Source organism: Rhododendron vialii, chromosome 9a (genome assembly GCF_030253575.1).
Source record: "Rhododendron vialii isolate Sample 1 chromosome 9a, ASM3025357v1".
Classification (NCBI taxonomy): domain Eukaryota; kingdom Viridiplantae; phylum Streptophyta; class Magnoliopsida; order Ericales; family Ericaceae; genus Rhododendron; species Rhododendron vialii.
In genome coordinates this window covers 27,837,625-27,903,959 of record NC_080565.1, presented here as the reverse complement: position 1 = coordinate 27,903,959, position 66,335 = coordinate 27,837,625, and the positions used below count along the sequence as shown (strand labels likewise).

Sequence of the window (66,335 nt, the reverse complement as noted above, 5' to 3'; positions counted from 1 at the left end):
CTAGACTTTCTCGATTTTCGTGTCTCATTTCATGCAAAGACTGTGTCTCATAAACATACATCATTGATCGTAATCTTGAAATTAAACTAGAATAATTAAAATAACAAGATCATCCAACTCTATGGTGTTTTTCATGCTTAATCCATCGACTAGTCTATAAGTTTAACAAGATATGCACATACTTAACATCAAAATGAGAAAATTAAGAACTAAAAACATGTATACATGCTCATAATCCTTTTCAAATAAAATCTAAGTAACCATGCTACCAATCAAATTATTATTTCATACATTTCAAAAATCCGTTCTTTCTTCCTTTTTTGGAAGTTCAAAACCACATATATTTTTCAGAATAAAAGTCAAGATATTCATCATGATCATATTTCATTTCAAAATTTTAGTAAAACAGGTTTGCTAGCTATTTTTAGTACTTTAACTTAACATGCATTTTTGAAAAACATAAAAAATTATAACTAAAATTTTTATTAGAGAAAGTGAGTAGAAATATTCTATAGTTCTTCTTGGCGGATGGTATGGCTATGGAAAAGAAAATACGTCGGCTTACAGAAGGTGAATGTGGCTTTCGAACGAAGTGACTTTTTACGGTAGCTTCGAAAGAGAAAAGAAAAGACTTTCTTTTTCTCTCGAAGCTAAATCTTGACTAAACTACTAAACCTTTTGGATCGAGAGGGTGGTCAAGTGGTGGTTTGGGTTGAGTTTCTTGAAGAATTCAAGAAGAAACTCAAAAACACCAAGAACAAAGAACAAAGAACAAACATAAGGTTTCTAGCTAGAGAGAGAAGTTGGAGAGATTGAAGGTGTGAGTTGAATGGCTTGACAAAGGGTACTATTTATTCATTCCATCCTAGGTGCAAGACTATGTGATCATGAAGGATTTTTAAGGCTTTAAAGAAAATCCTAGGTAATTATATCCTAGTTAGTAAGTCTTAAAAGTAAAAAAAAAATGATAGCTAGGCTAAAAGAAATAGTCTTTCCCATGTTTAGTCAATCCTAGCTCTAGATTGTAAGTAAAATTTAGGATGATTAAAGGTTAGATTTTAGAAATAATGAAATGGTAAGTCTTTCCCTTGAAAGTGACAATACAATGTAAGAATTAGTTAAGACTTTCCTAGAAAGTCTATGTGTGTGTGTATATATGTGTATGTGTGTGTATATATAGGTATGATTAAAGTAGGCTAGTATAAATGTATACCTAGAAAATCTAGGAAAGGCTACTTGTAAGACAAATAATAGGTTCAAGTCTAATTCTAGACTTGGTAAAGTAATTGGTTTAGTTAACCAATTAGTTAGAAACTAACTATATTAAGTAAGATAGGATTTCTAGTCAAGAAATGTATTTTTAGAATTTAATTATTGTTACAAAATAATTATACACATGTGTATATATATAAGGCCACTTGTCTTTAGAAAATGGCTAGATAGCCGATGTGTAGTAATTCAATTTTTTTTTTACGAAGCATGAAATTAATTAAGACGGACTATTAGAAGGTAAAATGGAATTTATAAAGCAATCCAAGAATTAATTAAAGAAATTCGAATATTTAACGAAATTTTTATTTACTAAAAATCGGAGTTATTACAATTTTTAAGCTTGAAAATTGCAAATAAATACTTATTTTTTAAGGACCAAAAAAGAACGGGGTAAGCTAATTCCCTCGAATACTAATTCCTCCTTCGTGATTTAATAGTATTTTAAGAATCTGTCGAAGCACACAAGTAAGGTAGAACAAGCAAAATAGTAATAGCATAACTACAAAATTTGAAGATTCGCTTGGAGAATATGATCCATCAAATCGCAAGGTAAACTAGCGAAACTAAAGTATATTTTTGGTGACAAATTTCAAAGTAGATCGCTAATTAAAGATGATCTTTATGCCCTCTCCTCTATTTTTTCCAAAATCTTTCTGCCTTAGGAAATGTCAAAAGTGGAGCATACCAAAATCGTTTTCCATACTACTGGAGTAGTACGCTAGCTGCTCTACACTGACCAATCCCATCTCAGAAAAAATTCCATTTGGGTTCTACCAAACGTCACTCAAAAGTCTAATAAATGGTGTTTTTACTTTTCCGACCTTTTGGATGGAAATTAACTTCTTGGGGACTATAAATATTTGGTTGCCTTAAGATTCATTCACTGCTTTGGCTTCAACAACCAGTAACCCCGTGCCATAAAAATCCTCTCTCTCTCTAAACAGCTATGCAATCTGCGAATCAAAGTGCAAGGAACGATAGTGAAGAAGAATCAGAGATGAGAAGAGGGCCATGGACTCTCGAGGAAGACACTCTTCTCATCCATTGCATTGCTTGTCATGGTGAAGGCAGGTGGAATTTGTTAGCCAAGTTTGCAGGTAACAACACTACTTACAATTAAGAGGTCAAATCTTCTTTACCGAAATAGTGCATGTATATACTTTTGTTTCCGTAAAATTTCAACCGCATGATTGCACAATAGTCTCTTTCCGGGAAGAGTCTTTTGTACAACTATGCGGCTGAAATTGCACGGAAACATAGGCAAATATTTTTGGGTACAGGTGACCTGTATGACGGGCAATTGGTTCATTAATTACCACTCTTTTGTTCTGTTTTTCATCATTTCCTTACTTTCCAGGGTTGAAGAGAACCGGAAAAAGTTGTAGATTGAGATGGCTAAATTATTTGAAACCTGACATCAAGCGCGGAAACCTCACCCCTCAGGAACAAATCTTGATTCTTGAACTTCATTCCAAGTGGGGTAACAGGTCAGTTCTAATCCCTAGTCATGTTGCAATCTAATTTGATTGAACGTATGTCGTAGCGACCTTAATATCACATATAAGAGTATGGCTTGTACGCTGACTTAGACGATCAATGTTTGAATCATGAATTTGTGCAGAAATTTGTGGTAGAAAAAAATAATTCATGAATTTCTTCCTCCTCTATAAATCTCGGCAAATTCAGGATTCAAACATAGCCTAACCGACACGATACTCCTGAATTTTGTGGTAATAGGTGGTCAAAAATTGCACAACATCTCCCTGGAAGAACCGACAACGAGATCAAGAACTATTGGAGAACGAGGGTGCAGAAACAAGCACGCCACCTTAAAATCGAGTCTAACAGCAAGAGGTTCCTGGAAGCGATTCGGTGCTTTTGGATGCCAAGGTTAGTTGAGCAGATGGAGCAGACTTCATCTATTCCTCCAACCATGGGAACTCAAAACTCAACAATTTCTTTGGTACCACCCGGCGAAATGAAGTGCGTCAATCAAGCCAATGAAAAGCCTGAAATTTGCTTCTCAGCAGCATCCATGGGAATAACAGAGATGCCAGAAATTTCAGAGCAAGCAACAAGCCCAGGTCATGGCTTTGCTTCCCTCGTGGATGATTGCTACTATGTGGACATTATAAGGGGCTATGATATGGAGAGCTTCAACCTGGATCCCATGTCAGCAGTGCGGCCGGGCGAATTCTCCGATAGCCAAGTGGCGGGAAGTGATTTGATCAGCGATGACATGGCAGGTGCTTTGTGGAACATGGGTGAATTGTGGCAATTCAGGAAGCCATGAGAGCTGGGCATCTAGGGGGGAGTTATTCAGTGTTACCTAAAAATCATAGGCTATATCAGATAAAGTGAGACTAAAGTTCCTGTTTACTCGAGAACCACCGCAGAATTTGTAAAGCCTGCTGGAAAGGGTGGAAATTGAGTCCTTGCGATCTAGTTTGTCTTTGATGTTAGATCGCGAGTAATAAAAAAAAAATGACACGGTAGGCCTGAATTATACGACTAGTCCATGTAAAGGCCGGCTTTGATATCATTAGAATGGCAACCTATCGCTTACTATGAAAAATTGTACTCTTTTTTTTGCTTTTTTTTTATAACGAGGCGTCGGGACAACTTACTTCGTACATGAACTCGATCTCTCTAATTGATGGGACAAAACTTAGTACTCGGTTTGAAGTTGAATGGAGTTGGATAATACCACGTGTAGATGATGAGTTTAATGCATCTTCCTTGGGTCAATATTCGATACTCTGATGGTTTGTCTTGATTGCAGAGTATTCATGAACCAAAACAGGGAATATGACATCGCCAATTGCTTAAAAAAAAGTGCCGATGCCATCTTTGCTAATCTTTCGGTCCTTGATTATGACAAATAATTCTGTGCTGCCAGAGATATACTCTGGAGGTTTCTCCCTCCAGAAGCACCGAATAACTATTCCGCGCGTGTCGTTGAGAAATGCTTGAATGGCTCTCCTCAACACATTTTTGCACCCCAAAATGGGTTTTTGCACATACACCCTAGTGCATCTTCCTCGACGCTGATGGCATCGCTCAAGAGCGGGGATGTCCTGACATTTTTTGGTCGGCTGGGTTGTAGACTCTACGCAACTGTATAATCGTAGGAATTACCGGGCTGCTTCGAATAATCTCTTTGTTAGTATAGTTGCATCATTCTGGTTTCTGGAGAATGAATTCATTAGTGTTGTTCATTAGTACTGTTGTTGACTTTCTGATGATAAACAAAGAGATCAAAGGTCTAGTACTCAACTCAATTCCGGGAAAGGAAGAGGAAGTAACAACTAGGAAGATTAGGCTCTGTTTGGTAAAGTTGTCGGTATTCTATTTTTTGTTTATGAAAAATGAGAAATTAGTTTTTGTTTATTTATTAAAAAAAAAACATGTTTGGTGACCATAGTAGTTTTTGTTGGAAGCGGGGGGCTGCTGCCAGCGTGCTGCTGTGACCCCATTGCGGGTCCATCCCGGTCTCGCTCCGATGATCGGAAACGTTCACTTTGTACAGCTCGTCGAGTAGAACAACTATGCAAAAAATCAGCTTAATTAAATATCATTAAGTGTCTGATCGGAGCCCATATAACTCTCGGTCCATGGGTTACAATGGATTTGATCCAGTGTTTCAGATCCATTCTTTTCAAGATAAAAAGGTTTCGATTAGGCACTTAATGATATCCAATTAAGCTGATTTTTTGCATAGTTGTTCTACTCAACGAGCTCTACAAAGTGAACGTTTTCGATCATCGGAGCGAGACCGGGGTGGGCCCGCAAACGGGTCACAGCAGCACGCTGCTGCCCCCTTGGGGGGCAGCCCCCTGCTTCCGTTTTTGTTCATTTCTTTTTTGGACTACAAAAAGTGTTTTCAAAACAAATGAAAACGCAATTTTTGTGTTATTAGAATTTCCGTAAACTAGTGGAATTGATTATGTATTTTGTAAACAAAAGCAGTAATACAAACATGTTTATGGTGCTTGTTTCAAAAAATATCGAAAACAAAAATAAAAAAACTGAAAATAAAACTTTTCCAAACAGAGATAAGCGTAGTCAATCTATTCAGTTTCAGCATGTTGTGTATCTTATGCAGTACATTATAACTAAGACCACTCTAAATTGTAATTAAGGCCCGTTCGGCTAAATAAGTCGTAATTAAGGCCCCGTTTAGCTAAAAAGTTAACTGGCTTATTTTATATCCTTTTTTTTTTCATATTTATTAGTTTTTCATCATTTTTTTTGGTGATTATTGCATTGTCATGATGAGAAGAATCTAAAAAGTAAAAAAATATGATCGAAATCTATTTTTTTTTAATAAAGAAGAAAAAATTGGTTTATTTTTGTCTTTATTAAAAAAATTTAGGTTTTGATCGTAATTTTTTACTTTTTAGATTCCTCTTATCATGATGATGCAATAATCTCTAAAAAATTGACGAAAAACTAACGAATACAAAAAAAAATTGAATAAAAACAAAAAAATAATCCAGTTGACTTATTTAGCTGAATGGGGCCTAACTTACAGGAGGCGGGGGGGCTGGGGACAGCAGCATGCTGCTGGGCCCAGTTTCTGGGCCCATTCCGGTCTCGCTCCGATGATCGGAATCGTTCACTTTGTAGAACTCGTCGAGTAGAACAACCATGCAAAAAATCGGCTTAATTGGATATCGTTAAGTGCATGATCGGAACCTTTTTATGTTGAAAAGAATGGACCCGAAACACTGGATCAAATCCACTGTAACCCATGGACCGAGAGTTATATGGGCTCTGATTAGGCATTTAACGATATCCAATTAAGCTAATTTTTTTGCATGGTTATTCTATTCGACGAGCTCTATAAAGTAAACGATTCCGATCATCGGAGCGAGACCGGAGTGGGCCCAGAATAGGGCACAGCAGCACGCTGCTGTCCCCAGTCCCCCCGCTTCCTAACTTACATTATAGATTGTAAAATTTTTAATAAACTAAAGTGTTTTGGACCACAATCCAAAGAAGGTTAATGTTTATTGTGGTAGATAAACTGAGAAGAAAATGTAAGAGCATGTATATACTAACATACTTCTATGAAAAATGGGGCAATAGTTTTGGTACATACTCCACTTTGAAATCCTAAAGTGGCTGCACCTCGGGCTTTACATCAACGCCGGCCCTGCGTCATACGCATAAATGGATACGCATATTTATGTATGTATGAACGCTAGTGTGTGTATTCTTTCAGACTTGTCTTCACGATAGGGACTTCAACGAAACGTATTGGTTCACTAGTCTTTGGTTGGGTTTTCTGCAATGACCATTCAACAGAATTAATGATAGAGACATTATAGACTTCAATGACTGCCATGTGTGTGTAATCAGAAGAATTGGTAGATACTAAATCAAAGGCTGCTCGAGGACTGGGTCATGCCCCTGTTCTTCCCCGCCGCCTCCCTCCCTCCATACCACTTTCCTTTTCCCCCCTTCTTTTTCTCTCCTTCTTTCCCCCCTCCCCTCTACTTAATTTTTCAGTGCCGGATGGGTACCACGTGGTGCCCGCTCGACACATTTGATCTGTCCATTGCATTTTCGGACGGTTCAGATTTGGAGAAAGAAAGTGTTGGGTGAGAGGAGAGAGAGAGTTTCAATCCGAGCAGTACAAAAGTGTATTGGACGGCTCGGATGTGCCGAGCGGATACCAGATGGGACATACCCACCAGGCACCGAAAAATTTCTCCTAATTCTATCCTACGCTTCTGGACCTTTGATCTCCTCTCTCCCGTTTTGTGGATTTCGGTTGAGATCATCTCTCATCTTCGAGTGAGAATTTAGATCTACCTTTTCTCACTATTTTTGAGTTGACTTCCAGTAATTTGTGGTGGATTTGGAGCTAGGGCGTCTAACACTTCATGGAAGCAATAGTGGTGGAGTTACTCTAGTTACGATAGCTACGGTGATAGGCTTGGTACTTTGATGCAAATTTGGTTCTTCCAAAAGAGTGGACTCGTGGCCGGGTTTTTCACTATTGTTATGGGGTTTTTTTATCACAATTTTTGTATTTTGTTATTCTATGTTGTTTTTCTTGTATTTTTGGACCCACAGTATCCTTTGTGCTTGTATTTTTTTTTATTATGAACGTAGTATGTCTCTGCTTCTAAAAAGGTGCTAATATGGTCCAATTGTGATAATAAAGGGTAGCCTAAGTGGTAAGGTGCTCCTGCCTTTGTACAAAAATGTCCGCTTTGGCCATCCATGCTCCAAGGACTTTCATAGTTGGTCATCCATGTCAACATTGATGTAGAGCGAGCACGCTTAATTGTGAAGTTTCAATGAGTTTTGATACACTTACGACTTTATAAGGCCTTGTACAAGATAATGGTATGATCAATTATATATAACACTAAACTTTGCATTCACCAAGCGATGTCGAACCTGTGACCACCCATCCAGAGATCTACCGGGACTCTATCCCAAAGCCCGGCCCTAACCTGGCTATGGAGCATCACATAAGGTGCTTCCTTTACTAGGACAAGGTCTTGGGTTCGAGTCTCACCCTAGGTCCCATTCCTTACCCCTTAGATTAAGGGGGTGTTTCCACTACTAAAAACTTAACGCAATAAAGCCTTAACGACTGGCTTTGTTTGGTTGGTAGTTTAGTTTAGTTTAGTTTTGGTAGTTGATAGAGAGAGAAATATGGTAATGATTGGAGAGATGGGTAATGATTGGAGAGAAATAGAAAGAGAAATGAAATTAATAATTGGAGATATAGGGTAATGATTAGAAAAAATATAGGATAATAATTGAAAAACAAAACTAAAACTAAAAATAAATGGCAACCGAACACAGCGTTTACCATCTTGTTTTCACTAACAAAAAAATTTCAGTATTTTACCATTTGGTTTCCACTAACAAAAACGTTTTGCTATAGTGACTCTACTCACAAACTCATCAACAACTTATTTATTGGCGAAAATATCTAACAACTTTTCAACAAAAAAAAATTCTATAAAAATTTCACTGCCGAAAACACCCTTAAGCTAGGGTAGATAGGTTTCTTGCTTGTAAAAAATACTCTAAACAAGAAGTATCTAAATTTCAGTGTCCAATAGTCTGCATTCACGGTGGTACATGATCGTCAATCTTTATTCATGATCATTGAGGTGATGTCCGTACTACTTCGTTATTGAAACTTACACTATTTTGTCGTTGAGGCTTTATTTCTCTCTCAGCCTCGGATTGCCAGGATCTCCTACTACTGCTCCTCTTTTGTCACCTTGTCATATTGACGTAAAGTTAATCTACTTGAGTAGATTATCCCTCCTTCGCCTAAAAGTAATTAAAGATCAAACATACTACATTAAGGCTCCGTTTGTTTCGATATAAAATATTTTTCATGTAAAATATTTTTTGAGAAAATAAATTTCAAACATTTATTTTTCGGTGTTTGGTTGGTACTTGAAAATATTTTCATAAATTAACAAAATAGTGTAGACAGAGAGATAAGGAGCTTAAACAATGGAGAGATATGAGATTATTGGAATTGAACGTGGGTCAGGACTAACGATCGAGAAAACTGAGCAGTGAGAATTGCAGTAGAAGATAGCGGATTCATATCGAAAAATAACTTACGGAAGATTTAAGGGTAAGTCATTTTCATCCAATTGATGGAAAATGTTTTACATGTAAAATGTTTTCCTCATTTTTTATACAACCAAACACCGAAAAATAGATAAAATATTTTACGTCCAAACAAACGGAGCCTAAATCCCCTTTTGAAAATGCAAAATGGGATCTAAGCGGTTGTTTGGCAAAATAAGCTAAATGGCTTGGCTTATTTTTTTTTTTTTTTTTATTCAAAAAAATCACATTTGTTAGTTTTTCATCGTTTTGTTGAGGATTATTACTTCATGACAAGAGAAATCTAAAAAGTAAAAGAATTACGATCAAAGCCAAATTTTTTTAAATAAAGACGAAAAAATTGGCGTATTTGTTTATTTTTGTCTTTATTAAAAAAAAAGGGTTTTAATCGTAATTTTTTACTTTTTAGATTCATCTCATCATGAAGAAGCAATAATCCTCAAAAAATCGATAAAAAACTAACAAATGCGAAAAAAATTTGAATGAGGACAAAAGAGATAGTTCGACTAAATAAGCCATAAGCCAAATGGTTTTTTTTTTTTTTATCCTTATTCAAATTTTTTTCACATTTGTTAGTTTTTCATCAACTTTTTGTAGATTATTACTTCGTCATGACAAGAGGAATCTAAAAATTATAAAATTATGATCGAAACCCAAATTATTTTGAATAAAGACGAAAAAATTAGCTTATTGCCTTTTTTTTGTCTTTATTCAAAAAATTTAGGTTTCGATCGTAATTTTTTACTTTTAAAATTCCTCTCGTCAAGAAGAATCAATAATCCACAAAAAGTTGACAAAAAACTAACAAATGCGGAAAATTTTTAAATAAGGACAAAAAAAAGAAGCTATTTGGCTTATTTAGCCGAACAAGTCATTTGGCTTATTTTGGCCAAATGACCCCTTAATACAAAGAACCGGTAGTTTCCTTTGTACCTGTCTTTATTATGAATGCAATATTTTTGTACTCCCTCGAAAATTTTCAAATTTCCCTAGTAATACAACACATAGAGTTGGTGCCACATTCTACTAGGCAAGTAGGCAGTTAGAAATTATTACACACCAGATAGAAGACAAATATATCTTTATCATTTTTTCAAAAGAATTAGGAGGTTTGAGAGTCGGTGGAATTATTAGTATCTTCACAGAGAAAGTTGAAAACAACAGAAGGGAGCAGCCTGGGTCGATCATGGTGGAGAACTCTTTGTTCCACAGGGGTCTATGAGATGGGGATTGGGTTGTGATTAGACAGAGAGTTGGAAAAGAAAGCAAAGAACATGACAGTGACTAAGTGGAAGATTAACGTGATTTGAAATCATTTGACTAAGAGAAAAAAAAAGCGCATCACATTCTAACCGCAAAAAGTTTGGCCGAGTAGGCATGCGAAAGCAATTAAACGGCTTGCCCTCTAAGAGGCTGCAAAGTTTGAATCCCACGAAAGCCAAACATTTCAAACTTGAGGGTCTGCTTCAGGGCTCCGAAATTAACCGAGGTGCGCGCAAGCTAGCATAGACATCCGGTTGAGTTATCGTATTGGAGTGATTTAGAAGAAAACGGACAAGGAAAGTGTTGACCCATGTACCTCTGGTTGGGTTATCGTGTTGGAGTGATCCATCGGTTTCATTGCCTAACTGTATTTCATGACCAGTGTGGGTTCTACTATGTGTATATCTTGTGTAAAAACACTTTGAAAGCTCTTGCTCTCTGTTTTCACCAAAACTTGTGTCGGTGTTTCTCGTTTTAATGGAATATGCGTGGAGGAGCATTAGGGCACCAAAACTTCAATACTTGATCGAGGTCGTGCTTTGTACTTGTAAAAAGACTGTTTCAGATTATTCGTTTGAGTTACGTAATTTAAGGAATATATGAAATCGCAATACAGGTGCCATGACCGGGGACGCAACATGTGGCACGGTCTCAGAAGCGGTGGGATCCGCTTCACATAAGCAACCACGTGCACTCGTGAGGGAGGTCCCCAAGCGACCCCCACGAGACCTAGTTAGGTCGCGAACCTGAAAGAGGAATAGAACGTTTGTGTGGCCTTGAGGAAAGGGAGATGAACACGAGTAGCCGATTGACTCCTGTATGATGCCCATACATTCATGTCTGCTCCAATCTTGAGCCAGACCAAAGGGAGCCCTCTGAGGCTTGGTCGTGGTAGTGGCATGGCTGAATAAGTCATGACCTTGCCCAAACGAAAATGAGAGAGATCAAGTGACACAATGGCTTCAAAAGGGGAAAGGTTCTCCATGAGAGGGAGAAGAGGTTGGCACACTTGAGGCTCGCAACACCCACGCAAGGAGCCAAGACACCCCCGCAGTCAAGAGGTACAGAAGAGGAGACGTGTGACGCTTTATATAGCCAGCTAGTGCCTAAATATTGGACCCAGATGTCTATAAATGAGACATCCCTCTCATATTTCTTAGAGACAATAAGACATCTACAGAGAAAGTTGATGAGCACTGATCCTAGAGAGGAGAATATCTTTTCTGCAGTGTCTCTATTGTCTTCCTCTTAGAGATTCTGAGTTTCTCCTAGAGATTCGGAGTAGACTTCACCCACACAGAGTGACTGCCTTAGTCCATTCTGTATACTCATACCTTCTCCTTCACCCCCTAGATCACTCCATCTCCCATCCTTCTAATAGTTAATCATCCTTACCACTCCAGCACTTATATTTTCCTGAATACTAGGGCTCAGATTTGAACCACATCTGCAGCATGTATCCCCTACAAGTAAATAACCAAGTACTACAAGTCTACAACATACATACAACCCCTAATAATTAATTCACCTAACAAATTCGGTTGGAAAAATCTTCAGCTTACTGTTGTTCTACAGAACAGTAAGCATCTTATTCTATGTTCAGGTAACGTACAAGCATCTCATTCACATCAGCTTAAGTTATTCCTCCATAAAAGTCACACCTAGGCATGCCAGCAAACAGGCTAAATTTCCATGTGAATTAGGAACTTTAAAAGCAAAACAAGGTACTTCCCACCTTTTCGATTCTTAGTCTAATCGAACTCACTCTCACCCGATAAACGTGACAAGACCAAACTCTCATCAAGTCTTCACTTCCCTTCTTTGAATGGAGTTTTTGGCCTCCCCTATTGGTTCTGTGAGCCCTAAAGATCGAAAATACAGCAACTTTCCCTTTTCTGTAGCGTGTGGTCCCATGGAGTGTGAAGCTTCTTGTCACTCCCAATGAGGAATCATTCCAAGAACCCCAGAGCTAGTTTATACCTTCATTATCAATAGGGTAAATGGGAGGGGAAAATGACCGCCAAAGTGTTTTAATAATTAATACCCGTCAAAAACATTTTTAGCATTAACAAATGTTCTCAACATGTCCTTAACGGATATTAATTATCAAAACATATCCTAGGCCGTCATTTTCCCTAATGGGAATCTACTTAAAGCTATTTACCTTAGGGTTTGGTGCACGAACTGATGCTGATAACATTGTCAATGATTCACTCAAGAAATGCTGTAGCGCTTGTTGAAAAGTACCCGCCTCAAAAAACGAGTATATTGTAGCGCTTTTGCAATTACAACATTATATGCCGAAGCCAACACTTCTAAGGGTGATACAATAAAACCATGCAGTTTCATAGCAAAAACACCACAAAATACGATCAGACAAATTCTTAAACCGCAATATAATTACCTTTGAAGTGTTTAAACATATATGATGTACAAGGTTTTTGTCAGTTATCAATTGCTAAACGTACTTTTTGGCAAGTGAATATTTCACAAAATACAGAACATTCAGATTCTCAGAAGCATAAATGCTGATTTGCTGCCTGCCTGACAGTCACTTCTGTGCTAGCTCACCTACTTCCCAGATTTGCTATAGCTGTCTCGCAGTGTGACTGTCCGGTTGAAGACGAGCTTCTCAGGTGTGGAGTCCTTATCAACCACAAAATAGCCTGAATCACAAATTGAAAACATAATACTTAGTCTGTACTCGTAATCATCCGCACTCAATTTAGTAGCTTATGCTAGAGTGAGGAACTGCTTCAAGAAAAACTACAGGAAAATAAATCACAAGAGCTGAAAGAAAATTGAGCTCACACCCAACAAAACATTATTAACAATTCAGGAAAGACCTCAACGTTATCAACAGTTCACAAAATGAGCCCACACCTAACAAAGAAGGATTCACTAATGCGCGTTTCGGACTTTACTACCAATGCTCCATGGAGTCCAAACGGAAATAAAGAACTAAAATTAGTAGAACAAAGGGTCTAGACACGAACCATCTGCCCAGTATCATAAACAATAGATCAATACTTTGCAAAATAATTATCGTTATTGAACAGTTGAGGCCAATACAAAGTTGTTCATAATTTGGTTTCAATGTGAAATAAGTATGAGGGGTTCAGGATTTACCAAGCCTTTCAAACTGAAATCTGTCCCCAACTGCAGCGTTTTTTAGGGAAGATACAGCATATGCTCCAGGTATCACTACTTTGGACTCGGGGTTCAAATCACTGAGCCAATCATCACCAAGTTCCCCAGGATTCTGATTCCCATAGCAAAAACTGTTAGATTTCACAGTCCTCATAGTAAAAGAACTGAAGAACGCATCACAAAAAATAGATTGCTAACCTCGGAAAGGAACAGTTTGTCAAACAATCTGACTTCCACCTTCAGTGGATCCACCCCAGGAGAAGGTTCTGCAACCCAATGAAGAACCCCCTACATGATAAAAAGAGTATTAGAAGATCTGCCAAACAATCATTTAAAAACCATTTGCATCCAATAAACAGCTCATTCTGTACGACAAACCACCTTCGGTTTTGTCCTCTTTGAAGGATCATACTCAGCTCGAACTTCAAGAATAGTCTCTTTATCATCACCAAGAATCACATCTGTGCACTTTATAGGAAAGGCATACCTAGAGACGAAAAGAAGAAACTCAATACTCAGCTCCATAATGCCCATGGCATAGAAAGAAAACAAAAGAATCCGGACACACCTGAGTAGCACAGATTTTCCAGGAGCAAGCCCATAGTAATCTTTAGAATCTTGCATTCGAAAATCAGAGTGATCAATGTATACAATATTGGAAAACGGAACCTACAATACAAGCAGGAAAGAGAAATCAGTTAAATGAAGACATCCCACAATCACGACAGTATCGGTATGGAAGTAGAGAAGTGTAAAAAATTTCGAAGGCAACTTTTATGTTCTACTTAAAGAAGTTATAACTTTGTCATTAAGGTTTAATAACTTTTCAAATAACAAGAACTCACCTTATAAAAAGAAGATGCATCTTCTAGTTGAGCATCAGGCCACTTTTTTGCATCAAGATCCATCAGTGAACCAGCTTCTAAGTTGGTAATCACTACCTGAAAGATGTAACAGAGTAGTCAAACACAATACAAATATTCACTCATGAAGAAAGCATTGAAATAATGAAACAAGAGACGTACCTTGAGTGGATGTAGTACAACCATTGTTCGAGGTGCAATTTTGTTTAGTTCTTCTCTTATATGGTACTCGAGGCGGTCTAAACGTATCACGCTACAATCACTGCCACACAGACATAATAAATTGGGATCAACAAAAAATTTCAAGCACGGTAAATTTATGTAGTATCAATGTTCGACGATCCATGGACAAACAGCACATGTACAACCTAACCTTCTAGTAATTCCGATTCCTCGAACAAAATCATTAATTGATTTTGGAGTAACACCTCTACGTCGCAATCCAGCCAATGTCATCAGACGGGGATCATCCCAACCATCCACCAAATGTTGGGTCACGAGACGGTTCAACTGCCACAGCATACCACAGTCAAGCATATATCTGATGCTAAACACTAGATCACGTGAAAACAAAACAACTTACAAATATACCTTGAATACATATTATGCTCAAAAATTCAACTGACCTTGCGTTTTGACATCATGGTGTTAGTGACATTCAAGCGTGAGTATTCCCAAACATAAGGTTGGTAAAGCCCCAATGCATCCAATAACCAGTAATATGAAGCACGACGTGTCTCAAATTCAAGTGTACAGAGCTGCATAAATATTAACATTGAACAATTCAACAAATATCAAAAAAATTCAAATAGACAGAGACTAAAGACACAGCAGAGAGTCCAGAAAAAACCCCAACAAAAGCATTGAACTCACATGGACTAGCTGGTTACTAATGGGCTTTAGCCTATTTTAAAAAGTCAGGTAACTCCAATTAAGAGATTACAGTGGCCTCCCAAAAAGTACAACATATGATGTGCTCAAATGCAGGAACAAAAAAAGAAAATAAAAAGTAAGATTATGATGCTCTCAAAATTACACCAATGCTAAAAAGGCAAGATACTACCAGCACATGCATTTCATGCTTCCGTTTTTAAGGTTGCCAACAGGTGAAAAGGCTTATTCATGCATTTTAGCTAGCTCATTCTGTAGAAAATCCAAACCAGGCGAACGATACATAATACAACAGGCTCATCTTAACCATTTTCTTCAGAACAGGAGATACTAAGCAAAGTTAAATCTGTTCATGCACAAATTGTTAAAACCAAACCAAAAGAATCATCAACGTCATGCTGGAAACAAATTGTATACCAAGGGAACAAGCCTACTAAGGAAAAAGTCATTAAACAAAATACTCCATTAGGAAAGATGCATGTCAAATAATTAAGCCAAATAAATCAAACCGGTATGTACAGTACCCAATCCACAATACAAAAACTGCATGCACGCACAAACTTTGGTAGAGGGAGCTCTCTAAACTCAGATAGTTGACCCATTTAAACTTCTGAACTTAGTGATGGTAAAACATCCGTTAAGTATGCTAAAGCAGCAATCAGCAATATAAAAGGGACAATGAAAGGACATCATAGTCCGATCCATCTCCCCTTCGTACTTTATAGTAAAAAGGGTAATGAGTATTCAGCAGCTACTCGCGTTTACTCAAGGACAACAAGCACTCAACCACATGGTAAGTATGTTGATACAAACTGCTTGTCAAAAGAAACTATAAATTACATCAACAGCAAGTCAACAAAAGAGCATGCCCACCAGCTTACAATGTATGACAGTTCCCTTGGTGCGAAATACTCACAAAACAGAAAAAGTAGATGCCTCGAGATACAATTCCATCTTCATATTACTTTCATGAAGTATGATCAAGCTTTTTATACGACACAACCTAAGAAGCACGGATACGGGATACGGATACGATACGAAACGGATACGTGATTTTTTCAAAAGAAGGATACGATACGTTGGGGGATACATTGAATATATAAGTAAATAAAAATATATATTATATATAATTTTTAATTCCTAAAATTTCATTAATGATTAAAGTTTTTCATTACACAAGTTCACCATTTCACATGCTGAGAGAGATATATTCACGTATAGTTATATATATAATTGTGTCTATATAGTTATACACTTATATATATATTTACATACACACAATGAGAGAGAGAGAGAGATGAGAGACTTGCAAGTTTATCGAGAAAGGATATTGTCGGTGTGTTTCTAGTGTCGATTGGTGGGGGGGAAAAGAAAAATATAGTCCTACTTGCCATTTTAACCCATATATTTTAAGTAATAACATATTTACCCCCGCGCGTATCCGAAACATATCCGAGCATATCCAACAAGTATCCACGCGTATTCAAAACATATTGGATACGTATCCGGAGTGTATCCGAGAGTATCCACGCATATCTGAAACGTATCGGGATACCCAAAATAATTCTAAAAGCAGGATACTTTAAAAAGTGTATCGGATACGTATCCGGAGAGTATCCGAGAGTATCGGTATCTGATACGGATACGATACGTGATACGGAGGCCAAAATAGAGTATCCGTGCTTCATAGGACACAACTATATGTTCAAGATCTAAAATTCAGAATTTACGATCAACATGAGCGCGCTATAAGTTCTCGCATGCTGTTAAAAGTTCTAAGAAGACTCATCAAGTAAAGCACCTATATTTCCAGTTTGTATGCAAGTTGCTTTTCACCCTAGCCTGTTTCATGAAAAGGCTTAATTTGCTTTTCACCCTAGCCTGTTCCATGAAAAGCCTAGATACTGTAGTTGACTCAAATAGAGTTCCAACGGTATAACATCCTCTAAAGGTTAGATACTGCAGTATCAATATGGCAATTCCAAAAGGGATAACAGAAGGAATAATACTCCGATATCTCCCCCTTGTACTTGAAATAGAACAAAAAAATACTGACAACTCAGAAACTACTCACATCAAATGAAGGACAATAAGTGCACAACCAATGCAGACTGTTTTTGTATCGACCACTTTTTACAAAAACTACACTTTACATTCACTACACGCCTACAAAATGAAAATAATGAGCCCATCAGCTTGCAATGTATGACAGTGTTCCCTTGGTCGGAAATGGGCACAAAAGACAAGTTATGTGTCTCTGATATAATCCCCACTCCAGACATATATCGATGAAAATGGTCAAAGATTAAAAATCCTTTTACATGACTTTGTATGCAAGATCTGGAACTACTATCAATATGTGAGTCTACGAAGAATTCAAATACAAAAATGTGAAGCCGAAACTCACTGCTTTACCGAAAACCAAGTCTATAAAGACATGTTTAACCCTAAACTTCCAAACAACAGGGGGGAAGACAAAGGTTAATTACTGCAGACAATGAAGGTACTTCTAAGTTCCAAATATTTTATTCGGATCAGCCTCTTCAAAATAATTACTAATTATGCAGCATCATACAAAACAAGCATAAGATCTGACAATGTGGTATCCAACACAGGATCAGCAACATATAGTAACCTCAATAAAAATCTTTTAATTGCTTCAAACTTGGCTTAAAAGTATATTCTTCCACATAAAGACATACATGAATGCTCTGACCCATTAACTCGCATGCCAACACAATAACCTCTTGAATTCACCAAGACGACCGCAACACAAAAAGAGTACCCATTTAAGATTCTATGAAGTATACATACCGAATGTGTAATATTCTCGAGAGAATCCACAATGCAATGAGAATAATCGTAACTTGGATAGATACACCACTTGTCCCCTGCATGTGGATGAGGAGTAAACTGGACAACAAAAAGCGAAAGGATTGAGATATGGTATAACCTTTGATTATATGTAACTAAATATGTTCACGGTGGCCGCACTTGCCTTGATACGATATGCAATGAGGTCGTACATGTTAAAATTATCACTCTGCATGTCTTGTTTCATCCTCAATGTTGCTTTTCCTTCTTCAATCATGCCACGTTTCATTTCATCAAAGAGTTCCAATGATTCAGCAATTGGTCTATCCCTCCAAGGACTGTTCATCTTTTTTTCCCTATACTCCTTTATTTCTTCAGGTGTCTGGTTCATATTCAAATCCAAATATCAACCATGTAAGTTCTTTCTTTACCATAAGTAGGAATCAATAAAGCTCCAAAGTAGGAACAACACATGTCAATCAGTCAGTTTTTAGTGTTTAAATTGTCAAGTCGCATAGTGTCCCAAAAACTTAAGTCAACCAATCCCACCCTCTCTCAAATGCAACCCCATCTTGCATGTCAAAAATGGAATAGTTATTGAGGAGAAGAATTAAAACATAGAACAAGAATACAGCGAGGAGCAAATGCAGATGTAGAGAATTGGACCCAAGACCTCTCCGAAACTAAAGCTTTGATACCATGATAGATCACAGTCTACACATCTTTATGATGTCAGAACATTTGCCCAACAATGCATAACCAGCTATCGAATTAAACCCATGATTTTATGAACATCTAGAGTTTTAAAATGAGGAAGGATAAAATCATGAGAAAATACTGAAAGTTTAGATTTCCATACAACCAATATTTGTGTCAAGTCAAATAGCAACCTGGTGATCAACATAAGCATGACCCCTCCGTATTAGCTCTACTGCCAGTTCATATAGATCTTGGAAATAATCACTTGTATAAGTGATCTGCAAACACATTACAGTATTAAATAATGAAAGAACAGATTATGTAATTGAAATGTTCTACCTTTCATTGAATTTTTTTACCTTGAAAGGTTCCCAGCCCATCCACCTTACAATCTCTTCAATATGATCAATATATTCCTTCTTTTCAGCCTCGGGGTTTGTATCATCATACCTACCAGTGCCAAAGATCAGGGACAAAATAGAATAAAACAGCCATTGGAAGCTTCTTTATCCATTTCACGTTTAGAGAAGAAGATGAGCAGTGGAAATATCACATGGTGCTCAAGAATCCCTGAATATCTGACCCATTAGCAAGTAAACGATATGATCAAGTCCACATGACTGCAGCCAGTACCCTTGACATCAACCCAAGAATAAACATAACTTCATGGCAATCCACGCAATAGAAAGCAGAGAAAACCAATCTAATCCTAGTACATAATCATGTTTGACTAAATAGAAATATCCAGCACACGTTACACCTGACCTGCCGCAAACAAATATGAGTGCAGTGTAGGAAATCCAATTGCTTACACCATACATCAAGACCATTCAGCTTTCACCTATTCTTTGCTTCCCAAAAGATTTCAGAAGAATTGCAATGCCTTGAGAAACGAACATTTTGAATTTTCAAAAATAGATATTAGGAGGGACCAATAATAAGATACTAATGCAAACATCAAATGTCCATTTAGATGTTACGAGCAAGAGTACCAGCCATAACTCATTCCAGTAACAAAGTCAGTGCTGACAAGTCACTAGAATGATTGGGAGTCTGAGTTCTGAAACCTCAGTAAAATCACTAGAATGATTCTATAACACTGTCAGTGCTTACAAGTTCTTGGCAATGCCATAATAGGATGTTTTTTATTGAACATAAGGTACTTTACATTATTAATTCCTCACCCTACAAACAAACGGCTTTATTCTCTGTATAGCAGTTTCTTTTGCATGATTGTTTTGGCATACCACGATATTAAATTTCTTTTTCAGTTTTTCTTAGGAATCCATGTCCAACGTGGCAACACGGTATCAGACATGGAGGGTCACACCACTCGCAAAATGAATCCACATAACAGAGAATTTGATTGATGCTAGAATTCTTTACGAGGTACTGGAATTTGGGTTTCAGTTTCATGAATTTATATTGTCAACTTCTTTTTTTTTTGAAAGGCAATAAATATTGTCAACTATGTTAGAAGTCCTGACTCCAGACGCAAAAACCCTTTCTTCCTTGTCCTTTTATCACAACGAACACTGAATACAAAAGGCTTATTAACCTTTTTGGTCCCCAAAGTATTCAGAAAATCTCAATTTAGTCCCCAATCTACAAATAGGAGACATTTAGTCCCCATAGTACCAATTTTTGTACCATCAAGTCCCCAAGTCTAACACCGTTAGCTTCATCCGTCAAAATGAAGGGCATCCTCATCATTTCGCCCACCCTCATATTCCTGTCAAAATAAAAATGAAAAAAAGAAAGAAGAGAAAAGCAGGAAAAGCTGGAGCTACAGCCATGGTTGCTGGTGAACTCGTCTCTCCGGTACGCTCTCTTCTCCTCACACTTTCTCGGGTTGTTGGCCCAGTAGCCCAGTAAATTTTTTTATTTTTTATTTTATTTTTTTTTTGGGGGGGGGGGGGGGGGGGGCGGGGGGGTGTGGTAATTAGTAGCTCAGTAATTTGTTTAAAGAACAAAAAGAAAATGAAAAAATAAAAAAATTTGCAGCGGCAGCCATGGCCTCCGGCCGCTGCCACCATCCCACACATCCCTCCACTCCTCTTCTTCCTCTTCCCCTTCTTCCTTTTCCCCACTCCCCTTCACCTCTCGGTGTCCCATAATTTCTTCTAAAAACAAAACGAAAAAAAGAGAGAAAGATAAAAGCGACACAACGGCAGCCATGGTCGCCCACTGCCCACCTCTCTCTTCCTCACCTCTACCTCCCTCTTCCTCTTCTCTTCTCTGCTCTCCCTTTCCCATCCACCATTCCCTCCTTTTCTATGTATTTTTCTTCTTGGAAAAGATTACCGCGGACCAGTCGCCGCTGCGATGTGGCTGTCGTGAACGTTGCTGCTCCGGCAGGAGCTGTTGTGGCTGGTCATCTCCCTCATTCACCTCCCCACTTCCCTCTCTGCACACTCTCTTTCCCTTCTCTCTCACCCGCAACACCACCTTCTTACCACCACCTAAACAACCACCACTTTTTCCCCCAACCGGAACCACCACCACTTTTTTAACGTTTGGGGCAGCATCTAGGCGTCTAGAGGGTTTGGGTGGGCAAAATGACGAGGATGCCCTTCATTTTGACGGATGAAGCTAACGGTGTTAGACTTGGGGACTTGATTGGTACAAAAATTGATACTATGGGGACTAAATATCTCTTACTTGTAGATTGGGGACTAAATTGAGATTTTCTGAATAATTTGGGGACCAAAAAGGCTAATAAGCCGAATAGAAAATATTTGACAACTTAGAAAAGCATACCCAGTAAAAATAAACTAATGGGCTCACATTTTAAAATTTAAATCAAGCTATGAGATTTCTGACATATGTAAAGGCCATTAACGTTTCTACTGCCAGATACGCCCTATCTTGGCTTGCCCCAGATCATGTCAAGTTCTTACCTTGCTTTAAAAGTATTTGTTCTGTGAGTCCCATTCTTTCTCCCTTTCCTATGGGTAACAGGGTTCCAATCTTTCATGCTCTAAGTATCGGGTATCTATCAAGTCAAAAAAAAATTCTAAATGCACAATGACTGTTACCGAGTGTAAAGCACCAATTGTATTGACACAGGAACACAAACTTCCCTGTAAATGATCTAGATTGCAGTTGCACAACTTGATGACAGAAACACAATTCATGCCAAATACAAGTTTGCACCAAACACTTGTGCAACAAGTTCGAGAAAAGTTTGCCACTAAAAATGATAACACCAGCAGATAAATCCAATAACTATTGAACCAGCCTCACCTTAGGTAGCAGCATCCTCCTCTTTCTTTTGCCAGACCAAAATCAACGAACATAGCCTGTCCAATAAGTTACCAGATAAAGTGCAAGTACTTGAAGTCTCACAATAAACAGTAATCTCAAACTCTTCAACTAAAAGGCATGAATTACCTTGGCATGACCAATATGTAAATACCCATTTGGTTCTGGTGGAAAGCGTGTAAATACTTTCCCTCCGGTTGCCTTCAAATGTTTTTCAAGTGTTTCCCTTGAATTGCAACATCTAAGCACAGGGCGATCACTGAAAAATACTTCAGTGTGCACCTGATGATCCACAAGATCAATACACTCAGCACAAAAGCTCATATCCAACTCAAACATATTGGAAGGAAAAAGAATAAGCATAAACATCTAATTATAGAGACGAGTAAGATTCTCAGATATGATAAATGAGCACGTCACATAAAACAAGAAAATAAACAGACTATCATGGTTTCAGACATGTCAGTAAACAACTCAGAAAATATCAGAAAACGTAAGGGCTAATCAACAAAATTGGAGAAAGTAATGGCTGTCCACGAAATTGACTGAAAGCGCCAAAACCAGGTACATCTAAATGTAAGGCATTGAGAAGCACAGTTTCCAACTCATTCCAAAGTAAGAAGTGGACCGAACTCAAAAATAATTACGAAAGGTTCTGCCAACTGAAATGTTCAAAACTTGACACAGCAGATTGTTGCACAATCAAACTTTAGCATTGCATTATCTCAGCCTCTACAATGCAGCTTTCACCACTACATTTTAAAAATACGCTTTAAACAGTGAAATTAAGATGCCATAACCAAGTCAGAAATTAAAATCATCTAAATGTAATTTGAAAAACAAAGAGAGTAAAAAAATTGAGTTAAATAGACAAAAACAAATATGAGGACCTGTCAGTTACCTTATAGTTTTCTTCTGGTGAAGGGAATATTAAAAATGGGTGGAGTTCTTCTTCAGATGGTTTTGGTGGTGTGTCCACCACAGCAACGGGTTCCTAGACATTATAAAAACATAGAATAAAAGGTGTGACAAGTATTTCAAATCATCTCAGAAATAATCATGCGGGCAACAGGCATGCAGCTTAGCGCACCTCAATCTTAACAGGCTTCTCTTTCTTCTTTTTAACAAGCTTCTCATCATCTGCCGCGGTCCTTTCACCAAGTAAACCATATAAGTTTGCATCTATGAGTTGCTGTTCCAGAAGACCACACGGGCAATAAAGAAGAATACTTAATGAAATATCTCAGGAAAAAATATATTTGATGTGCTCATAAATCTTCTCTACATTACCTTAACAATCTTTGGATCGGCCCAAGGCTGCATCTTCCGTACATGACCAAATAGCTCACCAACTAACAAACATAACATTAAAACAATTAGAACAGGAAAGATTACAAGGACAATGGATGTATCAGATGGGAAAATAATTTCCATTGTGGTGTTGTGCAGGCCCCAACCGTCAAATGCTAGAATCAAAATTCCCAAAACCTATTGCATGTCATTCAACATAGATGCGAATCAAGCCCAAAGTTACAGCACCATGTGTGACAAGAGCCCTCCAGGCCAGCAACATCCTCTGTAAAGTTAATGTCTGACACCGGTTACATGGTCATGGACTCCTCTATATCTAGCACCATATATTCTCATTTTATCACTTGCTTGTAAGGCTGCAAACGAGCCTAGCTGAATTTTAGCATGTTCAAGTTTGTTAGTTAAGTTTTTAGCGGACTCAAGCTCTAGCTCGAGCCCAATGAAAATTTGATGGGCCGAGCTTACCAAAGTTTGAGTCGAGCTCGAGCTTGTTCAGGAGCCTTGACGAGCCAAAAATATTAAATATTTATGCTCTCATACAAGTCTAAAGCTGAAAATAAATAAAAAAGAACCTTTTATTCTGTACACAAACAAGTTCATACATATACAAAATTAGGGAAAATATACACATTTTATAGGTATACAGTACTTGTTAAAGGTTGTACATGTACACGTTATAAAATCTTCATCTCGTACGTGGGTGATTTTATAGAAACAAATATACATATATAGTATATAGTACTTGTAAAAGGTAGTGTTACTTGTGTATGTACACGTTATAAAATCTTCATTATGTGCATATGTAATTTTAAACATATACACATTATATATGTTTATACATATTCAAGTTTATACATGAAATTCTCATGATATATGCATACTCCAGGTTCGTGAGCCTAATTGAACCGAATATTGACAGGTTCAGTCTCTCTCATTTATTAAACGAGCCTAAAATTGAGGCTCAAGTTCAGATCGTTTAATAGATGAATCGAACACGAGCCTTTAGTTGAGCCTCGACTGGGTGAATCATTTATAGCCCTACAGTTGCATGTGATTTCTAGCAGTTGCTAATGAAATAAATGAAGCGTATGAATAACTTTTTCCATGTAGCACCAACTGGTAGCATGAGTGGCATCTACAGCAACCTCACAAGGGGAGATGCATTTTCCACATCAACCAAAGACTGCAGCATAATAAATTGCTGCAGTTACAAGGAACTTGTGAGTAAAAGGTAGCACCCACTCTGTCGCACTTAGATGCATATTCTGCAAATAAAATTTAGGTGAGGCCTCATCATAAAAATTGACGCATGATGGAAAATCTTAAATGCTCTCAGCCACTATATAAACAAAGAACCCAGAGCAGGGATTCAAATTACATAATCCAGCAACCACTAAGATTACCCCAAGCATGCTTGGCCATGACAAAGTGAACACAATAAAATTAACGGAAACTCATCTATAAGAATTGTGGAAAAGAAAGACAAACCATTTGTTCGATAGCGCTGCTCCAATATTGCATTCTTGTGCTCTTCGAATATCTCATTAACAGCGTGTTTAATATCTTCTTCGGAGACCTCAACTCCTGTTGGCAAATCTAACTTTCAATTTCCCAAACTCTAGAAAAAGGAACACATAAATAGGACTCCAGAGTCGAGACAGACATGAATCATAAAAAATCATTAAAGGCATCAAAACTAATATTAACACAGACCCACAAAATTAACCTAAGATACACGAAGGAACCATCAACATACAATAAATAAATAATAGGATGGTCATCTCCATGGTATAAACCACCTCTAATGCATGCTATATGTAGAACTCTGACTGGATTTGATCGCCTTGTTAAAGCATTGGGATAAACAAAGCCAGATTGCACCGTTATAATGCAAATAGGAGGCCTGTTAATGCAGCTTATGCAGGAGACATCGACAATTGGCATATTACGGAATAATATGATCTAAAATGCAGATATTACCAAAAGTGCAATATACAATAGACCTTGGCTAGTATCATAGCAGTGTCTCGTCTGATTTTATCCAGAAGTGGGGAGCGAGAGAGAGGTGGTTTGGCAGTAGGGCTGTAATCGAGCCGAGCCAAGCTTTGTCGAGCTCGAGCTCGGCTCATTTACTAAATGAGCCAAAAAGCAAGCTCAAGCTTTAACGAGCGAGCTAAGTCATTTACTAAACGAGCCTCTTTAATCGAGCCGAGCCTCCCTTAACGAGCCAAGCTTTTGTCGAACGAGCCAAGCTCAACTTTGCTCATTTACTAAATGAGCCAAAAATTCGAGCTCGAGCTTGGCTCGTTTAGCAAACGAGCCAAGCATTAACGAGCCTAGCTGAGCTCACCAGCTACTCAGTTCGTTTACAGCCCTATGGCAGTGTCACGAAATATATGCACAACCCCACGATGAAATTATCTAGCTTGGCCAATGGAAGTATACGGTTATAAAACAAAAGGTCAAACGTAACCTGAGAGAGGTTACCAAAAAGAACGAGAAATTAGAAGGAAAAAAAAAAGCTTCGAAATGCAATAACATAAACTTCTATAACTAAAAGCAAGAAATTGACAACGTGTGACATCAATAGTTAGCATAAGAATGAATTTACATGTCATACCAACACCACAAGCCTCTTCAAAATCATTGACCATAAAAGTCTCCGCACCAGTAGTTGCAAAGAATGAAAAGGCAGCCTCTAACTGAGCAGGAGTTTTAATCTGCAAGAGTACAAACATGTATATAAATACGGAAACACCAAAATAAAAACTAACCTAATGCACTTCGACGTACAATGATAGTATGCTACAACTAATGACCATTCCATATATCAATTTGGCATCCCATCATCAAACAAAGCATTTAATAGTTTCAATTAGGCATGGGTGTAAGATAATTCAAGAAATTAAGCAACTCTTTTCTTGACCTTTGATGAGACTATGTACTCCAGCAATGTTGGGCGATGCACAAGAGCATTTGCTGGGAACTTTGTAGCAACCTGCCACAATAAGGGAAGAACTAGCATTACATACTAGCAACAAATCTTCAACCAACTTCACCTCTCCAAACTAATTATTCCCACAAAACCGGAAATTACAATAATAGTAACAATGATATTATAGAAATTCCGACAAAAAGATTATTGGTGTCCGAGAAAGAGAGAGAATTTTTCGAAGGCTCGATGATAATTTGACATTTTGTGGTCCAAAAGAGAAAAACTGGTACTATATGAGTATCTAAAGAAAGGAAATGGAGCCTGGTACGCAATATCCATATTATCCAATACAAAATTTCAGTTTTCTACCAAAACATAAAGGGTCCGTTTGAGTACTGAGAAAATGCAAGAAAGAAAGAAAAAAATGACACTTTTTTGGTGTTTGATTAGCATGAAATGGTAGAAAGTATTACAAAGTAAATTTCTTGTACAACTCATTTAAGCATGGTTTGGTTACACTGGTTTTACTTACTTCCTAAAAACACAAGGAAATTTTATTTTCTTGTGAAAGTTGCCACCTCTCAAATGACACTTACCATTTTGCCTATAATTTTTTCCTTTCCTACCTGGATCTATATTGTATATTAAGGGTAAATTAGTAACTATAAGCATTTTCTTAAAAGATTCTTACAAAACTTTTCATTTTAATCAAACACATAGAAGAAAATAAATTTTCTTTTTACTTTCTTTTCTTTTACTTCATTTTCGTCTTTCAACATAAATTTCTTTCTAATCAAATGGACCCAAAAAGAAAGAAACTTGGGTTACTGAAACAACATTTTTGTATCAACTTACAGTGTAAAGAAGATTGCCAATGGGCCGAGCACAACCATCAGTCACAGAAGCCTGAAAAGAGAAACACAAATAAAAAAAAAAGTCACTACAATTAAAGATACAGGATGGTAAAAAAAAATACTCCAGTAGTCTTTTACTGCCGACAAATTGTAGAATTAACTGCAAGTGAACAATTCAATCTTAAATTAACAACATTTCCAGGAATTTCTCACAGGGAAATAAAAGCCAATGCTTCAAGTGAGCCTAATCGAACTATTTCCTTCACAGTATTCGCTCGGTAACCAAAGCAAGATACAATCAGAGGCGGACCTACCTTGGGGCACTTGGGGTCACGTGCCCCCACCCCATTCCTTTTTTCTTTTTTTAAGTTCGGGTTATTAGAAAACAAAGTGTAGAAACCCCAGTTCCCAGTCCATTTCTGAAAATGCGACGGTGAATCCGTGACCCATTCGAACTGCTTTGTCATCGCCAGTGGCCAACGCATCAATGATCTGCCCTACTGCTTCCCTCCCCAGTCAGTCACCAACCGATCTCCCTACTCTTCCCCAAAACCCAAGGTCTCTCTCTCTCTCTCTCTCTCTCTCTCTCTCTGTTACTGTATATATATGGTATATGTAAAGTACACAGGTGATTCTTATAAGCCTACTGTGTGTACCAACCAATTTCCAAACCTAAGTATAAACTAGATAATTAATAATAATAACGCTATTACTGTATTAGGGCTTTGAATACCTTTGATTGCAACTTTTGATGTGATTGCAACTTTTGATGTTAGACTATAGGTGTTTTTTTAGTAATAACAAGGGGTTCGGGCTGGGCTAGCTTACGTACATCTTGATTAATCCTGGGGATCATAAACGACCCACCGTCCATTAGCATCCGAGAGGTTTCGAACCTGAGACCTCAAGAGATAGCAAACCCCTAAGTCCCGGCCCTTAACCACTAGACCAATTCCATGGGGTTAGATTATACGGTTCTTAACATTCTATGTTGAATGTATGATTTTTTTTGTTTATTCTTCGTTCAGTGAATTAAATTTTTCTGTGTCTTGATAACTTGATATATAATTGGATGTTGCTTGTCTTTGAGAGCTTTTCCAAGCATACATGTCTATGAACTTTTCGTAGCATGTATTATAAATCTTTTTGCATAATAATCAAAGTTGGAGCGTAGTGTTAGTATTATTGTGTTTGATTGCAAATTTTTGTTCAAGATTGTGAATAATAATAGGTGCCCCCACTATATGTAATTTCTGGATCCGCCAATGACTTACAATTAGCAAGTGAAGAAGATTAAGTACCTCGTGAATGACGGCGATGAGATTGGCGGTGACCTTGTTGTTAGCGACGGTGTTCTTGGCGGTTCTTTCGTCCAATCCGATCTTCAGGAACAGCTCCACTGGATTCTCGCCGCCGGTGCTTTTCCCATCCTTCACTCCCATTTTTTTTTCCTTTACCTCTGTCAGCAGCTCTCACGAGCACACAGCTTTAGGGTTTATGTATGTGCGTGTGTCTGTTGAGGAAGAGTGAATGCGTGAAAGAGACGAAGTGATAAAACCCTAGTTTTGAGAAGCCAGACGTTGAAGATTCTATTTGAACGTGTAGCGTGCGTTTTGGGATTGGAGGATTCTCAGGCTCTGTTTGTAACTTACAGAAAAGAAAAGAAAGAAAAGGAAAGGAATGGAAAAGAAAAAGGAAGGAAAATAAGAGGAAAAATTTATTATTTACTGAGCTTAAATTTTTTTTTCTTTTTTCTTTTTTTCCAATCAAATAATGGAAAGAGAAAAAATTTAATTTTCTTTTCCTTTCTTTTCCTTTTTTTTTCCATAAGTTTCAAATAGAGCCTAAGGTGGCGCATTCTTTATTTAAGAGATGAGTTTTTTTTTTTTTTGAAAAATGCTAAAAATAAATATATTAAAAAGCTCAAAAAATATATTGAAATTTGTGTTTTTTTCTTTTTTTTTTTTCCAGTTTATTGACTGTTCAGTCGGCTATTAATAAAACGACTCTTCTTCTTCTTTTATTTTTACGATAAATGACAAACACAACCTTGAATGTTAATGATATCTGACAAAAGTATATTAATATCAATGAATCGTCTAGCTAGACCCTAATTTTACAATATATATATATATATATATATATATATATATATATATATATATCTGTTTTTTGTCATTCACAGCAGAGCCGGTGCGAATAAACGGGCATAACCCGAACCCGCAACCCATGTCACCATGTTTTACAAACCTATGCGGCTGGCTACGCATTTGTTTGGGCCTTTGGGTCAACTATTGGGATTATTTTAAGCCGGTCCCACGTCATAAGATATCTCTTGCAAACAAAACAAATACCTCCTCGTTTACTAGAAGAACTATTCAGTACCGTCGCGTGGGGCCTAGGATTCTTTTTTTATTGTTACGACAGTGTGGGGTTCAAATACAAAGTGTGTAGGTCTCGTATTAATGTTTAATACAAAAATGACCTTGGAGCACTACATGATTGTGTTCAATGGCATTGAATAATCTCTTCGTTTACTATAGGATCGTAAAGACGGAGTAGTAATATCCTGCGTTGTACAAAGTTTTACGTAGACGAACACTTGTAGATGTAATTATCAATTACGGTAGATTTTAAAACGTTTTCTTCTTCCAAGAGCCTAAGTTAACCTTTTCGGTTTGAGTTTTGAAAGAAATTTTTGAAAGTAATGAGAGGAAAAAAATAGATAGAGAAAATTTATGGAAGACCGTGCCCAAGGATTTTGAGACTCCAAAACAAACAAAGCCGCGTTTGGAATGAACTGGGGGATGGTGCTATGCGGCACCGTGCACACTGTGCACATCCAGGCCACTTGTTCGGCAATCCAACGGTCCAAATCTCATGTCCACTGTAGGGGTTCGATTTGTCGGGATCTTGACCGTGGTTCGGGTTAGGATCCTTCCTCCGCAGCTCCGTGCTCCTTCCGCCGGACTTGCAACAAGTCACTAGGGCAATAGTTGCCCAGTGACCCTCCGACGATCAAGTTAGATGTAGGGGGAAGTGTTTAGGTCTAGGGTTAGGGTAGAATAGCGTACCTCTCTAAGTTAGTATTCCTATGTACGTATTTATAGACTTTGATTTACTTGGCCTCCAAGCTAGCACGTAGAGGGGACGCTCAGGTAATCATCTCGGGCGACGTCATATGTGACGTAAGGGATAAGGCAGTTACGGAGCACATGACCAGGTTAGATCCCCAATGATTACGCCTATATATTGTACAATCCTGGCATAACTGTTTTCCTTCAGGCGGCTTCAGAAGTTCTGGACCGAGTACATTCCATGCTCCTAGACTTCGCCGAAGTCCATTCCGAAATCTCATTCCTAACCATTTAACCGAGGAAAGTACAGACCTTTCCCAAGCCTTCGCCCAGTCACGAGCTGATGCACTTATGGGACCTTGGTTCACCATGGCTTGGTGGGGTGACCGAACTCCTTAACCGAAGCCACTACATCCACCATCCAAGCATCCAAGTCGTTCATTGCCAATATGAAATCTAGACCGTTGCTTTGCCGATAGGACAGCTCAGATGTGCGCAAATTCGTTTGGAATATGAAAGGAGAATAGTGAGGGGGAGGGAGAAATGTGTATATAAGTAGTATAGAGAGTTTTCCTTGTTTATCCAATTTGTCGTAGATAATAAAAGAAAATATGACATATGGCATACATTTGCCTTAGTATACAGTACGATGCGGAGTACCACAAATTTTCGTATATTGACAGTAGCTAGATTGGTTAACTGAATACTCCCTCCGTCCCAATTTACTTGTCTCAGTTCTATTTTAACTGGATTAAAAAACTAGTTATATCTTTAAATTGGTAATGAATTTTATATCCAATATGGATCTTGTTTGATAGATCTCGATTTGTTCTATAATACAATGTTTTCGAAATCACCTAAAACATTATAAATTACAAGATATAATCAATTGAAAAGTGGCACGAACTCCAAAAAGTGACAACTAAATTGGGACGGAGGGAGTACCTATTACCAATTAAAAAAAAAATGCACATACAGGTGTGTGTGGTCCACTAAGGCTTTCAGGGATCCACACAAATGATCCAAACCCTTCATTAATTTTTAAATAAATTTTTGAGTTGCCCTCTTTAAAAATTAGCTCAATTGCATAACTGTAAGTACTAAATCCTACGGAGTATCTTCCAATTTTTTATTTAAGAATTTGAAATCTGAATGAATTTAGAAAAATAGTGAGTTAGACAATTAGATCATGAATCACTTACAGCTAATTGATAGAGTTAATGTTTTGTTCCAAGGCAATTCAAAAAAACTTTTCTAAAATTGATGTACGACAGGGATCATTATATTCAGGTTGTGTAGTCAATTATATGAGAAATTTTTGGATGTCTGGTGGGTACCACGTCACCCGGCTGACTTGGTGCCCGAGCAACATATTCAAGCCGTCCAAAAGTGTATTAGACGGCCCGGATTGAATCACTCTCTCTCTCCTCTCACCTCTCACCCCAACACTCTCCTCTTTTTCTCTCATGTTTCTCTCTCCAAATCCGAGCCGTCCAAAACCGAAATAGACGGCCCGGATTCACTAATAATATGTTCGAAAAGTATGCTAGTCAAACGGCTTTGATCATTATACTCAGGCTGTGTAGTCAATTATATGGCTCATCTTCTTGGACTGCAAGTAACAATATTAAAGTTGGTTTATAAAAGAAGTAAGACTAAAGTGTTTTTTTTTTTTTTTTTGACAAGGAAGTAGTAAGATTAAAGTTGAGAATGCTGATTATTTATGGGCAACGGAAGGAATACAGAAGATGAGTTAGCCCAAGGGTTTAGTCCGGTTGGTTGGTGGATTTGCTCTCCACGCATTGATCAAGGTCTGATTCTTGTATTAGCTAGGCCGGAAGAAAATAATTTCTTTTGAATTTCCTAGTTTTAGTGTAGATGGCCTGCCTTTTGACAAAACTAAGGAAGGGATTCATTGTAGTGCGTATAAGTTTGCTTGGACAACCTTAACTTTCGGGGAAAAAAGAAAAAAAAAAGATGATGAGAGGAAAACCTCCTGGTAGTTTCCAAGAAACTTTCCATCTATGAACACAAAATAAGAACTGGAAACAAAAAATCCAGCAGTAACATAGATACAAAAAGTGGAAAATACCTAGGCAAGTCTCATCGGTTCCCCTCCTTTTCTGGGTTATTGACTCCATTTCAAGTTTATTTTTACCTCCAAGGGATAATATTGACTCCATAAATATCTAGACCAAACTTACAGACATGCACTGCATCCCTCTCATTCGGACTCTTTCATTTCTCTCTATAGTTCAATTCCTTGGAACTCCATTTTAGATCTTTTTTAGGTTCATCTGATTAGAGAGAAAAAGACGATGGATAGTGAAAACATTGAACCGAGACACAAAGGCGAGCAAAAAGAAATAAGATCTATTTTCTTGCACGTGTGTTGAATCGGATTTAAATTGGGAACGAAACTAACAGAAAAACTTACCGTTCTAGTCTGAAAGCAAAAGGAATATTTGTTTTGAAAATCATGCTCAAGTTTATGAATCTTTCTATTAGCAATACCATACCGTGTAACATTTGATCTTTTCATCATGAATCGCTAGAAAGGCTATCGTCGAAGGCTAGCAGAGGGCCTTCTCTTCCGAGCTAACTCGATAGAATAAATTGCTTAGAGTTCTCCTCTTGTTCCGGTCTTACTAATTCTCTACGCGCCAATGGTTGGGTCGGCTCCGTCTGTTCCCGTGGCAAACAGAGTCTCCGTAATGAACCAACTTCCGGTAGTTTTCCCAGAGCGACCACAAACAGGGTAACGTCACACTGGCGCTCATATTAATTAGGCGAAATTATACGTACTAAAATTGGTATAGGAAACTTTAGGAGATTCCCAAAAGTGTCGAGCCAATTCGGAGGCAATAATTGGGGTGGTCAAAAGTACTAAGTTATGTCCAGGAATAATCAAGTGCCAGCGGAGACAGAGGGACAGAGAGCCATGTCCTGATGTCCAATCTATGCGACGGTCCATGTGGGGTGTACGTGCATGTTCAAGGGCCAAGGGAGATGTTTTTTTTTACTATACTTGGCACCTTTTCCAGATTGAACACACTCATCACTCGTTCATGGCATTCTTGTCTTGATTCTTGAGATTATGTTCTCCTTGTCCTTGTGTGTAGCTGTTGATTACTTGAAGGGGATGCTGCTTGTGCCGAACGGCCCATCCAACTGTTTATCTCGACAATTGACGGCTCGGGTCTTAATTAGAGCAATGGACGGTTCCGATTTTTTTATGCACTTAGATTAGATCCAAGCTGTCCGTACTGAGATGAGCGGCCGGATGGACTGCTCGGCACCGCTGCCAACCACAGGTGCTTGGCAACATCTTTCATTCCTGGTGTGTTTGTAAGGGATTTTACTCGATAATCAAAGACAATGTGAGTTAGTTCGACCACTCTGAGGTATAATAAAACGATATCATCAAATGCCACCGTAAAGTTGTCGACTTCTAGCTATGGTAGCATATGATCAAAAAATAAAACTATGGCAGCATGATCAAAAAACTTGTAAAAATAAATTCTTATTTTTTGAATTAAAGGTGATGTATTGTGAAAGAATGACATATCTCGTAAAGCGGAAAATAAGTACTTCAAAAAATAAGAACCTTAGCGGAACGGGGTCAGGCATGATTTTGTTTGAATTAAGTTAAAACCTCCCAAAAAAAGTAAATTAAAAAGACTGTTGAAAAAAACTCATCCTGGTAGTAGTATTCTTTGGCATTTGGGCTGAAATTAAGTAATAATCCGTAGTTGGTTAGGTCCACCCAAGCATGATTTTGTTTGATAGCACTATTAAATAGTGAAAATTGGTTACACCCTTATGCCTAATGTCTTTGGTTAAAAGTTGATACATCACCCTTGTATCGTCCAGGGTCTTTTTTTTTTTTTTTTTCCTTCTCATCTCATATTTTAGAAGCATGGATACTACCCAAATTCCTTCCCAACCCATGAACAAAGGGTATCAACTCCCTCTAAATAAGAGTTAAACTGACAGCCTAATCGCACATAAACGCAACTACACAATCGTTTGGCCAAGTGCGCCCATTCGCTATCATCAGCTAGATAACATATTTTTCATGTTGGCAACGCCCCTTTGGAAAGAAAAACCATGGCTCTTTAATTCCCCTCTCTCTCTCTCTCTCTCACCAAAAGTTCCATTGGAAACCCCTATATATGCCACCCTTTTCAAAGCCTTTCGGTGACCAATTCAGTGGCTTTCACTCATTACTCTTCTTTTTCTCATCATGTAGATCTCCACCATTCTCTGCCTCTCTAAAACAGAGAATAAACAGAGCATGTATCAATTCATCAACATTCTCTGATGTCCCAACGCTTAATTCTTTCAATTACTCCACAAAACCAAAACCCAACTCATATATTTCCACAACCCAACAATTTCCCTCACTTTCTCTCAACTCCAATCCAAACACCACCGACATTGTTTGACTATCAAACACCATGGCAGTTGATGTGTGCTCAGAGATTTCTAGTTTATGCGCAAGTCCTAGGCTCTCATTCTCTCGTGATCGCAATGAAACCGACACCCGACGATTGGATTCCTCCCTCTTGGATCCCGGTTTCGATTTCGATTTCTCCATCGACAACACCAGATTCAACCAAGAACTTCCCTCCGCCGATGAGCTCTTCTCCGACGGCAAGATTCTCCCAATCGAAATCAACAAGACCGCCGCAACAGCGACGAAAAAAGCCCATCACTCCAAAACAAGTGCTTTCCCCACCAGGCCTGGTACAATTACGAGAAGTACTAGCAAAAGTGCCATTGAGGATACCGAGAAGAAAAGATTGATAGAGTTCTTATCCATGGAGTATGATGAAGAAGAGGCAAAGCAGCCAGTATCGAAATCCTTTTGGCAGTTCAGACGAAGCACTAGTCTGAACTGCGATAATGGCCATAGCGCAAGCCTAATCCGATCGCTACAGTTTCTTTCGCGAAGCCACTCGACCGGTTCAGCGCCGAATCCGAAAAGAAGGGCGGTTTCGAAGTACACCCAGAAGCAGAATTCGTTAAAGGAACCACCAGCGGCCGCCTTTTCGCCGCCTTCTCATTATGGGTATTACCCGTATAATTCGTCGAAAAGGCCTCCACGGAAGAAGAACTGCAGCAGATCTTATGGTTATGGCGTTCGGATTAGTCCTGTTTTGAATATTCCACCTAGTTGTATGGCTGGAGGAAGTGCGAGTCTGTTTGGATTGATCTGTATTTGTAAGGCTAAAAAGAAGAAGTAACGTTCTTATGCACAAATCGGCTCTTTTTGTTTTGTTAGTTTCGTCCGGGAACCCTCCTTCCTTTATTTCTTAGTAATTCCTCTATTCTATGTCACTCGGGCATAGAGAAATTATTGGACAGATACACTGTACTCGATCATTGGATCAAATGTCCCCGGAAGCAAGGAGAATGCCTGCGTGTTTCAACGAGAACACTGAAAAAGCCGAATTCAGCTCTACGAAAGATGGCCAAAGTACGGCTATCGACATGATATTATATTAGCTCAAAATCACGACGAGGAGAGATTCTGATGGGTCGCTTCGGTCTAAATACATTATAATCATGTCTGTGTGTTTGTGATTGGATTTTTAAAGTACGGTTTTCTTGAGATTTCTTAGCTGCATATCAAACTTTGCAGTTCATGATGTTTTTTGATAATGGACAGTAGACAGATCAATTGGTGCAATATTGTCAACTTAACATGTGAGCTTAATTAGAGGGAAGAATCATTGGGAATTAGGTCCTTTTGGAGTACTCATCTTTTGCATGTGGCCATTTCAATGATACGTAGCATGATTAGATCAAGCCTTGACACTGCCTTGTTGGATTCAGTGTTCTAGCAGCATTCCTCGTTCGACTTCTCGCAAAATGTGTGAGTCCTACTTTCACCAAAGGGATGAAAAATCCCAAGGCGGACTCTTGGACTTGAGGGCTACCCAAGATGTGTAGCTCTGAAATAGAATTTGCTAGACTTCAAACTGGGAAATAATTGACTCGAGGCGGACATCATGAGCATAGACTATATCGATCGGACTAGGATGCAGCTGTTTCTAAATCATATGGAACCAGTTTGGGAGACTTAGAAACCAACCTTTTAGCAATGGCAACTAGGGGAGTCCAGCACTTGAGGAATTAACTCAATCATTTAATCTTTGGTGGGTACACCATCTCCATGACTGTATGAATATACCAAGTACTAATAGGGGACCATGGAACAATATGTCTTTCTTTCATGGCCTTCCATGCTTTGTTTTCTTTTCCCTCTTTCAAATTTTTGGGGGTGCAAAATAATTGCATGGGTTGTCTTTTGGTGTTTTGAATTTGATTCTCTTGAAGGCTTCCTTTGTTATGTATGCCCATAAAGATGAGGGTAAATCATAGTTAACCCCTTCAAATTATGCCTCTGAGACACTTTACCCCTTAAATTTTTAATTTTTACACTAAACCACCTCAAACTAATGGAAATGCAACTTCCGTTTTCATTCTGTTACGAATTGGATGGAAAATGTCACATGTCCTCTCATCCGGAAAAAAATAAGACATTATTGCCCTTTCTCCTCTCTACATCTAGATACGTACATATTATTATCACCAAACCAAAACCGGAAAAAAAAACTAAGACAATGTCACCCATCACAAACCCCCTCCGATCAACTATATCCTGTGTTGCAATCTTAATTTCTCAAACAGTACCTTGTTGAACAGCTCGCCACCCTTGACATACTCCATGACGAAAAAGAACTTGGACTTGGTCGCCGTGACCTCGAACAGCTAGACGATGTTAAGGTGCCGGACGCAGCAGAGGATCGAGATCTCGAGGTTGATGTGGGCGATTAGCAGCTCTTGAGAATCTTCTCCTTTTCTCTTTTCTTTCTCTTTTGGCAGTCAATGCCAAACGATGCCACCACGTTGGCCCCTCTCCGACATCGCCACCCAGCCCTAATCACCTACCCTTAGCCATCGACTGCCCGATATGACTCCGTCAGCAAGCCAATCATGAAATGACAAAGCACAGCCATACAAACCCATCTCCCACTAGTTCAACATCACTCTCACCATTGATCATCTTCGGCATGTGAAGATTTCTTCTGGAGTGATCCTTGATCGACGTTTAGGGTTTTGGCAAACAAATGGGTTTTGATCATTTTGGTAGGTTGTACATTTCCATTAGTTTTTTTTTTAAACGACAAAAATATTATTAAGAGAAACTCGATAAAAATTTGAGGTGATTAAGTGCCAAAAATAAAAATTTGAGGGGGTATAATTTGAGGGGGTTAACTATAATTTACCCTGAAGATGATATGATTATTCTCTTCTTTTTTTCTATAACCGGATGTCTGAGCCAGTTTGCGCGTAATTTGACTAATTCTGGGGCCCAAAAAGTAACAACTGAACAACCCTTCTGATGGTCCCAAGATTTGAAGCTCAAGGAGGATAAGCACTTATATTTGCTTTCTAACAATTATTCTCTTATTCTTTTTGTGTTTATCTAGCCCAATTATGAGTAGAGCTGGATTTGAGGAATGGTTATAGAATTAAATCAATCATTGAGAATCACCTTTAGTAATTTGTAGCTTTTCCAATCCAACTTGTTTAATGTGTTAGTTAGTTGATTGGATCGGCATGCTCACTCAATTACCAGAAGAACATGGCTCTGGTTCATGTTTGTAATATCCCACCTTTTTTTTTGAGACAGCCAACCATCCAGCTGGTTCTTCCTTTCCTCTTTTTTTTTCTTCTTCCCCCTCTCTTTTTTAGGTCAGATTTTTTAATGGCTTGCCACCGCTGCTCTTGAAAACTGGAGCAATAGTTTCATTAGCATTTTCTCAATCCAAAAATGGATATTCCAAGTTTGGAGTTGGTTTTCACAAAAATAAAAATAAAAATATGCAACTGTAAGAAACTGCTTGGGAAATAGAATCCCACCCTTTCCAAGAGAACACCCAAAAAGATGTCTTATTATATCTTGCTCCCCTAAGCTATCACACTTTTTTCAAACTGCTTACTAAACTATAAAACCTGACACTTAACCACCTTCAATTACCTAAACATTTCAACTTGGGCTCTTTATTATTCTATGTACAGTCGTATAATAGCCATCAAAAAGTACGGTATAGTGTTCAATTGTTTATAAAGTTTAAGGTAGTCAAGTGTAAGGTTTTTATTTTATTGGTAATTTGAAAAAAATGTGATAGTTCAAGGGGGAAGATGTAATCAAGCCTGTAGATATTCCAAATTACCGAAAGGCAATATGAAAACGACGGGTTTCTATGTTTTAAAAAAACGACCAAAGTGGGACTAAGAGCATCTCCAACCATCATGCAAACCATCAGCCAATACCAGTTTTTGGCTTAAAGACCCAATTCCTTCCCTCCGACGGTTGGCCATTTTGTACACCAACAAATGGCTTTGCCATTTCTTTAGCCAAATTTGGGAGGAAATGGCAGAAGTCATTTGTGTCACATCAGATTTTCACTCCCATCGTCAGCTACCAAAGCCTCAAATCAAACAACTGTAAGTTGATACTCCATGAACCCTTCTCCTGCTGCTCCTACTAAAGCTCACATCTACGTACTGTTTTGGTATTTAAATTTGTATGACATTACAAATGCTTCACTAAGTTCAAGACCAAAATTTGACATCCGTAACCCACCAGGGTAGTCAAATTGGATAAAGTTGGCACATGAGGATTCTATTTTGGAAGAGGCTCGAATTGTAGAGGTTATTATTTCTTTATGCGTCTTTCATGCTTTGAAGGGTTTGTTATTGACGGACTATACTATTACATTATTAGGCCCTAAGAGCATCCACATTGTAATAAGCAAATTTGTATGGATAAGCAAACTTAACAACAATGCTAAAAAAACACCTCACATTGTAATAAGTAAAGTTACAAGTCTTTTAGTAAATAACCAAATTTCATCCATTCCATAACCAAACTTAATAACTTTTACCAATAACCAAAACTCAATAATCAAACCCAATAACCAAATTCAAAACTAAAAAACTAAAAACACCCCACATTAGAATCGTCTCATCGAGAATAATAATTTGGTGTGATCGCGTGCGTGATTAGAACTTGTTTGTAATTGGACATAGATGCATTGCGTATTGTGGGGTTTTTTTTTTATAGGGATGCAAAAATAACCAATATGGAGGTAAAGTTTGTTAAGTTTGATTATGAACTAAATAGATAATCAAATGCTGACGTGACACATTTTGATTATTCCCATTGCAGATGCTCCAAGGCTTTCGTATTCTGCAGTAAACAGGCAAAGCGTGAAAAAATGAGGTGCAGCCAACATTTGACATAATAAGTTTACATAGCATCTTGTTTTACGTTGTGGGAAAAGCTCCAATACACACTCCATTCCATATAACTGAATATGTCTCTCAATGGTTAAGAATGCATACAGTATGTACCATTACACATATTTGGTAGTAAAATGTACATTACGCCAATGTTATGCCTATTAGTAAAATGTTACGCCTCTCAGTGGTAAACGTTATGGGTGCATATCGTATGCTAAGTATGCACCGTAGCCGTTCCGGTATGTTGTTCTTTATACCATATTAACTCTAATAATCCAGAAATAAGTGTGTGTGTGTCTATATATATATATATATATATATATATATCGAAAAATCTATGAGTACCGACCATTGGGGGAGAGAAAACGTACCGACGGCCGCCGTCGGGCCGTCTCCGGCCACCGGACGGCCGATCCGAGCCGTTCAAAAATTCTAAAAAATAAAACCGAGGGGGTCAACGCGGGAATCAAGGGCATCCGAGGTGTTTAGGGTGCTTGATCAAAGCACCCTTTTTTCGTGTATATATGTACACACACATATATACACGAAAAAAGGGTGCTTTGATCAAGCACCCTAAACACCTCGGATGCCCTTGATTCCCGCGTTGACCCCCTCGGTTTTATTTTTTAGAATTTTTGAACGGCTCGGATCGGCCGTCCGGTGGCCGGAGACGGCCCGCCGGCGGCCGTCGGTACGTTTTCCCTCCCCGTGGTCGGTACATATAGCAACACTCTATATATATATATATATAGTTAAAAAGTAAGGACACTGCTTCTCGGAAATTTGCCGACAAAATTGCACCCGTCCAAGATTTTTTTCGGTCACGTACATCCAGGACCTAATTCAATGATCAGTTTCGTCCATATTGTAGATTTAGTTGAAACACATAAGTGTGATTTACAATCATGTTAATTATATATCCATTAGCATGCGAACAGAATAAAAGAAACAAATCAAAACAGAATTTTGGGATCCAGTGTGTGCAGTACATCATTTTGATTCACTTTTTTTTTTCTTCCTATGTTCACATACTAATTGGTCTACAATAAACATGCTTTTTAAATCACTTTAATGTGTTTCCGCGATATCTACAATATGGACATAATTGATTATTAAACTAGGACCGGCAAGGGGCCGGAAAAGACAGAACTTCACCTGTGCAGGTCTTGGCAAAATGCCAAGAAGCCATTTACTTTAATTTTGGAAAGCATAATCATGACAATAGCCAACAAATCCATAGCTAAAGCATTCTAGTCGAAATCCTAATCATGTGTGAATTTGATAGTCATGAAGTGAATCAACTCACATAAAGTTTTTCTAATTTTTGAACTGACTCGTGACAGAAAGTCTGTTATAGAGAAGTTTTGCTGTACTGGTTTCCTAATTGATTATTGATGTGGAGAAATGATGATGGTGATGCAAAAAAAAAATTTCCAATTGGTAGGAGAGATCATTGCATCATGTATGAAGTACTACAAAGTAAAAATCACGGGGCACTACATCCATTGTGTGAGAGTCTATGAGATAACTAAGTTTAACAACTGAACCAACATGATAAATAAGTCCATCAAAGGGACAAATTATTATAGAGTAGTGCTATTGGTACCGACGGTACCATAGGGAAAATGTACCGACGGCCACCGGACGGCCGTCTCCGGCCACCGGACGGCCGATCCGAGCCGTCCAAAAATTTTAAAAAATAAAACCGAGTGGGCCTACGCGGGAATCAATGGCATCCGAGGTGTGTAGAGTACTTGATCCGAGCACCCCTTTTTCGTGTATATACACGTATATACAAATATACACGAAAAATGGGTGCTCGGATCAAGTACCCTACACACCTCGGATGCCATTGATTCTCGCGTAGGCCCACTCGATTTTATTTTTTAAAATTTTTGGACGGCTCGGATCGGCCGTCCGGTGGCCGGAGACGGCCGTCCGGCGGCCGTCGGTACATTTTCCCTATGGTACCCGTCGGTACCAATAGGATTTCTGATTATTATAAGCCCAACTCAACTACAAGCCCCAGGGAGAAATAACCCCAACAAATACAAAGAAAAGAACACCCACACGCAGGTAGGAAGACTCTAACTCCTGACCTCCTAGTAAGATACAAGAGTCCGGCCAACTGAGCTGGCCCCAGTTGGGGTTAACGGTGATGCAACTTTAAGTTTCTAAATTCGCTCATGAGATAATATGCAGGGCAGAAAGGTCTACTGGCATAGTTCACCTCTGTTCTGACGCACTTCTTCCACTATAGCTTTGTGTTTTGGGTGCCGTTAAATACAACTGCGAATTTGCTACATGCAGTCGATTCCTAAAAGGAAATTTTTGGATTCTTTCTTATGAAGTGGCTACATATAACAAATTCGCAGTTGCAAATAGCCGGGCCCTGTGTTTTTCACTTTGAAACATATTTAATGACATGAGAATACAAGCTCCACATTCAACAGCGGCTCAGGCTCCGTTCCGGAAACCAAAATAAGTCCTTATTTTTTAAAAATGCAATTTCAAGCTCAAAAGTTATGGTCTTATTGAAATCTAAAAATATGCAATATGGATCTTGTTTGGAAGATCTCGATGAGATCTTTCTATACGATGCAAAAAAATTTGAAAATTTATTTTTCATTTACTTTATTTTTGAGTTTGAAAATATAAAATAAATTGCTTATTTTTTAAGAAGATTTCTGGAACGGAGCCTCAATCGGTTCTGGATCAATATACCGGTTCGATGGTACAGCAATCATCCTGATGTTGCTAGTTGGAACTCTTCCCCTGGCCGCTTTGTCAGCAAGGAGGTGGGCGTTACCTCGAGTCCTCCTTACACGGACTGGTCCTGGCTTCGAAAAATACACGCGAATCCTAGGGTAGTTCACATCCTTTGGCTCGTGGCCCTTGGAAGATTAGCTACCAAAGATAATCTCTTCAAAAGGAACGTTACTCCCAATCCGTAGTGCATTTTCTGCCCGGATTCCAATGAGGATAACTTACATGTCATCCGCGATTGCCCTGCGGCCTGTGACATTTGGGAACTCCTTCTCCCTTCTTCTCTCTAATCCCAATTCTTTGGTGAGTCTATTTCTCTTCCAATATAGATAATTCAGATGAATAAGGACAAAAAAAAAAAAAAAAAGATGAATAATTTTGAGAGAGAGAGAGAGAGAGAGAGCAAAAAACAATTCACAAGTAGTAATTTTTTTGTCCCTTTGCTTGAGTTCAAATTTGGGCCTTGGGCCTCAGATTGGGGTGGAGCCGGATTTGGTTCATAGTCAACGCGGTGACTGAGCATTCCAAATTTCAACATAATCCTGATCAAAAAAATTTTGAAAAGAAAATGTCAGCATCCTCTTCTCTTTTTCCAGTTTTGTGGTCTTGAATTCCACTTTCAAAGAATGTGTCCATCCAAGCCTTTTTGAACGTCATCCAATTTGAATGCTTTTTGGCTAACGGTCAACACTCGGTCAATTAAAAACAAATCCATCCAGGAGTAGAATTTTTCAGGCCTTCCAAACATATCGTTTTCCCTAAAGTAAGATGTTAGTACGATAGTAGAATATTTCCAACATCATTGATGGTGCTCCATCAACTCGAATTGAAGACCTCACACCACGCACACCATAAAGTGGCGCTACACAACAGTTGGGTCAACTGTCTTGTTTACCTTCAAATAGTTGAGGGGGAAACAAGGGGAAGATCTGCACATTCGCAAAATGAGTGAATACAGAAAGCATGGTCCTCGGAGAGATTAATGTCACTATGAACTTGCACGCCGCACCATTGAGACAGAATGAAACTCGAAGGCAGCATAAATCCCAGATGCAGTTGCTACTCTTTGCTTTCCAAAATGGAATTTCCAATTACAGAAAATACAAGTTATACAACTGGGCACATTGCAACGACTCCAGCACCAGACTGTTAAATTACTGGGCGGAATGTGTTGTTGGCCATCAAAAGGACGGCAAATAACCAGAGTCGTAGTCCAGACTAGTTAAAAGAGGCATTACCTCCAGCGAATCTTTTATCTTCCAAGGGCATGATATCGGCTGCCTAAGCTGAAGCCAAATCCACAGCTGGGAGAGGGCAAAAGAAAGTTTTTCATTTTCTTGCCACAGTCTTGACCCCAAAAGGTAAATGAATGGTGGAGTATTTGATTTCTGGCTTATGATAAGAATAACATCCCTTTCCGATATCCCCCGAGAGAGAGAGAGAGAGAGAGAGAGAGAGAGAGCAAACTTTCACCAGAAATGTCAAGCTAGACATCTGGTTTCTGTTTCAGTTTTGCCTCAAAATCCTAATGAGTCGTGGCCTCTGAGGCATGAGCAGCATTTCAAAGTCCATAGTCATAGTAAATAAAATACAGAAGAAAATGGGACATCTCATGCACCAATTATTGATCCAGAAAAATCAACATTCCAAAAACAAAAGCAAACAAGTTTGAACTGCAGTCAAACCTGAAAGAACCTAGTAGTGTTAACCACATTTGTACGACTCACTGTAAACTTAAGGCATCTGAACGCGTAATTGGGAACAGGAAATGATTGAAAGGGCTTAAGATTGTCGCAAACATTTTCCCCAAGTTGCATCCGCATTTCACCAAATGTTTGCGAGCTTGTAAACGGTAGCTGATCAATTCTCTACACGACTATACCTAAGGACAACGTTGACTATGTGAGAATTGAGAGTACAAATCATCAAGCTAAAGTCGTCATCAGCAGGGATACACCATTACTGACAAACAACAGAGGAACTTTGAATTCATTTCAAAACACAGCATGCCACTACCAAATGGAAATTATGGAATTACTCAAGTACTCACTAGCAAGATCAAGCTCAATACTTTATGCAGAAGTAGAACGCATAGATACCCAATTAGGAAAATTGGAAATGTCATATCATATATATAAACTAAAAATGTAGCCGGGCGTTCATTCCACAATTAGATGCTTCCTCAAGCTGGAACATGACCACCACTTTTCTCTTTACAGATTTATTCCAATCAACCTAAAGAAATCGACTAATTTATACTATAATTAACAAGTAAAGCTTCTAGTAAAATCAATTGAACCATACACCACATCTTACCAAAGAATTCGACACTTCCATGGAATTCCCAATTGCCAAAGATGGTGCAGTATACCACTAATATGAGGTCCCGTTACACCAGCAGCAAGTCAGCAAGCAGATAAGCCTTCAATTTCCAAACTTCCAGAAACAGCAGCAACTCCAAACCAACTACTACCTCTGTTCAAAAGAATAATTTACGGAATTTAGAAATACAGCTCCAATTATTGCGTAACCAAACCAAAAAAAGCAATCAAAATGTTACAGAGTAGAGTAATTTACTTTTCCAGTCTCGGGAGCATCAGGAACTTTGTATATGTCAGCCGTAATTTCCGTCAACCACAAACCCGGAAAAATAGTCTGCAGAAAATTAATGCAACAGTGAATTATTACTCATTACTCTCCAATCAAATAAAGGGTTGAGATATATAAATGCATAATTATGAGTAGGGGTGATCAGCAAGCCAAGCAGCTAATCAACCAAACTTTGTTTGAAAACTTAGCTAGCTTCAAAAATATGCTCGAGCTTAGCTTGTCTATGAGATGAGTCGATCTCAAACGAGCTTTAATCAAGCCAAACACAAGCCGATCTCAAGTAGCTTGATTTTTTAATGCATAATAGCTTGTTCAAAGCTTGGTTTGAAATCTTTAAACAGCTTTAAAAAATATTGTTTTTGTTTCCTTAACAAACCAATCTTGAACAAGTTTTTAACGAATGAACACAAGCTCAGACTTAGTAGCTTGATTCGTTTGGCAGCGATATACTATATACTTACATCGAGTTCTTTCTGGACAATCTTGGGCCGTTTTTTGGGCCGCCGAGGGGGCCTGTGTCCAGTCAAGGCCCTAAAATCCTCCTCAATCTCTCGCCGTGAAAGCGAAACCGAAAATCTCGACCTCTCTGAGCTCTCTCTCTTCTTCTCGCCGGTCGGACCCTCCGCCATGATATCTCCGCATAATCTCGACGATTTTCCTTCACTCCTCAACGGAGGGAAGTTAGGTTTCAAACCCTTCGCAACGCCGCCATTACAGCCGTTACCGCCGTTCGTTCCATTCGGAGCCTTACACGCGGCTCGCCTCGTCCTCAGATTCCACGGCCTGACGGAATCGTCCTCAGCATCCGCCGCCGGCGCGTCCAAGCCATCCCTCAAAATCGCGTCCTTCATCTTGTCCGCCGCCTCCTGGAGATCGACCATCAGCTTCTCCCTGATCGCCTCGATTCCGTCTCCCTCCGCCGCCCTGGATTTCCTCAACCTCTCCTCCTTCCGCTCGATCGAGCCCTTGCTTGCGCCCAAAGCCGCGGACTTGTTGAGGACTCCGCCGCTTTGGTTGACGTTCATGCACCTGAGGAGTTTCTGGTTGCCCCACTGGAGGCACGGCATCTTGAAATTGTGAAGCGACGGCCTCGATCTCTCTGCTGCTGGTGGTGCTCCCATGATCTCCATGGACTCCTCCTTCTCCGTTTCTCTCTCCCTCCTCCGCTTCCCCAAATCCACCATTGATCGATCAGCCCTACCCCACTCCTCGCTACGATTTACGATACTCTCTCTTTCAATGGCTCCGACTTCTTCTTACTGATGACGTTTCCGGAGATTTTTCACCGGAAAAGTTTGACGGAGGGGCCGTGAGGGTTTTCTTCGGTTTGTGTTTGTTTGTTTGGTTCTCTGATGTGATGAATACGCCGGGAAACGTAAGTTTGTGTAGAGAGAGAGAGAGAGAGAGAGAGAGAGAGGGAGGGGGGGGAGGAGAGCGGTTTTAACGTTCGGGAAGGCTTCTCTATTCCATTTGAGGGGAGGATTTGTTTGGGTGAGTGGAGGGTGCTACGGTGCGCGTCGGTGTGTGATGTGCGCACCAATTGGCTGGTGTTTTCGCGGGCTAAACACGTTAATGTTTGAGAGTGATTTTGATTCTTTGCCTACCGTTGGATGATCAGAGTATAATCTTAGGGATTTTTTTTTTCATGTGTCCTAACATTTTTTTTCCTTTTTCGTTGGCCGGATTTTTAATTTCTTACGGCTAATTTTTGTGTTAGAGATTCTGAATTGTACTCTCTCCGTCCCATAATTTTAGTCCTTTACGAAATTACTGTATGTGCAACTTTTAAGCTTTAATATAATGTACTTATCGAAATAATTTTTTGTATAATATCAATCTTGTTTGATAGATCTCGATGAGATCTTTTGAACGGTGCCAAAAAAATTGAAAAATTATTTAGTAAATACATTATTTTTAAGTTTACAAATTGCACATAGTTTCGAAGGAGACCAAAATTATGGGACTGATGGAGTAGTTACAATAGAATAGATTATGAATCTATGAAAGCATTAGTGTTATAACGTCAAAAAATATATATATGACGTTCAAAATAATAATAATATGACGTATTTTTTTTATCATGTTACCTATTTCTAAAACTTATTTACAATTCTTTGATCAATGGTGGAACCAGGATGTTGATTTGGGGTGGCTTTGCTTTAATGAATTCCACTTGTATTATTAATTATTTTTTATAAAAATATGAAGAGAAAAGTTAAGTGTATTGTGAAATATTGAATTCAATACTCTCATCTTCGTTTTTTGTTAAAAATGAATAAAGTTTTGATTCAATTCTCATGTGATATTTAAATGAAAGCCATTCAAATCTTTTTTTAAACATTCATTTTTTAAATCATCATTTTCATTATTTCAGTGGAAAATTACGTAGTAAATATTGAATGCAATACTCTCATCTTCGTTCGAATTAATTTTTGATTCAACTCTCATGTGGTATTTAAATGAAAGTCATTCAATTTTTTTTTTAATGATCCAAATCATTCATTTTTTAAATTACCATTTTCATTATTTCAGTGAAAAATCAAGTAGTTTAGGTATCGATAAGTGCCTAATCCATAAATATAAATTAGCACTATAAATGAAACCGTGGGATAGCCCGTGCCACTCTCTCATCAATGTAGTTCCACCCCTTCCTTTCATTGGAATATAAATGGGAGTTTGTCTTTTTGTTCGAAGGTGGTTGAAGAGTGCAAAATGAGAATTCAAAAGTTACTCCGGAAATGATTATTGAATTGTGTATAATACGGACTCCGTCTCGATTTGTTTGTCCAATCTCGGGTTTCTAACTTATTAAGGAAACCCAATCTAATCTATTGATTTGAAAATCACATAATCTAAGCCATTGATTTTGAAATTAGACAGTCAACTTGGAACATGTATAAATCAAAAAGTTGACAAACAAATCGGTCCAAAAGAAGAAATAATAACAAATCGGTCCAAAAGAAGAAATAATCTGGCAAAATGAATGTTGCACTTGCCATTAAACAACCAACATATGACAAAAAGGAGGGGGAAAAAGTGATAATTAAGTATCCAAACAACCATTGTTATTTGTTATGATTTCTTCTAACAGCCATATGATTTTAAAAAATACCTCTTTTTTAATGAAGGAGATATATTTTCAAACTAATGGAAAAGTGTTTTTATAAACGAAAAACATGTATTTATATGCAAACACATGTAACATATACTATTAAGGTCTTTAGAATGGAGTGCACGCGATTCTTGTGTGGAACCATTCGCACCCAATTGGAAACTACTCCTATACGTACAGCAAAATTAGGTTAACTCGGGGGTTTAAAAAAGGGAGAAGTATATGGGCTTAAAAAGTTTAGATGATTCAGCCTAAGCTAGGGACAAACGCAAGGGCAATGAGTCCAGGCAACCGCCTTACTCAAATTTCAAATTCTTTCTATAACTATAGACTTATAGTAATAATCTTTCGAAAAATTTATAACTATATAAGTTTGCCCGCCCAATGCATATTTTTGTAATCTTATGAGTCGATCGAAATTATCGATAAATGATACTTTTGTTGATAATACTTTTGCATTTTTTATTGGGTTAATCAATGTTGCCTTTCATATCATATGGTCTAAATTTTGTTGTACAGCTCGCCCGCCCATGCAAAAATCTTGTGTCCGTCACTGGCCGAAGGTCTTACTATAAATTTGGTTGATTGGCCACTCCAATCCACTCACTTTTACAACGATTCAAGAGCACATCAATTGTTACTGCTCATGATTTATCATTTATGTTTGGATGCCCGGTAATTTTTAAGTAGGGATAGAAATTTATAGTAATTCGTTATCAAATTCACCTGCAATACAAAAAGGCAGGAATGCTTTGAAGGAACCAGACAGGAGAAATTCTTTGGCAATGTAGATTCAAATTTTCAATCCAAAAGGAAAAATTCTGGGCATATATCGACGCGCCGAATTTGCAGGCGGCTAGGTACTTCCTGTTAGTAACTCATAAGGATCCCGTCCCAAGTTTTTTGGTTTTGATACACCTATCTAAGAAGCCTACTTCCACGCAATTAAGAGGTCGAATCTGGTCGATTAATCTGCTGTAAGTTGAAATATTTCTATAGGGCCTTTTTCCTGTTCCTTCAATGTCACAGCACCGAAACCAAACACCATTTGTTGCTTTCGCGATGTTTCCTCACCTTTCGATCGATCCTCGAGATGTAGTATCATCATAAGACCAACGTCCTTCACCAAAGTTAGTCAACGGTACGAAACGGGGGAAGTAAGCCTCCTCCCCCTTTTTTTTTCCCTCCAGAACGGGCATGATATGAAAAAGAGAGAGTCAACTGAAGAGCTAAGTTGAAGCTCAAGCCCAGAAGAAAAATTAATGGAGGAGCATTACAATTTCTGGGTGAGAAAGTCAACTGAAGAACAAAGTAAAAAGCTTCAGGAGCACTTTACAATAGCATGCCTTTACCGGTATCTGGAAACGGCAAGAGATACTTTCACCGTCATCTTCAAGTCGCCCATCTGCTTTCTATTTCCATTTTCCTTCGAAAGACTAATGACTTCTAAGCACCATTTCTATGTCCACACTGTGGACTGACTCCACAAGTGACACTAAATACAAGAGAGCATACATACTTTATTACTTCGCAGAAATACATGTGAATGTATCGTGCACCAATTATAGAATGAAACACTCAAACATTCGACAACAGAAGCCATAACCTCTCGAAACTTCTATATTTCAAACAAGTTTGACAATGAAGACAAAACAGAGAGAGACTTGCGCCAACACTCACTGTAATTTAAAAGGCATTGAATAGCCTCCAAAGGTCGTTTTGTCAATTGATGCATAGTTGGGAAGAGGAAATGAAATCAAGAGGCTGCAGGATTGCTAGCAATGTTTTCCAGATTACCCAAATTACAACAGCATGGTAGGGGTGGAACTAGCCAAGTCAAAATGAACCAAGAAATACTGAACCTAACCGATCATTCCATACGTACATTACTTTGGCAACTAAACACGTCGTCATTTAAGTATCTTACATCACACAATCAGCAAAGTGATGTCATCTTATTTTCTCTTAGGCCTTTTTACCTCCAAATGTTGAGTGTGTTTAATTTCAAGTGTTACTTTTGAACAAGTTAGTCGTTCCGATTGTTACTGATCAACACAGGATTGAGGCAATGGAAACCAATTTCAGGGGCATACTGAATTAAATCAGGTTGATAATCTGCTATAGACATTCCTACATGATTATCCATTCATGGAAGTCTATTTGTCTGTCCGCCACTGAGCATGGTCACAGAACGTTTACAAGCTACAGCAGCAAAAGGGAGTAGTATTATGGAAATGGGTACTGATCATTAAAATGACACTTGTGAGAACCGAAAGAAGACATCTGAGCTATAACACTACTGAGAAAGAGCCCAGAAATTTGAACTAAATGTCAAAACAAACCACACCAACACAGAATGGAACGAAGGGACTTTTCTAGCAAGATCAAGCTCAGGAACTTATGTAGCAACGACATGCACAGATCCGAAAGAGGAAACAAAAAAACAGATGACATTTGAATAGGTAAATAGAAGCTAAACTACATTACACAATTTGACACTTCCCCATGCTTGCACGTGAACAACAATGTGATAGCGTAGTGACAAGAACAAGCTCAATAGTATAGAAAGACATTTGCTTCTCTTAACAACATCCTTCCACTTGTTCTCTATACAAGTTTATTCCAATCAACTTAAAGAAATATGACTATACTAGTAATGAACAAGTTTAATCTCGTAAGTCAAGTAACGCTTACGCCATATCTTACCAGGGAATTCGATGCTTCCATCGAATTCCCAATCGGCAAAGAGGGTGCCCGTACTGTATACCACCAATATGAGGTCCCATTACACCAGCAGGTCAGCAAGCAGATAAACCTTCTAACATCCACACACAGCAACAACTCCACCAATTGCTGTGAAAACAAATAAATGACTCAATTTAGCTACAGAGGTCCAGTAATTGAACTAACCCAACAAATAAAGGGATTAAATTTTGATACGTTACACCAGAGGGAAGAAATGAAGTAATTACTTTTCAAGGCTCTGGAGCATCGGGAACTTTGTACATGTCGGCCGTAACTTCCGTCAACCACAAACCCGGAAAAAGAATCTGCAGAAGAACCAATGGAACAGTGAATTACTCATTGCAATCAGATACAGAGATCAGAGACATGTAATCAAATGAATAGAAAGATATACTTATGATACTTACATCGAGTTCTTTCTGGACAATCTTGGGCCGTTTCTTGGGCCTCCGAGGGGGCCTATTTCCAGTCAAGGCCCTAAAATCCTCCTCAATCTCTCGCCGCGAAAGTGAAACTGAAAATCTCGACCTTTCCCTCTTCTCGCCGTCGAAATCTCCGGCCAACTTCGGAGATTCGCTTTCGTGCCTCAGAGGGGAGAAATTAGCTTCCTTCCGCTCACCAACTCTCAACCCCTTCCCCACGCCGCCATTAACACCACCGCCGCAGCCACCGCTTACGCCGCCGCCAGCAGCACCGTTTATTCCGTTCGGCGCCTTACACCCAGCTCGTCTAGTCCTCAAATTCCACGGCTTCGCATCGCCATCGCCCTCCGCCACTACCTCCGGCACCGTCGCCGCCGGAATCGGTTCCTCCTCCTCCATACCTTCTCTCAATATAGCGTCTTTCATCCTGTCAGCCGCCGCCTGGAGATCGAACATCAGCTTCTCCCTAACCGCCTCTATCCCGTCCCCCTCCGACGCCGCCGCAGCCCTCGATTTCCCCCAACCGCCACTCGCCTTTTCCTCCGGCGACCTCTCAAGACTCTCCTTTTTCTCACCCCGCCGCCCGATCAAGCCTCTCTCCGCTCTACCCGCAGCCGAGTAACACCCAGCAGCGCGATCGGAGGAGACGCCGCCACCGCGGGGACCCTGCACGATCATGCACCTCAGGACTCTCTGGTTCCCCCACTTCAGACGCGGCAACTGGAAATTGTGCAGAGGCCTCGATCTCTCCGGTCCCACGTCCATCTCCGTTTCTCTTTTCCTCCGTTTGCCTACATCCACCATTGATCGAACACACCGCTCCACAGAGCGAGGGCTCCGTATATCTCACTTTTCTGAAGATTTTCTGGGCTCCGTATATCTCACTTTTCGCCGGGGAAGACAAGTTTGTATGTTGAGATAAAGAAGAGAGTTTAGAGAGAGAAAGGAGAGGGGAGAGAGAGAGAGAGAGAGAGAGAGAGAGAGAGAGAGCGGTTTTAACGTTCAGGTGAGGGGTTGGCTGATCCTTTTAGAGGTGGGACTTGGTTATGGCAAGTGACGGACGGGTGCTACAGTGCGCGTAGGGGTGTGGTGTGCGCGCACCTGCGGGTGTTTTCGCGGGTTACGAACGTTGTTTGGTTCTATTTGAGTGATTTTTGATGGTTTGCCTATCGTTGGATGGATGATGGGTAATCTTTTGACTGTGTCTACCAACAGCCGTCGGATTTTCATACAGTATTTTTGCGTTTTTTTTCTCCCAAGGAAAAAGATCGGGATGGGGAGACAAGAGTTGCAACCTCCTCGGAAGAGAGAGACTCTCAATCGCTATAACATGTTCAATCAATAAATCAATACCACAAATTGAATGATCAAAGCTCGCTGGGGCATGCTTACGGAATAACCCCAACTAATGGTACGGTAGTTTGTCACCACAACGCCATCAAGATACAAGCAAAAGAAATAATGCCCAATATATAACATCTAGTTCACATATGCTACTAATACTATCTGCAAGCGAAATTCGAACTTGCGACCGTTTGCGTGGGGGAATTTCACCAGTTTAGTGTTATTAATACCACATTCTGTTGCCATATAACACTAAATACCTCATTCTGTTGCCATGATAGGAGGGAAACTCGAACTAGGCACATTTTATCGTACGACTAGTGATAGGTTATTATTATTAGAGAGCTGCTATTGGTACCGACCGGGCCATAGGGAAAATGCACCGACGGCCACCGGACGGCCGATTCGAGCTGTTCAAAAATTTTAAAAAATAAAACCGAGTGGGTCTGTGCGAAAATCAATGGCATCCGAGGTGTGTAGGGTACTTGATCCGAGCACCTCTTTTTCGTGTATATACACGTATATACAAATATACACGAAAAAAGGTTGCTCGGATCAAGTACCATACACACCTTAGATGCCATTGATTCTCGCGTCGGCCCACTCGGTTTTATTTTTTAAAATTTTTGGACGGTTCAGATCGATCGTCCGGTGGCCGGAGACGGCCGTCCGGTGGCCGTCGGTGCATTTTCCCTATGGGTCCGGTCGGTACCAATAGGATTTCTATTATTAATACCACGAACTCCTGTGTAATGTTAATCTCATGGGAAATAATTGTTCAATGGCAATGTAAATTGAAAATGATGTTCACAATCATCTTTTATCTAATTGCATTCATTTTTCTGACTTTCTTTACATAAAATAATCATACTATCTTTTAATTCAAGTACTTTATTTTTTTGTCAATTCATGTGATAAAGACAGGGTAAAAAATGCAAGCGCATAGAAGGATAATGCAAAAATCATTTCTCATTCCAAAAGAGCTAGTATTGCATTAGATTACAAATTAAAGTAGTCTCCACAACCACAAATCTATACACTATACTAGTATAGTATTTACTTCATGCCTCAAAGACGGTTAATCTTTCATGCACCAGATGCTATTGTTGGATCAGGTGCTAACCAACTCACTTAAAAGCAATTGCGGTTACTACTTGTCGGATCGTTTTTCTACTATCTCTCCTAAAATCAATTGGTGTTAACGAAAGCTTCAATTAAGTCTTTTATGACATTCGACATTACACCCACAAATCTGTTTTTAGGTATTGTGTAACCAAATCCATAGGGGCACTCCGGGGCCAATAATCCCTCAATCGTGATGACGCTCCCACGACTCGAACCCATAACTTTCTGGTTCTGATACCACTATGTTAGGGGAAAGCGTAACTTAATCTTTAAAGAGCAGCGCAGAACCCTACACTTAGTGGCAGACGGACATGAGGGGCTTCGCAATGCTGCCCATACAGCACCGACGGGTGAAGGCGGTTAGCCCCCCCAAATCCCAATACACTTTCCCTATGCCAACAGGGGGCATCTTGAGTGTATGGTTGATGCTAACCCCATAAAACCAACCGCTATCTTTCTGTTATTTATATTTTAAAAGAGCTAGTAATTAACAAGTATTTTGAGAATTATCCCAAGCCAGAGACAACTTATGAACTTATCATACATGCAAGAAAGCGCAACATGGTGAGAAAATTTATCTACATTAATTCCAAGAAATTAGAGAAGATCAGTTTAGAGCATATTCACCAGCATAGCAAAACAAGCTTTTGTGGCCATTTTACTTAATTAGGACACCAAAACTAGCCTACACCAGATTCTGTAAAGGGAAAGCTATTTTACCTATGGGAAAAAGCTCTCTACTTATACCGATGTACTATTCGCAAGTTAGGGGTGTTCAAGAAAATCACCCGAACCTTAAAATCGGTCCGATCCGGACAGAACCGTCCTATTTGGTGCAGTTCTGCGATTCTGTGTTCAGGTTATGGTTCCAAAAAAATAAGAACCGTTAATTTTGGTTCGATTACTGGTTCTCAATTAAAGAACCATAGTTAGAATCGAACCGAACCATTTAGAACTAATATATATAATTATATAAAAATAAATATATCTGTAGAGATTGGTCTACTTTTTGAACATGGAAGAAAGTTAGTGGTGCTGGTTTAAGTGATGTTTTGGGCATTGGAGTTGCTATTTTTTACTTCAAGACATGCTGCTATGTTTTTATAGTTTATGATATAGGTTTAATTTTAATCGTAAATATAATGGGTCATTAATATTTTTCTGTCGCTGAATTTAATTATTCCATAAGTGGTTTTGGCTACTTTATTGGTGTTTTCGTCAATGTTTTTCGGTCGAGTGTCAAGTATTTCGTGAACCACATTGGGTTTTGATTATTAATAAAATGTCTATTATTATTTTATGAGTTATTTGATGCTTTAAATTTTTAATTTTATGAGTTTATATTTTGTGAATAAGTGTTTGGATGGAACCGGAACCGAACCAAAATATGACCGGTTTTGCAGCTTGGTTCTGATTAGGTTCAACGCATATGTTGGTTAGGTTTTGGTTTCCAATTTTCTAGAACCGTTCCGGTTATTGGTTTTCTAGAGAACCGGACCAACCCGTACCGTGTACACTCCTATTCACAAGCCATTCATTAAATTATCGTTTCTTTTCTCTCTCCTCCCGCCCCCAGCAAATTCCCACCGAACAAAATTGTACTATTATTATTTTTCGTTTAATGGGAATAGAGAAAATAGTAGAGACTAAAGAGGCTGCTGCAGGGGGGGAAATGAGTGGGTAAAGTAGAAAAGGTACTTTTTAGAAAATGGTGTACATGAGCAAGTATACTAGATGAGTTTAAATGTATTTTTTGTTATTTTACCTAAAAGAAATATAGAAAAACAGTTTGCACTGGATGAGGTAAAAGAGAAGCTAAAATGAATCTATAAATAGTTGTACTCTATTTTAATCTATGCACTATTCATACTTCTTTCTTTTTTTATTAGTTATTTCTCTCTCTCCTCCCTCCTTTCTCCTCTCTTTAAACAATAAAGATAATAGAAAATGAGTGAAAAAATATATTTTTTAATTGGTGTTAAGTAAAATAGATAGTATTGATGCAGTTTGAGAGAGATGTGAGTATGTACAATGAAAAAAGTGCACTGTTAATCAGTATTTTTACATTTTTATTGATCTACATGCTCTTACTTAGCAAAATTAACCCAAACGTACTGGCTCGCCAAAAGTGTAGGTGTTGAAAATGGGTCGTCTCAGATCCAAAATATTACTAGTACATAGGGTTTGCCCTTCAAGAAAATTGCAAATTAATCTCATCAAAGTTAAACATACGTATGTCCAGTCGTTAATTTCCGATCTTCAGAATTTGTAGAAATATACGCAAGCTATTTTAGACATCCGGTTATAAGAAAGTATATTAATTAGGGCGCTTCAGCTAAGTTCGCCCTTATACAACAAAAATGTTGACGTTGCCTAGCTGCAGTTGTATTGTGTTTTGAATGGTTCGAATTCGCGGACAATCTATTCGCGCGAATAGATTGTCTACGAATCTGGACTATTTAAAATATAATCTAACGGTTGTGAACAGAAGTTCGCATTTTCTCACTCTAAAGGCGACCTTAGCTGAAGCGCTCTAATATATTAATATTGCCAAGAGGAATATAGAATGTTATAAATTAAGGTCAAACTTTTAAAAAATAATATAATAATTTAAACATAACAACTTTTTTGAAATACTTTTGTCTTCTCAAGATTTTTTTGCAATTATTTTTAGTATTTATATTTTTCAATTTCTCCCAGGAAAATTTTAAAAATAAAATATTTTCAACTAAAAAATTCAATTTTGTTGGTAAGACAAAAAATTCCAAACTACTATTGGGTTGCCCAATTTTTCTTCCCTCTTCGGCCCGGTTCCAGTTTTGTAAAAAAAAAACTTTTATTTTAGATAAGGAAAGTAATTTCAAATTTAAAAATTATGTGTTTACGCAAATAATTTTTCTACTGATATGGATATTGTTTGATAGATCTCATTGAAACCTTTATGCTTTGTTTGGTTTGTATTTTGAAATTTTTTTTGAAAAATAGTAGGGGTAATAAGTGGAGAGAGAACTGTTGAAAGTAGGAAGAATCTAGAGGAATTTTTTGAAAATGACAAAAAACAAGGCATTAAACGGTGAAAAAAAAAAAATTTATTTTTTATTTTTATTATATTTAATTTTAAAATTACCTTCTCTTTAAAAAAAAGAAAGTTTAAAAAGAAATCGAACGGTCTCTTCGTGGTCTGTGTCTTTACTGTGCGCCTCACTCGTTTATCAGGTACCTCTTCTCTCTCTTTCTCCCTATCTCTGCCCCAAAAATTCGGAAACCCTAGCTGGGTTTCATTTGTGTGAAGTTCGTTTTGATTTGTTTGAGGCGGAGGCGAAACTGTTCGTGCAATAAATTTGCATCTTTGCATGTCTTTTCTATCTCCGATCAATGATTCTTTTGTTCCACACCCCCCGCCCCGTTTTTTTGATGATTAAGCATGTGGTTCGTAGATTGTAGTTAAGCATCTTTATGTTGTTTTTGCCATGGTGTTCATGCTTAAATGGTCAAAAGGAGAATCACCTTGTTTACTTTATTTTTCCCTCTGGTGAATGTATGCGCTTAACCATTCCTTGTTCTGTTGCAATGCATAAAAAGTTTCTTACTTGTAGGCTTATAGTCAATGAAATATTTGATTGTACCGAGAAAACGGTACATATCATTGATACCAATTGTCCAGATAGATCTTTGTGGTCTTCGTTACAAGAGCAATGATACTTACGCAACTTTAAAACACAACTCCGGCCGCGAATGTGTCAGAAGCTGTTGGATGCACATGGGCTCACATACATCCAACGACTCCGGATACAGATGTGTCCGGAGTTGTGTTCTTAGACTTTTTGTAGTTACAAACTATTCTAAAGTTTAATGAAGGGGTGGTACTATATGAAAAGTCATTTGTTAAGCGACTATGCGGTGAGGACTTAGTTATGAGGCTTTGTGGTGTGTCTGTTATGATCTTTCGTGGTGGGCTACTTAGTTTTTGTTATAGAATCGGGGTTGTGAGCCTAATCTGTCGTTGATTTTTTTAACCCTTTTCAAAGCACATTGATAAAAGTATTTTCATATGTGTGTGTTTATCCGCGGCTGCGCACGTGTATGAGTCATACTGCTATGAAGGCCAATGGTTGTTTTGCGAACATTCCTCTGGAATAACCAAAATTAACATTTTTACACTAGAAGAGAGTAGGCGGCTTAAGTGTGCATTGAAGTTTCAAATTGTTAATGCAAGGCAAGGAAAATTTTGGCCGCTAGAGTATTGTGTTAGGCGAGGAATTTTGGTTTTTCTCGAGGATCCTTGGCGACAAGACTCAGATGATTAAACGACAAAATATTTTCATCTCTAGAACCTTTAGCAACGAAATCCATTTTCTTGGAAACGAAAAATGTTTAATCTTTAAATACTAATGTGTTGTAATCTTTTATTGCTGACTTAAGGTTGTCCTCTAAGAACTAGGTTAAATAAGAGCAGAGGTGCTGAAGATGGGGAATTGGTCAGAACTCCAAGAAGATCTACTCGTTCTCATTGCCAAACGAATTGTACTGTTCGAGGATTTTGTTTCTTTTGGTGGAGTTTGTAGATCATGGCGATTGGTTGCAGTTAAGAAGAATTTTAAGGCGTCTCAACAAATTCCATGGCTTATGCTTGCCGAAGAAGAAGAGACAAGTTCTGATGAACGTCTATTTGTTAGTCTGACAAAGTGTGGGATGACTTGCAAAGCAACTACCGGAAGTGAAGGGGAAGCAGTGTCTGGAGTCTCTAGGCTGGTTCGTCACCATATCGAAAGATGGCCAGATGAATTTGCTTCATCCCTTATCTTGGGTTGAAATTGGGCTTCCTCATATCTGTACTGTCAAATACTATAACGAAGATCACATGAAAACTAACTTTATTTTCATCAGGAAAGCAGTATTGTCTTCTAGTCCTTCAGGGAGTACAAAAGACGGCAACTATGTAGTCATGGTTATATATGGAGGTCTTGGACGGCTGGGCTTCTGGAGACCTGGAGATCAGACCTGGACCACCATCGAACACCCACATACCTTTGACTTTGAGGATATCACTTATTACAAGGATCAATTTTATGGAGTCGATTCTTGGGGCGATGTTTTTGCTTGCGACATTGGTGGGCATAATCAAACTCCGGCACAAGCACGAGGGGTTGGAGGAATACCTCGAGGATTCCTTTATAGCAAGCGTCTGTACCCAGTCGAATTGGATGGGGATCTATTGATAGTTGTTCGAGATCATCTTATAGATGATCTGGAAACCTATATGTACGAGCCGTGCTCTGTTGATGAAACTATTGAGGAGTCTAAGATTGGTTATGGGGTTAAAGAATTTCAAGTATTTAAGGTGGATTTATGTAATGAGATGGAATGGGCAAAGATAAAGAGCTTAGGGGACTATGCCCTGTTTGTTGGAGATAATGCTTCCATCTCCGTTCAAGCCTCTAAATTCCCAAGAATTAAAGCTTATTGCATCTATTACACCGATGATTGTTGGCGATCGTACATACATTGTAAGTGAGGAGGAGGCCAGGACATGGGCATTTACAACTTGGAAGCTGGAAGCCGGACAACTTTCTACAGAGGCGAGTCTTTTAGTACTATTTGTCCACCTATTTGGGTCAACCCATCTTTTTGATGTGCGAATGTTCTTTCGCAGAGCGTTTGTGCCTGTGGCTATCTCTTTTGATTGGTTTTCTAGATGCTGTACATATTTATTTTAGCTAGGAAAGAGTGTGACTACTGACTATCTTGTTTATTATGGATAATTATGGTTAATTACATGCGATAAATCTGGTCTTTTGCGCGGATGATTTACTTATCTAAACTTATAAAAGGAACGGTTTTGATTATCAAAATATGATTGCGCGAGTCTTGTTTTTCCACGCTAGTGTTTTTCCTATCAAGCTCTCGCTGCTACCTCAAGACCCTCTCAGAGAGTAAACAAACCTCATCTTTTTCTGCGGGCCAAGTGGTGGCGTGGTTGGATCTCCGCTTGGCTTCACCGCCAGCGGCGGAATGGGCCTCCAGCATCCTTTTATTCCCCTGGGTTTGAGCCTAGTCAACGGCTGAGAGGAAATCAATGGTGGAGTTTTCCCTTGGAAGATCGTATGTGTCAATTTTACCTTTTGGCCCTTGGGGTTTGTTCGAGTTTTTTTTGTAGATTGGGTGAATATGAAAAGGGTTTGAGAGTTGGTTCTGGTGTTTTTTTTCCTTGTAGCACAGAGAATCTATGAACATGCAGAGTTTGTTTCCCGTGTTTGAACATTTGCAGCTTCATTCTGCCCACCGATCTGTTTCTCACCAGGTTCGTTTACGGATTGATTCAAAGTTAGTTTCATTAACACACACAAGCTCATATCATATGTCTTCATACAGAGTAACATCAATGTACTCCGTATTTATGTCTTCGCTATTTCAATGGAATTCTTATTAACCAAAAAAGAAAAAAAATCATGCATGTTGATATGTCAGTTTTCTAGGTGTCTGTATGATCTTGATCTAAGTTGTTCTTGGTACATGAAAGAATGAAATTTTATCGATTTCTATGTTAGAGCCACGTGTGTGAATGGTGATAATACAAAGAAAGTAACCCCTCACCCCCAGCTGTGTTGATTGCTATTGTGAATTTTCATTTCTGCATTACCACAATATTTACTGATTTGGGACTTTAAAATGAGCAAATACACGCACATATGCATACTCGAATCTTTTTACCAGTATATCATGGTGACGAAATCGTATACCCATTAAAACTTAGGCAAGTCTTATTTTTGGTATGAAGGATGATGGTTTATTAATTATGAAAACAAGTACATGATGGAATGCTTTTCTGTTCGATTGTTTTTGTGAACCACGAAATGATAAACATATTCACAATTAAAGCCTTATGGTATATGTATTTTTAATGTGTCCCCAAACGCGTGAAAGTTATGTGCAGATTATTTGTTATTTTGTGGCTCTTTATCCTTTAGTTTTTCTTGTTGCTTTCTCAAATTCCTTGGGTGTCATTTTTTAGCTATTAATGACATGAGTTATGTGCAGATTATTTAGTAGCTTCAGCTGGATTAGAGTACCGAAGAGCTCGTTTATCAATGAGGAAAGAGACAAAATAGATGTTGGAATCATATCTGGACTGAGGAATTAAGGTCAGAGTTTAAATTCCTTTGTTTGTCTAGATTACCTGATCAAATTGAAGTGTTTTGGTGTGTTCTCTCATTGAAACCGTTCAAGAAGTAGGTTCTTTGCTTTCATTTTCAGGGTTGTATAATCTTGTGCTTCTTGAATTAGCTGATTTTCAGCTTCTTCTTTTCATTTACACAATTGGCATTCATATTCATGTTCCTTCACGGGGTTCAATCAAACGTCTTGTGTTTTGCGATGAATCATCTGATTTTCTTGCTGGGATTTTCAATAGCGAGATCTTACTAATTCTTTCTATGAAAATTAAGACCGAGGTAGAAAGCGCGCTAGCTTCTTCTAGAATGTGTATTAGCTCTTCTTCTACGAGAGCGCAAAAGGGAATGGCAGGGAGGTGAAAGAAACTGCTGCCATGACTTTCTGTATATGTTTTGATTCTTGTAGTAAAAAGTACATAAATGCTTTCCGGTGAATGTACGTTACCTTATTGTCGTGACCTTGCAGATGGTGTAAAGAACAAAATATTACACTCTGGAAATGCTATAAAACAAGCTCCTGGTTTGCTATTTGATCGAATGAAAAGAATGTAAAATAGGCTAAACTTGTTTGTTTACCATTAGCATACTTGCTATGCTAGTTTGCTTTTGGTGGGTGCCGATCTGGCATAAGCAAAGAAGACGAGCAACTTGTCAAACTTTTTTTCGAATTCATGTAATACTTATTCAAACTATATTTATGATGCTGAACAAAACGAGCCTTTTCGTGTTAAAAAAGAGAGAACAAAACGAGCCTTTAATTAGGTGATTTCTTACGGTTTCTCTTAGCTGAGTTTTATTGTAACGGGCCTAGATTGCGCGCCTTGCATCTCACCAGTAAGTAGAAAAACGGTATTGAGGTGAGTTCTTACTGTTTCTCTGAGCGAAGGATTTTGTAACGGGTTTGGATTGCACGTCTTGCATCTCACTAGTAAGTAGAAAAACGGGTATAAAACGCGCACTCTCTCTGTATAAACCAAAACCCTATAGCTCAACCTCTTCATTGCTGGCCGGGGGGGGGGGGGACGCCCTCTTCCCTTCTCCCCCGAGCTCCCGATCTGGTTTTCTCCCTCCCCTCCTTTCTATTTCGGCTGACGTTTCATCCTCTGGCCTTCTCCCCTCTCCTCTCGTCGACGGCCGCCGATTTTTTCCTCTTGAGGTAATCGGTTAACGGCGAGGTCGTCTGATGAGGGAGGCGACTTTGAAGCCCGTGAGACCACCCACCATGTTTCTACTCCTGGGTAGTCATGGTTCAGGCCTAACTGCAAGTGGTGGTCTCACGTCAAGTGCGGATCTGGTCTGAGGCTGTGCTTGGGCGTTTGTGGGTGGCAACGGCGAGCGGCGTGCATGGATCGATTGGTACCACTGTGGTCGGTTTGCCCATGTCTTTTGTGGGAGCCAAATCGACGATGTCTCGACAGTCATTGGTGGGTTTCCAGCTGCGCACAGGGGCTGTTGCTGGCATCTGGTGGTTTGTTCGTTCCGAGGCTGGTCTTGGGGTTTCGGCAGTGTCTGGGTGGATGGCCGGCGGTGGTTTTCTGGTAGGGTTGGGTCAGGTTTGGGTTTGCTGGGCTTAGCCTATGTCTCCTGTGGGCTTGGCTCCCCAGGGCTTGGCCTATGTTTCCTATGGGCTTTGCTCCTTGGTTTTGGGGTCTGATAGTGGGGATCGACTGGTGGTGGTGGTGGTTGCAGTGGTGGCAATAGGATGTGGTGGCCTGGTGGGTGTTCGAGGTTGCCGCAGTGGTGGATGTGCGCGTGCAGTGTTGGGCTTGTGATTGCTTTGGTCTTTGTTTTGATTTGGGCTTGTGTTTCGGGTCAGGCCCATGGAGTTTAGGGCTTTATTGTTAGGGGCTCGTCCCTCAGGGCGTGGTTTGGGCTCGGTCCCAAACTGCTTTTCTTTTTTCGTCCAACCTTTGGTTGGATTCCCCTTTCCCCCCTCGATGTACCCTTTGTTGAGATTTTAGTAAAATTTTGTTGCCTATAAAAAAAAAGAGAGTAGAAAAACGGGTATCAAGGTGATTTCTTACTGTTTCTCTGAGCTATTTGGTAACGGGCCTGGACTGCGCGCTTTCCATCTCACTAGTAAGTAGAAAAAGAGGTATTTAGGTGAGTTCTTCCTATTTCTCTGCGAAGTATTTTGTAATGGTCCTAAATAGCACGCGTTGCATCTCACTAGTAAGTAGAAAAACGGGTATTACTTACGAGAAAAAACAACTGGTGGAATTATTCGGCTGCTTTTTTCCTCGTCTTTTAGGGGAATTCAGCTAGATGTCTAAAACCCATTCTGAATGGGCTGCCTTTCACAATTTGAATACTCTACTTCAATGAGAGGAGCTTCCCCATCGTGTGGTTCAACGGCTCTCTGCTTATCCCCCACAAAAAATCCCCGGACCAATTCCAAACCTTGCACATATCTTGAAAATCCTGCACCAAATATGCCCAGAAAGAGAGAGCCCATTTTCCAAAAGGTCTCGAATCTGCCCAGGCCCCAGAATTTCCATGCTCCTACCCAAAATGAAGAAACCAATTCTTTCGAAGCTTATTTTCCTCAAGAAATCAAGTAAAAGCTGAAGAAGTTGAAGCTTGTGCAGCATTACAACTACAGGTACATTCATGCATACCAATTCTCTCCTTTAAGGTCTCCTCTAATTAGTTACCACAGAAAGTCATTCAAAAGGAGAAATTACAGAGGTATTCCATTTTTACTCAGGTTGCGTTCTTGTAAACTTACAAGATTGAAACTTATTTCGGTATTTTTTACTTTTTGTTTATCTTTTCGTCATACTTTTTGGGGTTAGTTGTTTGTCTCAACGAGACGAATCGGAAAAGTATAAAGACGGTACTTTAGGCAAATAAGATAACTGTTTGATACTTTTTTCGTCTTTAGTGATCTTTTTTTTTGCTTTTGGTCATAATTTTGTACCTTTTCAACTCCCAAAAATATCACGCAAATCTAACAAAAATTCAGAAAAAACGAACAAAACACACAAAACGAAGAAATCTACAAGAATGAATGTGCCAGTGTTTGGGTTGGTTGAGAGATGAAAAAAGAGGACAGAGAGATTATCCATTAGAGCAGGGACGGAAGCAGAATTTTTTATACGAGAGGGCCGGCCACAACATGAATAATAAAATTTTGGTTACAATGTGTCATATCAGCTAGGACCAAGCCCAAAATAGAGTTTTCATAGTACTACCAAATTTGCTTATGTCTATTTTGAGGAAATATTACGTGTATGAGCACCGAATTGTGGAGGTTAAGTTTCTCTGCAACTATTTCAGAACACAAATGTACATAGTAAAACAAGCTGGACGTAGCATACATACATCAATAACATCAAACTAAGTTAGACTACCTTGTCCCGCGATATATATATATATATTTTTTGTGAAGTTTTTAGAGTCGCAATCCAAATATAGTCAAAATTTGTCTCAAATAGAGAAATCAAAAGAAAAACAAGAAAAGAAAAGAAGATACAGACTATACATACTGAATAGGTGAATACACAAATAAACAAAAGGAATTGGATCGTCTCCAGTACTATAAATGGTCTGGACGGTCAAGCTTCGGCCCGTTTTGGGCACTTTTCGGGTCCGCGTTCAAGTTGTTCATTTTTAGAACACGTCGAGAACGTATAGTATTCTAATTTCAAGTTGATCAGATACCGTTTGAGATGATTTCGAAAATGAGTTTATTTCGAGAAAAAATGGATTTGTTGGGTTTCGGCTCGACCCAAGTGTTTCCTTCTCTCTCTCTCTCTCTCTCTCTCTCTCTTGCAATATAATTGCGCTTAAAAATAATATCAAACGGTGTCTGATCAACTTAATTTTTGGTTTGGTATATTTTCTTAACGAGTTCTAAAAAGAGAACGGTTTGAATAATTGTTTTGAGCCCAAAAATGACCCTAATTAAAGGGGCCGAAACTGGACCATCCAGTCCATTTATAGAATTGGATCATGGTCCAATCCCTGAACAAAAACCTACTCAAGGCTCCACAACAAGAACAGTATTAGGCTCTGAGGTAGGTTGCTCGAGGAATATCGGGTTTCCTCCTATGTGATCATCACCTACAACTTGAGGAGGACCAGTTTCTGTTTCATCTTGTTGATGGCTCTGGACTATACAAGTGATAATGAAAACAGGAATCCCACGTAAGATACGCCAAATCCAGAGAAGAAATCCCTCCAGTAATCGGAAAAGAACACCGTGCCAAGCAGAGAGACAAATGACGACTACGTACCCGAACCAGAAAAGGGGCTGCGACAGGGAAACAGACCCCAGCAGTAAAACAGCCACGATGAAAGAGAAGTCTCCGGCTCGGACCCGGATACGATGCTCCGCGGTCACGGAGAGAGTGAGCTTGACTGAGGTGGTGAGGTGTTAGAACCACAATGCAAGAGAACCAGCTGTTCAAATCCATGTTCAGAGTGGGGTTTCCAGCTTGGTGGTGTTGGAGGAGGAAGAGGGTGAGGTTGATAAGTGCTGGGACAACAAGGCGCAGGTCAAAGTTATACATTCTGATTTCTGACTGATATATTCTGATTCCAATTACCTTAACAAGCCTACTAGCTTGGGAAGCCACATATAATAAGAGGAATGCTGTTTACGAGAAAAACTTCGTTACGGAGGCTCTGTAAAGAAGGTTTTCATGGAGGCGAGCAATTTTATCCGTCCAAAAGTATTTTGGGCGGTCTAGATTTTAAATAGCTGTACTATTCGCGCGAATAATTTGTTTAAAATCTGAACCGTCGATTATCGAGATGAACGGTGAGATAGGGCGGCGCAAAAACCTCTTTTATGGAGCCTCCGTGAAAAAGGCAACATCGTTGTTTACATATCTCCATGTGCGTGTACAGTATATATGAGGAGAACGTGATGTCTTATATTGAGTCATGCATACAAACAGTGGCGTAGTCGGAAATTTCACTCGATAGGGGCACCATTAAACATGGTTTTAGAAATTTCATATCTTTTTTTTTCTTTCGATGAACCAAATGTTCAGACCAATTTATGCCACATCGCTTGACTAATTTTAGGGCCATGAAATCAATGACTAGAAACTCCTCAAGGTTTACAATTTTATTTTGTTTATCTTTTGAGTACTTAATAAACAACAATAATGTAAAAAGATAAGTTAAAACGTACGTAAAATCTGCTACCATGGATGTATAGATAACAGATCCTTGTGTAAAACAAATACGGAGTAATTTAAAAAGGGTTTGCTTAGTGGTTAAGGTTTGGAACTTAAGGATTTGCTCATTTCTAATGGTTCATGTTCGAAATATCTTAGGTGCTATCAATTCTTTTCGGCCAAGTCATAGACAGCTTTGCTTTGATTTTAATTGGGATTTCCGCAAGTGGTTGACGGATATGGCTTCCAGAATTAGTCGAAGTGCGCTAAACTAGCTTAGACATTTGAGTTATAAACTCTCAAAATTAATCAAAATACACGAAAATTGACCTGAACACCTGAATTATAAAAAAAATAAAATTATTGGAAATAGTGGCGGGGCCTGTGCCCTCACTGCTCACTGGTCCCATGCTGCCTCCGCCACCGCATACAAAGGTCACTTATCTTTTTGAAAAGTTTCCAGGAAGGGTTTTTTGGGACAGCAGTTTCCAAGAAGTTGCCCGCCGTTAAGGGTAGACATGCAGCAGATAAAAAAGAAAAAAGAAAAAAAGAGTGAAGATATTGCCATGTTCGTTT

General features: G+C 38.8%; 6 protein-coding genes across 10 annotated transcripts in view; 3 read left to right on the top strand and 3 right to left on the bottom strand.

The window, feature by feature from the left end:
• The window catches only part of LOC131301710 (transcription factor MYB62-like), a 5,134-nt gene extending 1,232 nt beyond the window's left edge, over positions 1 to 3,902 (top strand). The window contains exons 2-4 of one of the 2 annotated variants that reach the window (XM_058328099.1): positions 2,217 to 2,369; positions 2,630 to 2,759; positions 3,010 to 3,902. In XM_058328099.1, coding sequence (XP_058184082.1) covers positions 2,219 to 2,369; positions 2,630 to 2,759; positions 3,010 to 3,565 — 837 coding nt within the window. In that variant the 5' untranslated portion in view covers positions 2,217 to 2,218 and the 3' untranslated portion in view covers positions 3,566 to 3,902. Of the gene's footprint in view, positions 1 to 2,171; positions 2,370 to 2,629; positions 2,760 to 3,009 lie in introns of those variants that run through there. The other variant, XM_058328097.1, reaches the window with a different exon arrangement.
• Positions 3,903 to 12,522: 8,620 nt separating this feature from the next.
• On the bottom strand, positions 12,523 to 28,613 carry LOC131300783 (glutamine--tRNA ligase). Its single transcript, XM_058326769.1, has 23 exons — positions 28,238 to 28,613; positions 26,938 to 26,988; positions 26,074 to 26,145; positions 25,768 to 25,867; positions 24,636 to 24,731; positions 23,127 to 23,188; positions 22,927 to 23,028; positions 22,738 to 22,830; positions 21,966 to 22,118; positions 21,819 to 21,874; positions 18,932 to 19,022; positions 18,764 to 18,850; positions 18,058 to 18,255; positions 17,874 to 17,972; positions 14,795 to 14,926; positions 14,542 to 14,678; positions 14,331 to 14,430; positions 14,151 to 14,246; positions 13,874 to 13,974; positions 13,687 to 13,792; positions 13,504 to 13,593; positions 13,285 to 13,417; positions 12,523 to 12,821 (listed from the first exon to the last, which is right to left on the bottom strand). The coding sequence occupies exons 1-23, from the start codon at positions 28,376 to 28,378 to the stop codon at positions 12,727 to 12,729; spliced, it is 2,391 nt and encodes a 796-aa protein (XP_058182752.1). The 5' UTR covers positions 28,379 to 28,613; the 3' UTR covers positions 12,523 to 12,726.
• Positions 28,614 to 34,021: 5,408 nt separating this feature from the next.
• Positions 34,022 to 35,708, top strand: LOC131301567 (uncharacterized). Its single transcript, XM_058327929.1, has one exon. The coding sequence runs from the start codon at positions 34,474 to 34,476 to the stop codon at positions 35,260 to 35,262; it is 789 nt and encodes a 262-aa protein (XP_058183912.1). The 5' UTR covers positions 34,022 to 34,473; the 3' UTR covers positions 35,263 to 35,708.
• An 8,495-nt stretch (positions 35,709 to 44,203) lies between these two features.
• On the bottom strand, positions 44,204 to 46,243 carry LOC131301338 (uncharacterized). The gene is made up of 3 exons (XM_058327560.1): positions 45,172 to 46,243; positions 44,678 to 44,755; positions 44,204 to 44,575 (listed from the first exon to the last, which is right to left on the bottom strand). Exons 1-3 carry the CDS (start codon positions 45,892 to 45,894, stop codon positions 44,570 to 44,572), a joined length of 807 nt encoding a protein of 268 aa, XP_058183543.1. The 5' UTR covers positions 45,895 to 46,243; the 3' UTR covers positions 44,204 to 44,569.
• A 4,011-nt stretch (positions 46,244 to 50,254) lies between these two features.
• Positions 50,255 to 51,984, bottom strand: LOC131301337 (uncharacterized). Its single transcript, XM_058327559.1, has 3 exons — positions 50,975 to 51,984; positions 50,795 to 50,872; positions 50,255 to 50,675 (listed from the first exon to the last, which is right to left on the bottom strand). The coding sequence occupies exons 1-2, from the start codon at positions 51,791 to 51,793 to the stop codon at positions 50,798 to 50,800; spliced, it is 894 nt and encodes a 297-aa protein (XP_058183542.1). The 5' UTR covers positions 51,794 to 51,984; the 3' UTR covers positions 50,255 to 50,675; positions 50,795 to 50,797.
• Positions 51,985 to 56,625: 4,641 nt separating this feature from the next.
• Positions 56,626 to 62,631, top strand: LOC131301503 (putative F-box protein At5g55150). Of its 4 annotated transcripts, none has more exons than XR_009191308.1 (3): positions 56,626 to 56,674; positions 57,894 to 59,560; positions 59,673 to 62,631. XR_009191308.1 is itself a non-coding variant. In XM_058327848.1 (2 exons), exon 2 carries the CDS (start codon positions 58,239 to 58,241, stop codon positions 58,971 to 58,973), a length of 735 nt encoding a protein of 244 aa, XP_058183831.1. In that variant the 5' UTR covers positions 56,626 to 56,674; positions 57,894 to 58,238; the 3' UTR covers positions 58,974 to 62,631. The 4 variants fall into 4 exon arrangements, 1 of the variants encoding a protein (XP_058183831.1); XR_009191307.1 differs by having other exon boundaries at positions 56,628 to 56,674; positions 57,900 to 59,560; XR_009191306.1 differs by having other exon boundaries at positions 56,642 to 56,674; positions 57,881 to 59,560.
• The last annotated feature ends 3,704 nt before the right edge of the window (positions 62,632 to 66,335 follow it).

Bases quoted from the DNA above. Each gene is read 5' to 3' on its own strand.
- LOC131300783 (XM_058326769.1), bottom strand. From the start codon at position 28,378: ATGGGAGTGAAGGATGGGAAAAGCACCGGCGGCGAGAATCCAGTGGAG. The intron at 18,256-18,763 runs GTTGCTATTTGA...AATATGAACCAG, and splicing joins ATGCTTATGTTGATCACCAG to ACACCTGAAGAAATAAAGGA. The intron at 17,973-18,057 runs GCAAGTGCGGCC...TTTGTTGTCCAG, and splicing joins TCATTGCATATCGTATCAAG to TTTACTCCTCATCCACATGC.
- LOC131301567 (XM_058327929.1), top strand. From the start codon at position 34,474: ATGGCAGTTGATGTGTGCTCAGAGATTTCTAGTTTATGCGCAAGTCCT.
- LOC131301338 (XM_058327560.1), bottom strand. From the start codon at position 45,894: ATGGTGGATTTGGGGAAGCGGAGGAGGGAGAGAGAAACGGAGAAGGAG. The intron at 44,756-45,171 runs GTAAGTATATAG...AATTTTCTGCAG, and splicing joins TTGTCCAGAAAGAACTCGAT to ACTATTTTTCCGGGTTTGTG.
- LOC131301337 (XM_058327559.1), bottom strand. From the start codon at position 51,793: ATGGTGGATGTAGGCAAACGGAGGAAAAGAGAAACGGAGATGGACGTG. The intron at 50,873-50,974 runs GTAAGTATCATA...GTTCTTCTGCAG, and splicing joins TTGTCCAGAAAGAACTCGAT to ATTCTTTTTCCGGGTTTGTG.
- LOC131301503 (XM_058327848.1), top strand. From the start codon at position 58,239: ATGAATTTGCTTCATCCCTTATCTTGGGTTGAAATTGGGCTTCCTCAT.